The following is a 69362-nucleotide window of genomic DNA, read 5'->3' as shown; positions in this document are numbered from 1 at the left end:
CTTGTCCTTCAAGTGAGCCGTAAGTACTTCTGGATCAACAAAGGGCGGTGGTGCAGAAGAAGGAGGAACCGACCGGGTGTGACGACCCAAACCGACCAAATGTCCCTTCTTCTTTGGAACCGACTGAATAGAAAATAGCCAAATTTACAAATTTAAACCAAGAAATAAATGAATTGAACTTTAAAAAAAGAACTTACGGATTCAACGATTTCGTTGATTCGAAACCGGGACAAGTTGGTCGAAGCCGTCGAAGCGTCATCCTCGGTTTGAAGCTGAGACACTTCGTCTACCACCTGAGTTTGGACCAGGTCGACCACGTCCCTCACAAGACCGTCATCAAATCACTTATTGTCCACATTAGTACTGCCCGCATTTGAAAGTTTTCTTTACACGAAACATCGTATGTTTCCGCACCTTGAGCCCATAGTTGTTGCAACTCATATATTAGTGGCTGAAGAAACACATTAAGTGATCTCTTAGGATGCTCTGGTCCGGGAACGAGAATCGAGAGAAACAAAAACTCTCATCGCAAGCACAAGTTTGGGGGTAGGTTGTATGGTGTAAGAATGACGGGCCATAGAGAATACTGTCTTCCACTCTTGCCAAACGGACTGAAACCATCAGTACATAATCCAAGGTAGACATTTCTTCTCTCATACGCAAAGTCGGAATACTTTGATTGGAAATGCTTCCACGCTTTTGCATCTGAAGGATGTCTGATCTCACCATCTGTTGAGTGCTCTGCATGCCATCTCATTGGTTGCGCTGTGCGTTCAGACATATACAACCTCTGCAACCTTTCCGTCAAAGGCAAATACCACATCCTTTTATATGGCACTGGAACTCTTCCACTCGTATCTTTATAACGAGGCTTCCCACAAAATTTGCATGTAACCCGCTGTTCATCCGCCCTCCAATAAATCATGCAGTTGTCGCTGCATACATCTATTACCTGATACGATAAACCAAGACCAGCTACGAGTTTCTGAACCTCGTAGTATGAACCAGGAGCTACATTATCCTCGGGTAGAATACCTTTTACAAAATCAGCAATCGCATCCACACAGTCTTCAGCCAAATTATAATCTGTTTTAATGCCCATCAATCTTGTAGCAGATGATAAAGCTGAATGACCATCTCTGCAACCTTCGTACAATGGTTGCTTTCCAGCATCCAACATATCATAAAATCTCCTAGCTTGTGCATTGGGTAAATCTTCCCCTCTAAAATGATCATTTACCATCTGCTCAGTACCTACACCATAATCTACATCCGTTCTAATTGGTTCTTCTAATCTAACCGCTGGCTGAGGTTCGCTAGTACTACCATGTTCATAATCAGTTTCCCCATGATGATAGTCCAAACATCCCACTCTTTAATAACCTTTCTATTTTTACAATTAGAGCAAGGACATCTTAACATACCTGTTTTTGCTTCCGATTGTCGGTGAACTAACCCCATGAATTCGGTTATACCTCGTTGGTATTCTTCCGTAAGCAATCTCGTGTTCGGATCCAAATGAGGTCGATCGATCCAAGAACGAAAATAATTTGAAGAAGACATATTTTTTATGAATCAAATTCGTGTGTAAATAGAGTAAGAGGGAGGATGAAGATATGGAGTGAATGAAGAGGAAGAGGAGTGCTTGTATTTATAGGTTAAATCCTGCCGACAAACCGAGGAAATTCCGACGGAATTCCGACGCCAACGGCTAGTTCGTCGGAATTTCCTCGGAATTTTGTAAAATCCCCAAACGGCTCTCCAACGGCTATAATATTTCCTCGGAATTCATCCGTTTTTTCCGAGGAACACATATTTTCTCGGAATTTCCTCGGAATATTCCGACGGATTGATATTTCCTCGGAATTCCGTCGGTATATTCCGAGGAAACCAAATTTTGTGTTTCCTCGGAATTTCCTCGGAAATTCCTCGGGATATTCCGAGGATTTCATTTTTCGTCAGAATGTCCGTCAGAATATCGCTGTTTTCTTGTAGTGAAGACATATAAGTAATGGAAAAACGATAAATCATAATAGTATTCCATATATTAAAGCCAACTTGTAGACTGTAGAGTACGAAAACACAACACACATGCTTGTGAAGGGAACACCTCAACTTCACAAATCATCATTCATTACTTCAAAAATAGTTTACATAAAGTTCTGCTAGATCCTCTTGTGTTCTTTTGTTACTGCTGCTCCAGTCCCACTTCAAGGTAGTTCTAAGCGACACACACTACTTGCCAAGCTTCTCAAATGTATGTGATAGAACAATGATGTATATTTGATGAATAACTGCTCAAACTCCCTCTCTTAGCCTCTACAAACCAGAGTACTAAGCCAATTACAATCTTGCTCTCAATAGAGAAGCAAGGCCAAGACTCACCAACTAACTCTTACTAACAATCCTCCCTCTTATTTATACTCTTCTCTCGAAAGTAACTGCCTTCTCTTCTTCTTATTGTGAAGGTACCAGCTCCTTCCCACGTGCCTTGTATCATATCAGTATGATACATCACTGGTCCACTCTCTTCTCCTAGAGACTTAAATGTCCTCTCTCTGTACCCCTAATCTTCCAAGTATACACTAATTTCCGGCTTGTACGTGGTCACTCCAAGAGTCTAGTGCACGGCTACAGAGAATCTTGGGATCAAAGCAAGACAGAACCCTTCTCACCAGCTGATTCAGCTGGATAGTTTTGAACTCATAACCCACAGCCTCAACGATAGCGTAGTTAAACCCATTTTCAGTGGTTAAAGATGAAGAAAAATGGAAATCTCGAGCTTGGCAAAATCTTTCCCGGGACAAAGACCGCTTCCTAAACAAAAAGGAAGGAATGTACCTGGTTTTGGCATGTATCCCTGTAGAATGAACCTGACCATGTTTAGTTAATCTTTTGCACCATCAACTACAAATCACAAAGACAGTTTAATTGTTGAATGCGCCACAAATCTGTTATATCTACATACCTCCTATCCTGAAGGTCGACATTTCTTTGGATTGCTGTAAATCTCAGGATTCAGGTGAACGTACCTGAACAAAGTGAGATATTGCCTTAAAAAACATGAAAAATGAATAAACAAAAGAGTTTGAAGATGATTTACTGTGTTCCATTCAGAATATGAGCATAGACCATAGAGAGAATGTCTAAAGTATTATTCTAAAGTGTTTCATCAATACCCCATAAAAAGGCTCTTTTTATTCAAGTTTTGCTTCCTGGACCATAGAGAGAATGTCTAAAGTATTACTCTAAAGTGTCTCATCAATACCCCATAAAAAGACTCTTTTTATTGAGTAAGAGACTGTGAAACAAAGCATACCAGTTTAAAAACGCCATAAACTTGTTTTGCAATGAGGCGCCTGAAAAAAGTAGTCCATTTTATGTATCTGTTTAAGAGTCAAATTTTGGGTATGATGTTCTATTTTTATCTTTACCTTCTGTAGAATCTGTAGAATCTGAGGGTGTTCTTGCAGGAAAATGGTAGCCCAAATATTGGTCTTTCCCAAAGGATACATCAAAAAATCATTGATAATTTCATCTTCCTCGAGAGTTCTTTCGGTAATTTCGTCACCAGTTAATCCATCATGTCTCCTTCAATGGATTACATAGAATATCGCAGATCTGAGACTTTGGGAGCATCTTCAAGAGTTTGCTGAGAAAATTATCTTTTGGAGATTCATAAAGAATCTTCAATGTTTATTGCATTTAACTGGTGGCTGTGGACAATGCTCGACAATGAGAGAGTTTTATCCTATGTTTGATTTTTTTGATGGTTTTTGGTTTGAGAAACAAAACTGAATTTTTGGATATAGTTATTGGCGTCATGCCGTAGAGGTCTAGAAAGAGGTTCGGTTGGAAAATGAGTCTGTAACGACGAGGGAATCTTGTAGTAACCTTCTCTGATGACGACTATATTTTAACAGATGACAAAAAAAAAAAAAAATCAAAATGAGCCATGTGACAATCACATACAAAAATGACGTCGCTGTAGGCAGCCACACGTACTACAAGCACCGCGTAAATAAAGATGGTGCCTCTTCCTCAAACTTTCTCACTTTGCAAGTGAAACAAACATCTCTTAGAAAAAAATATTAAAGGTTCTCTCTCTCTATTTCTCTTGTGGTGAGAAACAAAACAAGTAGAGATCTCTTTCTGCCTATCTATTGCGTTCTTCTCGTTCTATGATAAAACGATCTCGAGTATTCCAAAAGAGCAAGATGTCTATAAGAAAAATCTACCGATGTCTAAATTCTTTAATCAAAAGATCATGGATTACCAGATGGGCTGCAATAGCTCGTGGATTACCAGGAAGAACCGATAACGAAATCAAGAATTACTGGAACACTCATATCAAAAAACGTTTGATCAAGAAAGGTGTTGATCCGCTTACTCACAAAAGCATATCAGCAAATTTGCAGGATATTCCGGAGAAACAAGACATTAATCAGACAATTATAATGAGTGATGATGGTCCTGATCATAGTGCGAAGGTGAAGAAGTCGGCTAGGTTCTTGAACAGAGTAGCTAATAGATTCGGAAAGAGAATCAACCAGAGTGTTTTGTCTGAAATTATTGGTAGTGGTGGCACACATACTACTATTACTACAAGTGCCACCGTTGACTCCGAATCAGATAAGTCAGCGAGCTCTTCCTTCGCACCAACCTCAAATCTTCTTATGACCGCTAACGGTAACGCTACGTCGTCTCCGTCCGCATTTTCTGAGTCATCCATTAACGATCGATTAATGTACTGGGATAAGGAGGATAATATCGAATTTTCAACATTTCTGAATGATGAAGATTTCATGGTGTTGGAAGAGTCTTGTGCTGAGAACAATGAGTTCATGAAAGAGCTTACGAGGTTTCTTCAGGAGGATGAGACGGACAACAAAGAAATGATGCCCGTCAATGAACATCAAGACAGTTTTGAAGATATTGATAACTATTTTGCATGAGTGAATCTTCTGATAAACCCCACATGGTCATTTCAATATGATCCTGTGATAGATGATTATGTTGATAAGTGATGTTGAACCATGCATGTAGCTTGTGTTGTCATATGTGCGTGTCGTTTTGGTGTTTTTCCTTCTTTTTTTTTGTTTTACTTTTCTGTAAGTTTGGCGTCAAGTGTGTTTCGTTTATGTAGTGGTTAAATATATATAGTGATGTTAATAATATTACATTGTTTTACCGAGTGTATTATATGAGTATTCGTAATTAGTTGATGCAGAACAAGTACCAATAAAATATAGAATATCGAATTGTAACAATCCAAATATGAGATCTATTCTAAGTTTATAATATAATTAAGTACTATTATTTTACTTCTTGCTAGTGTTAAAACAATTTAAATAATCTAGCGACCATTCTTTGAACGTTCCAAGAGTAAAGATAAGAGGAAATAATGCATTATCATTATTCATTACATTCTTTCTGAAAGCACCATGCAGAAACAAAAGTAAAAGCTGAGATTTGTTTCAATAATCTAAACTATTAAAATTGAAGTACAAATAAATCTTAACCCTAAGTTTTCCTAAATAATTACTATCTAATGCCATTGACCTTATAAATAGCAATTTCTATAAAAATTATTACGAAATTGCCTAATATTTAGCTACCTAATAAATTTAGAAGATATGCAATCCTTAATTTAATTTAAATCAAAATCAAAAATTCAATTTTGCAATCCATAAAAAGCTATAAAATAGATTAAATTATCAGATTAATTTATTGGTTTATTGAAAATTAAATTAATCAAAATCGTTTAAATTTTTAGAATAATAAAAATAACTCAATTATATTTAATTAATTAGTCTCTTCTAATTTAATTAGTACAATAGTGTATGTATATAATTTTAAATGTTTACAAAAGCAAATATTCGTGCGTCCGCACGGGTGAAGATCTAGTATTATCTTAGAAAACAAGTTGACCGATTTCCTTTTCCAAGATAGTGTTTTCTCTATATACAAACTATTACAAAGTGAGACTAGAAATTAAAACACTATAATAGCATCTTCGCGAACAGTTTTTGTTACAAGAACTACAGCAAATTCTGATTTAAATATCCATATTTATTTTTGGTTAGAACAAATAGAATTAATATGTCTATAAACAAGTTAGATGAAAATGTTAGCTTTTGGCTTTGCCGCTTTGAGCCCAATGTTAGTTTTATAATTAGTTTCAGCTGCAGTAACAGTAATTATGACCTAGGATCGATTGCTAATTTGTGATTGGAAACATTACATATTGATCTTGAAACCCTACATCTTTCATTGTTTTTTATTCTTTTTTTCTCATCCACCTGCCAAACAAAAAAGTGTTTTGATAATTTTTGACCCACTTTCCGCTATTCTTAATTCCTAAGTCCAGTGGAAACTATTAGGATTTAGGATGAACTTAACAAACGATAATTTGTCAAAAAGTATATTATAAATATTTAGGAACATTTTAATATTTCTATACGTAGAATTATCTAACGTTTATATCATTATTTATAAGCACAAATCTTCTATAAAGCGGATTTATTTGAAAAATAGTTATCAGCTATTTCATAAATCATAATGTACATCTGGATAGAGCTAAACTAAACCCAACTTAGAATATGTTTTTATTCCGTTTTCTTTTCCGTTTCTAAGCCTTATAAAGCGTGTTGTCTCATTTTCTGACTTGCACCAGGGCCGTGAGCACAAGCTGGTCAAGCATGTGGTTGGGGCCAATGTATTTATAAATATTTTAAAGGGCTAATTTGACAATAATGATTGTTAATTCAGTGGTTTAGTATGCTTATTCAGTGGTCAAAAGTCAGGCACGGCCCTGCTTCCATGTCCGATTATTTCTAAGCACATACCACATTTAACATTTTATTGGAATTATTTCAAGTAATAATTCGCATATTCGTTTGTTTCTTGACGTCGACTCATTCCTCTTAAAATAACCAAAAAACTTTTGGACGCAGATTACTGGAAAGCTACACAAACAATTAATTAATATATGAAAAAAAATACTACTTTTCAAGTCCAAAATCTAATCGTAACGAGGTTTGCTTCCGCGAATGAACGATATAGTAAATATATTCATCAATTGTATCATCAAGTTGTATTTTAAGATCATGTACACTACGTAATCAACCGGCTCATCTAATTTTCTTATATCTTCGTTAATTCTCAACTTTTATCTGATATTGGATTTTAGTTAGAAAATGCAAGATATATATGTGGTGGACTGGTGGGTCGTCACAAGTCATTACCGGTCGTGGATGTTGCCTGTTGGCACTCTATGCTAGTGACACATTCTTGCGTCCGACTCTTGACATTTCAAAGGACTGATCATATGTAACAGTGATAATGCCACCAAACAAGTTATAAACAAATAGTATGCAAGTTATTTTATTTACCAAACCATAGAAACTTTCAAGGTTGGCTCCTTTCACTTGATATTATTTATTCCTTTGTTCAAACTTCAAAGCATAAAAAAAAACTTCAAAGCATATAGAGGTGAAAAACAATAATTAAATAAAGAATTTTTTTTTTCAAAAAAAATAAATAAATAAAGAGTGCTAGAGATATTGAAATATGCTCCCAAGAGACTTTATAAATTGGATGATATAATTTTTTTTGTATTTTTTCAATTTCATTTGAAAATTCATATAACTTCATATAAATTGATTTTTTTTTCAAATATTGTATATAGTTAATTCATGTAAGTATTTATATATTTTGGGATTCGTGTTTATGACCAACTTAGTATCTTAAAATCTTATAGATATTCTAATTTTTCAATGATCTGTAAGCAACTATAACATCTTTCATATAAATTGATTTTTTTAAAAAATATTGTATATGGTTAATTCATGTAAGTATTTATATATTTTGGGATTCGTGTTTATGACCAACTTAGTATCTTAAAATCTTATAGATATTCTAATTTTTCAATGATCTGTAAGCAACTATAACATCTCTCATGGACTCAAGCACACAAAGAAATATTTTTACTATACCATTGTTCACATTTTTAAAATCAGAAACTATGATCATTTGATAGTTTTTGGTTTACCTCTTCACTGATCACATTGTTATTAAATATTATTCAGGTTTACTCTGCGTTGAGCATTTTGTATAAGTTTAGATGTTTAGTGATTAGTATTCCTAACTATCATATATTTTGGAAAATTTCATTTAGTTATAATTATTTGTTACGAAATGAATATTAAACTTGAAACTGTAACTTGTACTTTTGTTCTCATAATATTTTCATTAGTGAGGTTTTAGCAAATTTAAATTGTTTTTCGAAAAGATATATTTGAATTTTACATAAAACTAAGAGAAACTTTGTAGGATAACCCGTTTAATTTTATTTTCACAAAATAGCTTCTAAAAAAGAAAGTGACAAAAAGAAATTTTAGTGAAGAGTAAATATATATGTATAACCTTAAAGTTATCTAACCCCGGACTTTGGTTTTAGATTTAAGGGGTGGGGTAAACAAAATTTAAAAATAGAAAAAAATTAAAAATAGTTTCAAAAGTATTTTCGAATTTCAAAAGGAAAATTAGAAAAACAATTAATACTTTTTTTTGAAAAAAGATTCAATCTTTTTTTATAAAAAATTCGAATTAAAAAATATATAATCGAAAATTATAAGAAAATATAAATATATATATATATATATATATATATATATATATATCAAGGAGTAGAAGTGTCTTATTTTTCTCCTTGAAAACTCTTTTTGTAAGAAAAACTTACAAACATATATTTGGGAGAATCGCCCTAAAACTAATCAATTTATTTTTTTGTTACACTAATAGAAAAAGGGTAAAACAAATCAACTTTGCAAGCCTAAGTTCACATTGTTGTTAAGCCGAACATAACAACGAAGTGCATAAACAATTATTTCTAAATTTATTAATAGAGGAATGAATGCATACTCGCAAATGGTTAAACATGTATATTTCTTCTATTTTTAATAGGTAGTATTATTAATGAATAACATAAGTTTTCAAATTTCAATATCCTAATAATTCTATTCAGTTCAAAATTTTATTTTTCTGTTAGATATGAGTTTGAGTTAAGATTTTTGGTAGTGCAGGTTGCACTATTGATAGGAAGCTAATGACTTTGAAGATGATGTGAACCAGCAAGAACATGTGTTAGTAAGGAACTAATGTTTGTATGATTTGTGCGGATGCTAAACTTCAAGATTAATATCGCTGGATTGTGATCCAAGTATATTGTCCTGTTTTTTTTTTCATTCAATCCTCGATAACCAAAGAAAAGACATATAAGTAATGGAAAAACGATAAATCATAATGGTATTCCATATATTAAAGTCAACTTGTAGACTGTAGAGTACGAAAACACAACACACATGCTTGTGAAGGGAACACCTCAACTTCACAAATCATCATTCATTACTTCAAAAACAGAGAGCTCAAAAATAGTTTACATAAAGTTCTGCTAGATCCTCTTGTGTTCTTTTGTTACTGCTGCTCCAGTCCCACTTCAAGGTAGATCTAAGCGACACACACTACTTGCCAAGCTTCTCAAATGTATGTGATAGAACAATGATGTATATTTGATGAATAACTGCTCAAACTCCTTCTCTTAGCCTCTACAAACCAGAGTACTAAGCCAATTACAATCTTGCTCTCAATAGAGAAGCAAGGCCAAGACTCACCAACTAACTCTTACTAACAATCCTCCCTCTTATTTATACTCTTCTCTTGAAAGTAACTGCCTTCTCTTCTTCTTATTGTGCAGGTACCATCTCCTTCCCACGTGCCTTGTATCATATCAGTATGATACATCACTGGTCCACTCTCTTCTCCTAGAGACTTAAATGTCCTCTCTCTGCACCCCTAACCTTCCAAGTATACACTAATTTCCGGCTTGTACGTGTTCACTCCAAGAGTCTAGTGCACGGCTACAGAGAATCTTGGGATCAAAGCAAGACAGAACCCTTCTCACCAGCTGATTCAGCTGGATAGTTTTGAACTCATAACCCACAGCCTCAACGATAGCGTAGTTAAACCCATTTTCAGTGGTTAAAGATGAAGAAAAATGGAAATCTCGAGCTTGGCAAAATCTTTCCCGGGACAAAGACCGCTTCCTAAACAAAAAGAAGGAATGTACCTGGTTTTGGCATGTATCCCTGTAGAATGAACCTGACCATGTTTAGTTAATCTTTTGCAACATCAACTACAAATCACAAAGACAGTTTAATTGTTGAATGCGCCACAAATCTGTTATATCTACATACCTTCTATCCTGAAGGTCGACATTTCTTTGGATTGCTGTAAATCTCAGGATTCAGGTGAACGTACGTGAACAAAGTGAGATATTGCCTTTAAAAAAACATGAAAAATGAATAAACAAAAGAGTTTGAAGATGATTTAGTGTGTTCCATTCAGACTAGGAGCATAGACCATAGAGAGAATGTCTAAAGTATTACTCTAAAGTGTCTCATCAATACCCCATAAAAAAGGCTCTTTTTATTCAGTAAGAGATTGTGAAACAAAGCATACCAGTTTAAAAACGCCATAAACTTGTTTTGCAATGAGGCGCCTGAAAAAGGTAGTCCATTTTATGTATCTGTTTAAGAGTCAAATTTTGGGTATGATGTTCTATTTTTATCTTTACCTTCTGTAGAATCTGTAGAATCTGAGGGTGTTCTTGCAGGAAAATGGTAGCCCAAATATTGGTCTTTCCCAAAGGATACATCAAAAAAATCATTGATAATTTCATCTTCCTCGAGAGTTCTTTCGGTAATTTCGTCACCAGTTAATCCATCATGTCTCCTTCAATGGATTACATAGAGTATCGCAGATCTGAGACTTTGGGAGCATCTTCAAGAGTTTGCTGAGAAAATTATCTTTTGGAGAATCTTAAAAAAAAAAAGAAATATATTGGAACATGTAATGAAAATAGTGAATACAAATGAACATTACGACCACGAGGAAACATTAATTATGATTATAAGCTCAATCAATCTGGCCAAAAAAAAAAATACTAGTATTTCTCACAATCAGATGCAACAAAAAAATAGGGCCTCACCACGTCATTAAACCAAACCGAGCAAAGACTTGCAATACCTCAACCGGAACCAGAGGAAGCTAGGCTGGAAAAAAGTGTTCCCAAACTAAATCGGGAGAATTGCCAAGTGTGACTCAAAACTCGGAGTCAAACCCAAAACAATACCCCAACTTGGGTCAAAGGCAAAAGTAACCTAAAAGGCTATTGAAATTACAACTATCCCCTTGTGACCAAACAAAAAAACGGAATTCTTTTTACGTTTCTACCCCTCGCAAGTCGTCTGTTTAGACGACTTGAAAATAAGTCGTCCAGACGACTTAACTTAAAGTCGTCTGGACAGTTAGTCTTAAACATAATTTAAAAATTTTGTAAAAAATATTTTGATAAGTGAAAAATGGGAATTATGTAATTAACATATGTCTTAGGAGGTATAAATTAAGATATAACAAATTTCAATTGTTTTCAGCATAGATGAGTGAAAGTAGTGAGTCATGATATTCTTAAGTTTATGTTTCATCAACATATGTTGTAGTATTGTATGTGTTCTTAGGGTTAGATTTTGGAAAGCATTAAAACCGTTTTTGAAAATTTTTAAAATTACTTATGCGTGTTCATTTCTGTGTATAGTAAACACTATTTAAGTATAATTTGATTTTATAACGTGGTTAGTTAGTTAATCTAGTCATTTTAGTTTAGGGGTTCATTTTAGGGTCTAGGACGACTTAATATTTTGTCGTCTGAAAACAGACGACTAAATATTAAGTCGTCTGTTGTACATTATCAGCCAGAATAAGTCGTCTAAACCGGACCAAACCTTAAAGTTTACCAATGTAATTTTAAAGCTAACCGGATTATTTACCCAATATATAAGGTGATTTTTTTTTTTGTTTCATTTTTCGCGATATTCAGAAACCCTAACAGTTCTCTCTCAAAGGCGATTTCGAATTCCCACGATTTCCGAACAAACCATCGTTCTCAACATCGGCTATCTATCTCACTTCATTCTCACCGTTGTCGCCGCAGCTTCTTCTAACCCTAGCGCCGCCGATTCCTCTAAACCCTAGCGCCGCCGATTCCTCTAAACCCTAGCGCCGCCGCTTCCACTATTTCCGAACAAACCGTCGCCCTCGCCACCGTGGTCACCAACGTTCTAAACACTAGCGCCGCCGCTTCTTCTAAACCCTAGCGCCGCCGCTTCTTCTCTGTAAACCTTAGCGCCGTTTCTCTGTAAACCCTAACGCCGCTAAGTCATCAATCTCGAGGAAAAGATGAACATAAAACGTTGTCTCTATCAATTTACTCATTCTCACCGTTTCACGTTTATTTTTTCAGATCTATAACCGCAATGACGAGTACTCCAACTCCTTCTGCGACTGGAAGACTTGTAAGTAATTTAAGTCGTCTGGAAAGTCTTCCAACTGGACGACTTAGTAGATGACTTAAATATAAGTCGTCCATTTGGAAGACTTTCCAGACGACTTAATTATAAGTCGTCTACTAAGTCGTCTGGACTTATATTGTTGTCTTTGATTATTTTGCAGACAAAAAGGATGGATATTCCAGAACTCCCCCGTAGGTTATACACATCAGGGGAAGAACCAGAAGCCCACAATAGCATTTCGTATCATACGGATAACAGCAAGTTGCATACTGCTCTTAGGAAAGCTCTTACTGATGACGAATTTGAAGAGCTCAAGGAGTCGAGTTTGGGAGTTTTCATCAAGTTCAAGGAGCAGGGATTTGGTTGGGCTTCAAGGCTGGTTCACTACATGCTCAGTTTCAAGCTGGACATTAAGAAGAAGTATGAGATGTGGTCTCTCGTTGGTCCAGAACCTTTGAGGTTTTCACTGTTAGAGTTTGAAAACCTCACTGGTCTAAACTGCGAGTACATCGAGGACCTTGAGACACCAAAATGTGACGTTACCCCAGAGATGGTTTCTTTCTGGGGGATGCTGGGAGTTCATCTGGAAGCTGGGCCAACTACTGATCAGATAATAGCAGCACTGCAGAGATGCGGGGATTGGTCCAGGGAAGATCGCAAGCGGCTCGCGTACCTCTCCATCTTCACTGGATTCATTGAAGGGAGAAAGTTTTCAACCGCTACACGATCTACTCTGGCAAGGCTAGTGATGGATTTAGAACGGTTTGAGAATTATCCATGGGGGAGAGTCGCATTTAAGGTGCTGATGGACTCTTTGTGGAACAAAGAAATTGCTGGCTGTTACACCGTGGATGGGTTTATACAAGTTCTTCAGGTCTGGACGTACACAGCTATGCCGGAATTGGGTGCTAGTATTGGTGGTCCCAGAGCAGACAGTCCGTCTCCACCGATACTGGCTTACGAGGGCAGCAGAGGCCGCAGATCAATGAAAGCTGCTATCTTGAGTCAGGTATTTACTTCAATCCAAAAGACTGCGCAGACGACTTATTATAAGTCGTCTGGAAGGTCGTCCAGCTGGACGACTTATCGGACGACTTAATTAAGTCGTCTGGAAAGTCTTCCATCTGGACGACTTATTAGACGACTTATTATAAGTCGTCTGGAAGGTCTTCCAGCTGGACGACTTAGTAGACGACTTATAATTAAGTCGTCTATTTAGTATTTTTTTCAAATATCTAACTCGATTCTTCTATTTACTGCAGACCCGCGTGATCAACTTTGTTGAGAAGGACATTAGTGAAATGTGGCCAAAATGGGACTCTGAGGTTGAGGACCTGCCCGCGGAGAACATCATTAAAGTCATGTATGAGCGGAGACCGTGGAAGTGGACCATGGATTGCTGGGAAGTCACTGGTACTAAGGTCAATACAAAACCTAAGGTTGTGACTCCATCAAAGAAGGCCAAAGAGATGGTTGTGTTGGAGGAGGAGGAGGAGGAGGAGGAAGACAATCCAAGACCTCGGAAGAAAGCTCGTAAAGAGGCTCCTAAAGTGGCTAGTGAAGAGGCTAGAGAAGAGGCTAGAGGGGTGACCAGAGAGGAGTTGGAAATTATGTTCAAGGGCGTAGCTGACTGCATGAAAAAAGGGTTTAATAAGTGCATGAGGGAGTTTAGGAAGTTGTCCGATAGATTGGAAGCTGTGGAGAAGAAGGTTGGTGTCACCAATCAGGCTACCCCTCCACTCTAACCAATCAGGCTACCCCTCAAGATAAACACCTACCCCTCTTGCCAAAGAAACCGGGGGTAGAAACAAACAGGCTACCCCTCAAGATAAACAACCTACCCCTCTTGCCAAAGAAACCGGGGGTAGAAACAAACAGGCTACCCCTCATGCCAATGAAACCGTGGTTAGTAACCAGCCTCCTCCTCATCAAACCAAACAGCAGCCTCCTCCTCCTCAAAAGAAACAGCAGCAGCCTCCTCCTCCTCAAAAGAAACAGCCTCCTCCTCAAAAGAAACAGCCTCCTCAAATCAAAGAGGTTAGTATCAAATCCAGGGTTAACTAGTTGTCCAGACGACTGTAAAAGTTGTCTGGACGACTAGTTGACCCTGGACGACTTAAACGTAAGTTGTCTGGACGACTAGTTGACCACGGAAGACTTAATTTTAAGTCGTCCAGGTCCAACTAGTCGTCCAGACAACTTTTGTTTAAGTCGTCCAGAGTTAACTTGTGTGCAACTTTTATTGCAGAGATGGTTGCCGGAGGATACAGCAACCGAGGCGAACTCGGTAAATAAGACCTCCAAAGAGATTGTTGCTGTCACTTCCACCGATCACCAACCGAGCCTCGCTTCCACCGATCAACAACCGAGCCTCGCTTCCACCGAGCCAAGCGATCCAGTTTCAGAACCGAGCCTGGTTGTATTGGACAAGCGTGCAAAGAGTAAACGAGCGAAGAAACCTGCTCCCACTGTGAGATCTCCTTATACGGCAGAGAAAAAAAAGATAAAGTGGCAGCCTATAATCCATTTCCGCCAGTAAACAAAGATCGGTTGAAGGAACTCGCTGATTGGTTGAAAACTGATCCGTAAGTGATTGCTTTACCCATAATAGCTTGATTTAGTCGTCCAAAACTGATTGCTTTTTTGTTTGCAGTCATTATTTAACTAAGACCGAGGACAAACCACGTACATCACCAACAAGGTGGTACCACTTCCTCCGGACAGCCAGAGGATGGCTGGAAGACTGCGTAAGTCTTCTGCACACGATTTAAGTCGTCTACAAAGTCGTCCAAGTAGACTACTTTCCAGACGACTTAAAGATAAATCGTCTGGAAAGTCGTCTACTTGGACGACCACGTAGACGACTTATATTTAAGTCGTCTGGTAACTTCTAACTTGTTATATTTAATATGCAGCATATAGATGCTTGGATTAATGTGCTAAGGCAGAGGTATCAGGAGAACCCACAAGCTTTCAGGAGCGAGCGAATGTGCTTCCTGGATCACAACTTTTCCCAGTCTTGGAGAGAGCAGTATCACCTCTTCAAAACATCGGAACCTGATCACAAAGGTTTAGGAAGAGTTCTACCTGGTGGGGCGTCGTATTTTTATGACGGATCAATACCTTCATTTTGCCAATCAAACAAGAAGTGGGGGGAGGACATTGATGATATCTATGCGCCAGTGAACTTGGACGACAAGCATTGGGTTGCTATTTGGATATCGATCCCTAAGAGGCACATAGTCGTCTGGGACAGCATACCTTCATCTAGTGTACCAGACGCATGGGATGCGATAATGGAGCCTTTTCTCCAGATGGTCCCTTATCTGCTTGTTGAGTGCGCAGCCACCGACGAAATACGGGTCAAATACGGGTTGGAGCCATACACATATGAGAGACCGCTGAAAGGTGTACCCACGGCCAACAATGGTGATTGTGGCGTGTACACTGTAAAGTACATTGAATGTCATGCTCTCGGTGTCTCCTTTGACCCTAAAGACTTTGCTAGGTGCAACGCAAAGAAAATGAGGGATAATATGGCGGTGGATATATGGAAGGAGCTTGTTGATCAGCATCTAAAAGAAAATGTGGATGGTGATAAGTTCGTGGGCTTGTATGATTAGATTAGTGTTTGTATTTGAACTTGTCTTTGTATTTGAATATATAAGTTGAACTTGTAAATATATAAGTTGTAAATATATAAGTTGTCTGAAAGATTAGTGTTTGTATTTGAACTTGTAAATATATAAGTTGTCTGGAAGAAATAAGTCGTCTGGAAGGTTTTCCAACTGGACGACTTACAAATAAGTCGTCTAGAAGGTTTGGACGACTTATTATAAGTCGTCTGGAAGGTTTTCCAACTGGACGACTTACAAATAAGTCGTCTAGAAGGTTTGGACGACTTGAAGGGATAGTAGAAGGTAGTCTAAAAATAAAATACACTTGAAGGGATAGTAGAAGGTCGTCTAAAAATAAAATACACTGGACGACTTAGTAGAAGGTCGTCTAAAAATAAAATACACTGGACGACTAAAAATTTAGTCGTCTGGACGGGTAATCAAGACTGGACGACTTAAATTTAGGTCGTCTGGACAACTAGTCAACTGGTTGTGTACATTGTGGTTTCGTATGGCCAGTTTCCTTGCAGTTTGAGCATCTCCGTGCCCTGTGTTTCTTCCTGGGTTTGTGTCCTCTCATCCTAGATAGCTCCAACCAAGATTGCCATCTTGATTTCTTCGGTCTCCCCCGACCACGCTTTAGTTCTGGAGGAAAGCATTCTCGTTCCTCAATATGTTGTGACACGATAGGATATATATTCTCTGAGTATCCTGCATACAGATAATTCTTTGAGTACAGTGGACATACAAGTGTGGAGATATGCAAACCAGCATGTATTCCAGCAGCTATAGCATGAGAGCAAGGTATTTTCTCCACTCCATAGACACCACAATCACACTTTGCATGTTCCAAATCAACCACACAGTCCATTTTGCCACCTTTGACAAAGAAATGCCATCCATCAATTGGTTCGACCGTCATCGTACCCGCTATCTCTTCTCGAACAGCAAGCAAGTATTCAACACCCCCGCTATGTTCAGTTGTGAGACTCAAAGCATCTTGTCTCCTTTTCCAATACCATTTTCCTAACTTCTGCCTTATGAACTCCAGCAGGAACGTAATCGGAAATCCTCTTGCTCGCTTCAGTGCGGAATTAATAGATTCAGCAATGTTGCTTGTTTTTATGTTGAACCTGTTCCCCTTACAATAAACCCTTGACCATAGCCTGACGTCGGCTTTCTCCAAATACGTTGCAAGTTCCGGGTTTGCACTCCGTATCTCAGCCATGTACCGGTCAAAATCGTAAACCGTGTGAGCATAAGCAGCCCCTTTCACCAAGTACATGAGATGTTTCCCTTTAAACTTTTTGACAATGTTATCTTGAAGGTGATAATAACATATTCCTCGGGTTGCCCAAGGAAACACCTTATCACACGCACTTTTAATGGCCTTGTGCCGGTCGGAGACTATCACCAGAGGCTTGTCATGAGATATACAACTAGCCAATTTTGTGAAAAACCATTCCCAAGAAGGTATATCTTCCTCATCCACGATCCCAAAAGCCAATGGGAATATCTGAAAATTGCCATCTTGTGCGGCTGCAACTAACATAGTTCCTCCATACTTTCCACTTAGGTGAGTTCCATCCACCACAATGACCCTTCTCTGATACTTAAAACCTTTGATAGAAGCTCCAAAAGAGAGAAATAGATACTTAAATCTTTTCATAGAATCAAGTTCTATCGCCGTGATAGAATCAGGATTTGCAATGGAGATTTGCTCGAGATATGATGCCAGACGCGAATACCCTTCTTCTGCTGATCCTCTCACCAATCTTTGTGCATATAACAGTGCTCTGTATGAAGTGGTGTAATCAAGCGCCATGCCAAACATGTTCCTCATTGCATCAGTGATATGCTGCGGAGTTATCCCATCAATGATTCCAACACGATCAATGAAAAGACTACCTACATACTTCGGAGTACAGTGTCTCCGCTGAGCGATTCGGTCTCCCGCTGAGCATAAATGTTTTTCCACATACTTTGTTACCCAAAACGTGTTTGTCCCATGTTTGACACTCGCTCTGACCTTCCATCCACAATAGCTAACCGGACATGTTGCCACAACGAGAGTTTTCGTTGATTTGTATAATTTGAAAGAAAACTTACCCCTCACTGCTGCCAACCGCAGCTCTGAAAGCAGAGCACCCTTGCTAACAAAACTCTGGTTGACATAGATACTGGTACCATTCGATTTTCCTCCTTCAATAGCATTTGTCTTAGCATATGTCTTTTGGATTTCTTCAAAACAAATATTATCATCATCTTCCTCGTCCTCATCTGGAACCTTTCCATAAAGACTGTAATCCCCACCATTCTGATCCGTTTCACCAACAATAGAATTATCAGCATCCTCCTCCCCATTTTCCTCCTCCCCATCTTCTTCCCATTCACCAGCTTCATCATTATCACCAACATCTTCTTCCCATTCACCAGCTTCATCATTATCACCAACATCTTTTTCCCATTCACCAGCTTCATCAATATCCCTTTTCTCTGAAACCGTTTCGACCTTGCTGCGGCTTGATACACAAAGACATACTCTATGGGTTTTGAGTATCTCCAGCAAGTTTCGAACTTGTCTATCACTTGTAACATGAATGGGAAGACTGCCTGGAGCCATCATCATTTCTGCTGGTAATGAGTAGCTAATCTCCACACTCACTGTTCTCATGTCCAGGTTATAATCTTCTTGAGCCATTGCAACAAGTTCAGCATGTGTTGAATCTTCATTCAATAAAAACAATCTTCCTCCTTTGAGATCATCAACCACAAAATCCCAACGGAAATCTCTCAACAACCATTCTCCATACACTGCATGTAACTGAAAAATCATCTGCAAATATTCAAAATAAAACACATTAGTAAACATAGAGAAAAGGGAAATGAAGAAGTTCAATAAACATTGCCGCAGACGACTTAGCATTAAGTCGTCCAGAAGACTTAAAGGTAAGTCGTCTAAAGAGGTCACTTTTGCAATTGAAAATTAAAAGGGACGACTTAATTCTAAGTCGTCCGGCTTTGTTTGTTAAAAAAAAAACTTCAGACGACTTATATATAAGTCGTCTACGAGAAACGGGCTAGTTTTGCATTTGACCGAATCGTGTCAGATCTTTGACTATTTCTGGACGACTTATAATTCAGTCGTCTCTGGGAAAGTTAAAATTTCAATATTTTATGAAAACTTGACGACTTACGTGTAAGTCGTCCTAGGTTAGTTTTGTAATTGAAAAATAAAACTTGAAATTTAACTTTCTCCAGACGACTTAGATGAAAGTCGTCCAGCTAAACGACTTAATTTAAGGTCGTCCGGGATAAGCAAGGTTTGACCAGAAAATTGGGAAAAATTCTGGACGACTTTGCTTTCCCCGGACGACTTTAAATTAAGTCTTCTGGAGGGACGACTTTATATTAAGTCGTCTGGTTAAAGTTAAATTATGAAGTTTTATTTTTCAATTACAAAACTAACCTAGGACGACTTACACGTAAGTCGTCAAGTTTTCATAAAATATTGAAATTTTAACTTTCCCAGAGACGACTGAATTATAAGTCGTCCAGAAATAGTCAAAGATCTGACACGATTCGGTCAAATGCAAAACTAGCCCGTTTCTCGTAGACGACGTATATATAAGTCGTCTGAAGTTTTTTTTTTAACAAACAAAGCTGGACGACTTAATTTAAGTCGTCCGTTTGACCAGAAGACTCATCAGTAAGTCTTCTACATACAGATGACTTACTAGTAAGTCTTCTACGCGAACAGATCTTGAAAAAAAATTCAAATTCGTACCTTAAACTAGGTGAGATGACTTCGTTTGCACACAGGGTCTTCTCCAACCACCCAGAACCTCAAACGAAAGCAACCGTAAGTCAAAACGAAAGAAATATGGCTCTGCAACCATAGCCCATATTTTGAATCAAAAGCTTGAGTTTTTTGGATGAATATAGAGAGAAAGTGAAAGAAATGTTGTTTTTAGTTCATAACAATTGAAACAGAGAGAGTGTAAAGAGATTTACGTGCATTAAAGGGCATTAAAAGCTCCAAACAGTTCGTACAAGGTTGTTGCCACTATTCATTGCAGTGGCAGTATTGTAAATACTTGAAGAAGATGAGGTTGAGACAGTAAAGAAGCCATTTTCGAAAAAAAAAAAAAAAATGTTAATGGCATTTTCGTAGATAAAGTGCAGGTGTGGGGTTAAAATCTCAAAAAAAAAGGAGTCAAAAGAAAAGGTTAGTTTTCTGTTTGACTCCAAGTTTTGAGTCACTTTTGCAAAAAGTCCAACTAGATCCCTTACACAACTCCTGGAGTGGAAAAGAACAGAAAACTAAATCAGCATCGATGAAACATAAATAAATATAGACAGGATCACACAACCCTGTCGTCGAGTAGTTTCAATCAGCGAAAATGAGTTCATACCTGTTCAATGTGTTCATCATAAATAATGAGCTCCAGGCCAATAAAGAAGGCACCTTTCACTGTGTCTCTCGCCTCTCAGAATGAATTAATCGAAATCGTAGCTCAGATTGTCCTAAACCAGGAACGACGTCATTAAATTCCATGCAGATGCTTTTGTATGCACACACCATTAAGAGTGTCGTTGCTGGTAGATTCACTTCACACCTTTAATATGATTCATCTCCCCTGCATGAGGTGAAAAATATCATCATAAGACAATCCACCTACGTAATAAACATTATAAAAAGATAGCAAATGTTTTTTTTTTTTGCTAAATTTTGATACAAGATAGCAAATGTCTATTGTCGGACATCTAACGTCCAAATGATTTTCTACAAACCTGAGTGGCTGATACTTAAATTCACATATGTTATATCTTCTTTCAAATTTCCAATAATCTATGATTATTCGACGATAAAGAGAGCACAATATAAACTAAAATTACGATTATTCTATTTCAGATTGCATTGAAAAGTCGTCGCTGTTAGAATATGCGATCTAATGAAAAGGTGCAGTCGCCATCCAATTGGTGGCTTCGTCTGAACAAAGTGTTTCTAACTTTTTTCACTTTTTTTTTTTTTTTTTTTGAAAAAAGGGCTTCCAACTTTTTTGACTTGCTGCACATAAATTAAATATCCGTTTAAAGTACAACATTTCTGGCGATGATTAAAAATGTAAAGCTGTGGGCGTTCGATTCACCACAAAAACTGCGATGGTAAACGCCTTTAGGAGAGAGATGTAGAGAGAGAATATGCTCTCTGGCCTCTTCCCGAGGTTTCAAATTTTGAATCTCTAGCTCCTTCCTTCGACATGTTTGTGCTATCTCCGGTGGTCAGCTGCTGAAAGTGTCCTCCCTGGAAGTCTCCGTCTTAACCTACGCTCCCTTCATTGCATCAAGTTATATCTGACAAGCCATTTCAAGCTCAAAGCTAGATAAGTCTCTTGTTAAAGTCCAAGCTCTTAACAAAGGACGGTGGTAGTCCTCCCTGGAGCTCCTCCGCTCTGTTCCGGAAGAACTTGTTTCTACTATCTAAACCAGCAACGCTCTTAGTCGTGGGTGACTAGAACGTTTTGCTTTTCTCAAATTCAACAACTATTTTCAAACCACTAAGAATTCCAAGTACTTTCCAAGCTCCTAGCAAGAGGAAGAAGATGATGACTTGGTAAGGAAATGGGCTCTATTAAGGTGTGCAACTGATTGAAAGCTTGTCTATGAGAGGCATATCTACCCAGCTACTCCATCTTTGTAGATCTTTACTAGATCTTCACAGATCTTGGATTTTCAAAGTAGATCTGAAGCTTTTCAAAATTTATTTCACAGATCCACTTTCAGAGTAGTTTGGTTTTGGTTTATCACATTAGAGTTTTCTGGTGTTGATAAATCAAATATACAACTGCTCCAATAAAAAAAAAAAAAAAGAATCATTGTTTTATCAGCTTTTGAGTTTGCACCCCATTCCTCTAGCGTTTCAAATAGATTGGATATTCAAGGAGCTCCGATAAATACTACGGTAGCAGCAAAAGAGCTTGCAAGTCTTTCATTTCAGTGATAAAGAGCATACGGGTGGTATCCATATCAACCAGCAGTTTGTTTTGGATCATCACATTAGTTTTTTAACTGGTGTTGTTATGTCCAGTATACATATTAACCTCTAAAAACAATTGTAAGATGAACACAGTGGCATGGAACTGTCAAGGTGTGGGAGCCGACCTCACGAAGGGACATCTTGATGAGTTATATCACTGTTTTCGACCTAGATTTCTATTTTTATCGGAGACAAAAAACAATCGTTATGTTCTCCAAAATTTACAAGTTTCTTATGGGTATGATCAAGTTTGTACCGTTGAGCCTCGTGGACGAAGCGGTGGCCTAGCACTTTTTTACATGGATGATCCTTCGGTTACTATCTTGTATGCAGACGCGCACATGATTGATATTAAAACCAGTCTCGAAGGACATGTGATTTTTATGACGTTTGTATACGGTGACCTTGTTGTTAGACATCGTGACATGGTTTGGGAACGATTGTCACGCATGAGTACAAACCGAAGCGAAACGTGGTTCATGATTAGAGACTTCAACGAGATCACTGGAAACCATGAGAAGAGGGGAGGAAGGCGTTGTTTAGAGAGCTCTTTCCTCCCTTTCCGAATCATGTTAGAGAATTGTGGAATGCTTGACTTTCCATATGAAGGAAACTCATTCTCGTGGGTAGGAAAAAGGTGATCCGGCAAAGTTAAATGCAAACTTGATAGAGCAGTGGCAAATGAAGAATGCCACGCTTTATTTACGCACTCAGTTGTAGAATTCTTACAGCTATGGGGATCAGACCACAGACCGGTCCTAGCACGGATTCAATCCAGTGTTAGGAGGACAAGAAAGAATTTTCGATTCGACAAGATGATGGATCGGGAAACCGGGGTTCAAGGAAGCGGTGATCTCGGGATGGGGACAATATGATGAAATTCCAATGAGGAATTTTCACCAAAAAGTTACCTCATGTCGAAATAAAATTAGTTCATGGAAACAGAAAAATCCTACAAACTCGGCTATATTGATAAAGGAGTTAAAAGAAAAGATAGATTTGGCACAAGATGAATTCACTACAACAGAAGAATTGGAGGACTTGAGAAGACAACTGATTTTGGCATTTCGAGAAGAAAATACATTTTGGAAACAAAAAAGCAGAGATCAGTGGCATATATATGGTGACAGGAATACTAAATTTCATCATGCCATTACAAAACAACGAAGAGCCCATAATCGGATAATTAGTATCAAAGACAAGCATGGAAAGCTGGTAGAGAGTGAAATCGAGGTGGAGAACGTAGCTGTTCAATACTTTCGAGATCTCTTCTCTACCTCTTCGCCAACAGAGTTGGACGCCTCCCTCCATTTTATCTCGGAAAAGGTGTCCAGTACCGACAATAGGTTACTCTTAAAGGAACCGTCGGAACAAGAAATTAGAAGAGCTCTCTTCGACATCAACCCGGATAAAGCACCTGGTCCAGATGGTATGACTAGTAAATTATTTCAGAAATTCTGGCGGGAGATGCGGCAAGATGTTATTAGACTTGTCCGAGATTTCTTTGCGACGGGTAGCTTCGACCCATTACTGAACCAGACAAATATCTGTCTCATCCCGAAAAAGAAAAAACCTCGGGACATGACCGAGTTCAGACCTATTAGTCTTTGTAATGTTAGTTACAAGATTATATCTAAGCTTCTATGCAAGAGACTCAAGAGAGTTATCCCGCGCTTGATCTCGGAGACACAATCTTCCTTTGTGGCAAAACGTTTGATAACTGACAACATTCTGATAGCACAAGAAAACTTCCACGCCCTACGGACGAACCAAAGATGTAGGGAAGACTTCATGGCTATTAAAACAGATATGAGCAAAGCTTATGAAAGAGTGGAGTGGACCTTCTTAGCGGCTTTGATGCTAAAGATGGGCTTTGATGAAAGACTTGTTGACCTCATTATGTGTTGTGTCACGTCGGTCACATATCAAGTCTTAGTCAATGGGCAACCAAGAGGGCGAATTCTACCTAGGAGAGGGTTAAGACAAGGAGACCCCCTTTCCCCATTTTTGTTTATCGTGTGTACGGAGGCATTGATCTCACTTCTAAATGGAGCGGAAGCGGAGAAGAAGATTATGGGTCTCCGTGTTGCTAGGACAAGCCCGAGGATCTCTCATCTTCTTTTTGCCAATGACAGTCTTTTCTTCTGTAAGGCGGAATTAAGCCAATGCAAGTAGATCATAGACATTTTAGACATATATGGAAAGGCATCAGGACAACGACTAAATGCATCCAAATCATCGATGTTTTTTGGAAACCGAGTGGAGTATTCTCGGAAGCAAGATATAAAAGATGTCTTAGGTTTCTCTTCAGAAGGCGGCATGGGGATGTACCTTGGATTACCAGAACAAATCGGTGGCTCGAAGATGAATGTGTTCTCCTTTGTACAAGATCAGTTCAATGGGCGAGTCAACACTTGGTCATCAAGACTTCTTTCTAAAGGAGGAAAAGAAGTTCAAGTCAAATCTGTGGCTCAAGCAGTTCCGACATTTGTGATGTCGTGTTACTTGCTTCCACAAGGCATTACCGATAAATTAAGGAGTACAACATCTAACTTTTGGTGGAGCTCAAAACAAAACAGCAAAGGTTTACATTGGATAGCATGAGACGAGATCTGTACTACCAAAGATTCGGGGGGATTAGGCTTTCGCGATCTTCATGATTTCAATATAGCGCTTCTTGCAAAACAATTGTGGAGACTAATTCATTATCCGAACTCCTTACTAGCACGTGTTTTAAAAGAGAGATACTATAATCACACCTCTCCATTAGAAGATCGGCGTACATACTCACCATCATATGGATGGCGTAGTATTATGGCAGCAAAACCTCTACTCATATTGGGTCTACGGAAAACAATTGGTACGGGTCGAGATACGAGGGTTTGGAGTGAGTCTTGGGTTCTAGATGGAGTAGCCCGACCACCTAGACCTGCTGACCACATTGTATACAGACTACCCCAACTTCTTGTTCAGTCCTTTATTAGGAATGATATCGAGGAGTGGGATACACAACTTTTATGGGATTCCTTTCACCCAGATGATATCCCTTTGATACTTGGGCTGAAACCCTCTCGCTCTCATGCTCTGGATGGATATGTTTGAAACCACACAAAATCAGGAGTTTATTCTGTTAAAACCGGCTATGACCTACTTCGATCAACCAAGTTGAGTCTTTCACAAGAAGTGGCTATAGAACCAAGTATCACAGGCCTACAGAGCCATGTGTGAAAGATAAAGGCCCCGAGCAAGATGAAGCATTTTTTGTGGCAGGCTATCTCGGGCTGTGTGGCGACGGCAGAGAGGCTCATGTATAGACACCTGGGCACCGATAGGAGTTGTCCTAGATGTGCTGGCCCAGTGGAGTCGATTAATCATCTTCTTTTTGAATGCCCCCCAGCCCTTCAGGTTTGGGCTTTATCGGACTATCTGTCCTTTCCGGGTTACTTCCCGAGTACATCCATTTATCAAAACATGAACTTCCTGTTTTGGAAGAGAAAAGAGGTGGCCCCTTTGAGACCACAATTCGATACCTTCCCATGGATTTGTTGGTACATTTGGAAGACGAGGAACGACAAACTCTTTAATGGAAAAGACGTATCCCCAATCGACACTCTTCAACACGCCTCTCTGGAAGCATAATGTTGGAGAAAAGGAGGAAGCAAAGGAGGATCAAGACGATCCCCCCCCCCCCACCCCACTACAGAGATTGAGACAGTGCCCCCTTGGATGCCCTGAATCCCTACCTGTCAAATTGATGCATCATGGATCAATAATGGCAACGTCAGTGGCTTAGGGTGGAGTCTTAAGGATCAAATGGGCTCAGAATACTTCGAATTAAGGGTGTGTCACAGGAGCCTTTCAGCTTTGCATGCTGAGATGGAATGTTTACTTTGGGCAGCCTCTTGTATGAGAGACAGAAGGATAACCTCGGTACGGTTTGAGACGGATTGCTCAGACTTAGTGGAAATGACTACAAACCCTATGTATTGGCCAGCGTTCGCGACAGAGATCGAGGCTTTACAGAGATTACAAGAGGACTTCGGGGATGTGAGGATATCTCATATTCCTCGGAGCCGGAACGGCAGGGCAGACGCTTTAGCAAAGGATGCAAGGACCAGAGGCTATCTTTTTTCCCTTATAGATCAGATCCAGACAGATTGAGATGCTCTTAGGAGAATCGGCTCATCTGTTCTCCACTTGATCTAGCTTAGATGGGTAGACGGAAAAAAAAAATTCACCACAAAAACAATAAAAATAAAAATGTAGCATCAAATTCAATTGGTATAAAGTGTGAAAAGAAACGTCACTTTAATTTGTTTTGACAACTCACTAAGCTAAACTACCTATTGGCAAATCACATGCATATATGTGATTTACTGATTTAACATCAATTGCAATTATTGCTTTCAATTTATTTTTGTGTCGATGTTAGTTTACTATAACTAATATAAATGATTGACAGATTAATCAGAGTTATAAATATCGTTAGAAAAATGCCAAAACAAGATAAGATAGAAAAAACTTAGTGATTAAAAAGTAGATAATATTAGAGTTATCACTTATTAGTCCTTTATGGTTAAAATAATAAAATAAAAGATTGAATATCGTAAAAATAATTGAACTCTTTAAGCAGTTTTTTCAGATGGATCGTGAGTTGAAACATGTGATATTTTAGTAGGTAAATTAACATTTCAGAAGTGTTAGTGGACATAAAAATAATATAGAGTAGATTGATTTTAAAAGTAGAGAGATTTGTTGAATTTGAAAAAGTTGAAGAGAATTTTAAATATTGTGAAAATCTAAGAAAATAAATTATTATTATATATATATATATATATATATATTTATATATGTAGTATTCTTAAAATCTTGTTTTATGAGTTAAATTGTTAAGAATACAACTTCTACTAAAACTAATTTTAATAGATTTATAGAATCATTAAAATCTATTTTTTGAATTATGAAAATCTATAAAATAATAATAATAGACTTTTTAATTCTAACAATCATTAAAAATGTAACTCCACTAATATTTAGGCAACTTTTTGTTGTTTTTCTTTTGGGAAAGGGTTTTCTGAATGACATCTACAATACTGGAACAGATCATGGATAATGGAAATGAAATCATGTTGCCACTTCTCAGTAAAACATCAGTTCTTTCTCCACATAGGCCATTTTGATTCCTTATTTGGGAAGAAAAACCCAAAGTTCGAGTTGCAAGTTTATGAGAAAGGGCATAAAAATCCAATGGCCCATTTGTTTCCATCCCAAACCACCCGTTTAGAAGCCTAGATAGAGCTGGGAAATACATGCCTTTTTGTTGAGAATTTTTATGACTATAAATTTGTTAAAAAAAAAGACTATAATTTGTAGGATCTAAATTGTAATTGGCCTATAAATTTGAAGGTTCCTGCTCTTCATGAAGAACTTCCATGGTTCATGCTCCCTTGCCTTGTGCATGGCAAGACATCCGACTATTTGTAAGATAATCAGATTTGAGAGCGAACAAAAATCATATCTCCTCCCCGTTTAAACTTCACTGAAGAGGTAACAAGCGCTTCCTCCTTCGCTAGGCAGTTAACGGAGCAAATGCCGCTTGCCAAGGCTTACGTCTTTATAGCCAAAGAGCACAACAATCTTCATCTAGCTTGGGAATTGAGTTCTAAGATCAGGAGCTGTCAGCTTCTCCTCTCCAAAGCAGCAATGAGAGGTCAACCCATTTCACTAGACGAAGCCAAACCCATTGTCACTGCTCTATCAACTCTTATCTACAAGGCGCAAGACGCACATTACGACATAGCCACGTCAATGATGACTATGAAATCTCACATCCAATCACTTGAAGAGCGTGCACACGCAGCCACTGTTCACATCCAAGCTAAGTTCGACGCGCAAGCATGTGGATGGGCTTTTGGAATGAACGTTTTCGACTTGATCGCTTGGAGGAAAGCGAATGTGACTGGTCGGTACCGTTACTGGCAAGAGCAGAACATAGAGCGAACGCTTTGGAAACTGGGGACTCTTCCTCCAGGTCTATTAGCTTTCTATGGCCTCACTGAGCCGCTAGACAGAAGATGGCATGTCTTAGGTTTAGGTTATGATGTGAACATTGATAACCGTTTGATTGAAACCGCGGCTGTGATTCACTATAATGGGAACATGAAGCCTTGGCTAAAGCTGGGTATTGGTAGGTATAAACCTTTCTGGTCAAGATATTTGAACTCGAGCCATCCTTATTTACAAGATCGTGTCACAGCTTAGAGGCAAAAGATTATTGATTTTCTTATACACTTTGAAGATTCTTTTTGTAGATCTCAGAAAGTTTGTCAGATTCAGATAGTGTCTGAAGACTGTTTTCTTCTCTTATAATCACACATTAGAGGGTCCATAATGTACATGATACATTTTTGGCAAGATTTCTTAGATTTTTATATTTTCAAGCTCCAGACTTGCAGTGTTACAGTATGTTAGTATATTGAATACTAGTATTATTAGCATATGCACATTTTATTTTTAATTAACGTAATATATTAAAAATACAATTATAAATTAGAAACGAGGAAGAAAAGAAGATAATATTGTGGATATATTTTTTAAGTTGGTAACGAGAAGACATGAGTCACATGCAGAGGGAGACATCTCAAAAACAGAGTTTTAACAAACCACATCCACTTGCCACAGCCCCCTCACTTCCTCTCTCTAATCTCACCTCATTTCTATTCCATTACTCATCAGAAAACACACAAGACAATGTTTTTGTTTTGTACTCTGAGCAGAAAACAGAGGAACATTTGGCAGAGTATTTCTCTTGTTCCCTCTGCTTGGCTTTATCTGTTTCTCGGTATCTGAAAGTTTCTGTCTTTCTTTTTCTTGGGTTTGTGAGATTTTTATCAGTGACATTTCCCTGAATTATTTTCTTCTGAAGGATTCCTACACAAGGAATCTCTTTTGTTCTGTAATAAACAGAGCTTTTGGAACTATATGATAACATGGAAAGTGGGTCATTCTCGTTATGGTGTGGTTCAGTGGTGGTTGCTTGTTGATGGAGATATAACCAAACCTTGAAGTTATTCCAAAAAAAAAGAAGAAGTTACTACTCATGGCTGCAAAGCTTTTGCATACATTGGCAGATGAAAACTCTGATCTACAGAAGAAAATTGGGTGTATGAATGGGATTTTCCAAATCTTTGATCGCCACAACCATTTTCTCTCAAACCGGCGAAAAAGTCTTACTTTAGGTAATCATAATAACACTATATATAAGATATAAATAAATAACTACTTGTGACTTAGATCATGTCTCTTAGTGGTTGACTTGTACATGGCCATCTGTTCTTTAGCTATATGATGTCTTTCCATGTTCTTCTTAAGTTCTGTTTCTTCTTCATGAACCAAAAGGTATTGTCTCATTCTTCTGTGAGGACTAAAAGGTTTGTCATATCTGGAGATAAAGTTGCTCTAGTTTGTGAAATGCATGTTTGTTTTGTTAGATTAGATTATTGTATTTTGTGTGGCTTTTACTTGGTAGATTTTGACTTCTCTGAACCTTAGAAGACTCTTCACGTTTCTTAAATCTGTAATGCTTATGGTTTATAAGCAAAGATAATTTGATATGATCCTATATAAGTCTTTTGGTCTCATGTGTTGTTCTTGTTGCAGGTAATATCAACTTTGAAAGAGACCCTGCATTGCAGATTCAAGACTCCAACATTATCAACACCGGAAATGAGACAAGCGAGAAACTAACAAGAGTATCAACAGAATCTTCTAGAGTTTCCTTCTCATCATCATGTTCATCATCTTCCCCATTGTCTTCTGATCTCAACAAAGAAACTCAACCTGAGATTTCACCGTATGACCACCGGGTCATTTTTCAAGAATCTCCAGCTATGAGCCAAGGAAGCGGGTTGGGACTTGACCTTAGAGATGTTGTTAGAGACTCTATGTACAGAGAAGCTAGAGGGCTTTCTGAAGTATCCAGACACAACAAGAGAAGAGATGATTCTCCAAGACCACCACCCTATGGTTTGAAGCAATCCACTCCTGTAGATTTCAATGAATCCTGCAAAGCTCTAGCCAAACTCAACACTTCTCAGTATTATTACAATGAGGTTGACTTGAAAGATGCGTCTCGTTACTACGTTGATTCTCACAAGAAGAAGTCTAAATCCAAGAAGAAGGTGAAAGAGTCTCCTAAGCTTTCTTTGGACAGTAGAGACCACCTTGATCTCAATTCAGGTAATAACAATAAGCTTGTTGAGAGTTTCAGTAGAAGCTCTAGCGTGAACAAACGGCCTCCTAGTGTTGTTGCAAAGCTAATGGGATTGGAGACGTTACCTGGTTCTCCACTGAGAAGAGACAAACTCAACAGTGATCCGTTCTCAAGGTCATTGAGGGAGAATGGCATGAACCGGACTATCCGGTTATCTCCTAGCTCACCAAGGAAGGACCTTGCTTCTACTTCTTCTTCATCTTCACCAAGATGGAGAAGCTCTGAGTTTGTAATGAAACCTTTATCAAGTTTGAGGTTTCCCATTGAACCAGCTCCATGGAAGAAGCAACAGAAGCAAGCCTGCAGGCCTGTGAAAGCTCTGTTGAAAGATCTAGAGCTTAAGCATCCGGTTAAGGATCTGAGAGCTATTAATGAGATAGTAGAGGCAATGCAAACGAAAAGCATCAAGCAGCAAGAATGCTCAAACTCAAGAGGCTTGGAAAGCCATGTGATGCCATCATCCACTATGAGAGGAGGACCAATTGTGATAATGAAACCTGCTAGACTTGTTGAGAGATCTTGTGTTCCTTCATCATCTCTGATTCCCATTCACAGTCTTAATAGAGAAGAAGAGTCTGTGAATGTTAAAAGAAACTCAACTAGTAAAAAGGCAGCAAAAGATAACAGAAACGTCACTACAAAGAATGGAGGAGCTGCTAGTCCAAGATTGAATCATATGAAGAAGCATGACAATGAGAAGCGTTCTCGCCCACCACCTATACCATCTGATTCAAGCAAATCAAGAAGACAAACAGACAAAGAATCTGTTACTTCTCCTGGTGGTAGGCGTAGTAGACAAGGTGGTAGAAAGAGTCAAACTGTAATAGAGACAGCAAAAACAGTAGTCTCTAACTTAATGCAGAACGCTAGTCCAAAGTCTAGTGGAGATGGGTCATCGGAACATCCAAGTCCAGTGTCTGTTCTCAACGCATCAATCTACAGAGACATCAAACCATCTCAAGCTAGTGAAGGCACCAAGACTGATGAAGAAGACGAGTGGAATCCAGCTTACAGCTTCTCAAAGACAACAACCACCTTGTCTCCAGAGGTAAACAGAAAGAAGCTTCAGAACGTGGAGCATTTGGTTCAGAAGCTGAAAAGATTAAACTCTAGCCATGACGAAGCAAGCCAAGACTACGTTGCATCGCTATGCGAGAACAGTGGTGCTGACACTGATCACAGATACATATCCGAGATTCTGTTAGCCTCTGGTCTTCTCCTGAGAGACTTAGCCTCAGAGTCAACTACGTTTCAGCTCCACTCTTCAGGTCATCCTATTAACCCTGAGCTGTTTCTCGTTCTTGAGCAAACTAAAGGAAGCAGTGGTGGCGGCAATGAGAAGAAGCTCAACCGCAAGGTTGTGTTCGACGCTGTTAATGAGATGCTTGTGAAGAAGTTAGCTATTGTTGATGTAGAGCCATGGCTGAAGCGAGGTAAAGGGATGAAGAGGAGGGTGTTTAGTGCGCAACAACTCTTGAAAGAGCTGTGTTCAGAGATAGAAACAATGCAAAAGGAAGCCAAGAGGAGATCAGATAACTTGTTCTTGTTGGGGGAACAAGAAGAGGACTTCTTGAAATGTATATTGGATGAAGATATGGAGATGCGGTCTGAGAAATGGACGGAGTTTGATGATGTAGTCCCGGGTATAGTGCTTCACTTGGAGAGGCTTCTCTTCAAGGACCTGGTGAGTGAGGTCGTGCATGGTGAGATTGATCGGCTGCAACCTACTCCAAGCAGACGAGTAGTTATTACTGATTCATAAACTCGTTTTTTATATTCTCTGTACTCTAAAGCCGTATATAAATAATAATACAAGTCAAAAGTCATGTAACCATTCTCTGCATGTTTGTTCTCTTTTCTTTCTCTTCGATGTTTGGTGATAAATAAATATTGTGCTCGTTATATCAGCTAGATATGAATAATGTGTTACTTATCACTATGTAGTGGTTCAAACTTGAACATAGGCCTGCCTGCTTGTGCTGCAACAGCTTCACGAAGTTGACGTGCCTACGTACCAAGTGAACTAGCTTAGTTAGTTGCTCATTGGAGACTTCTTTGTTATCTTGTAGATTTCCAGTGAATATAAAGTTTACTTCGAGATCAGTTGCTCCATCTCCACTCCAATCATGGCCATAGTTTTGTAGAGACAGACCCTGAAAAGAACCAAATCTCATTGGTACATTGTGTTTTCTTCAACAAGAGATAAAAAAAAGTTTGATGAAGCTTTCGTATTTGTTGCAAAGATTGAGAAGGTTTTGAAGAAGAGCTATGAGTACAGAGAGCATTGTATTTGCACAATTACATAATTTTCTTCCTTTAAGTTTTTTATAGTAACAAGTGTTTCAAATAAACTACATACAAACTTTGAACACTGAGTTACTGCCAAACACTATATACCTCGAAAGATAACTAACTTTGGTCTCTCACACAAAGATTTTCATTCAGGCAGGGACTTTGATGTTTCGAGAAGGAACTTTTCTTTGAAGTCGAGCATTTTGTTCAGAGCTTCTATATAAGCCTCGAGCCCCGACACTACAACGTTCATTCTCGCTCCGGTTCCACTACCAAAGACATAGAGATGAAAAATCAAACTAGGCAATATGATTATCTTTGTCTAGTTCAAATGAGAAGATTTTTACCTGAAGTTTCTTTGAACTTCTTCACCAGTTAGAGCGTTTCCACGGACAAGAACTCGTGTGGTTGCAATGGCATCAGTGCCTTCTGTTGCTGTATCCATTGAGTACTCAAGCAAAGTCGTCGGTTCCTTAACAATAAGATCAACTGCCTTAAAAGCTGATTTGACAGGGCAAGTTCCCCTAGAACTAGCGCCATGCTCTTTGCCATCAGCATCAGCAAGTGTCACAGTTTCTGTTGAAAGCTCCATAGTCGCACAAATTATCTGCATCCCACTTTCATTAAAAATGAGACAACTAACATGACAACAGAGCTCAATAAAAACTATCTTAATCATAGTTTCACCTGAATGTCCAGGAGTTTCCACACGGCTTCTGGCTGGAACACCTCGTCAGATACCAAAGCTATTCTCTCCGCGTCCGTAACGCTCTGGAAGAAAACATAAACGATCGGTTGGAATTGAAAACACTTAGACATCTGAATAAATAATGTGATATTAGGAGTAAAGTAAAAATACGAGAAGACATTAGTGTCTCCCTCCCACAAAGATGGTAACATTGAGTATGTTTGGGTGAGATTGATGTGTACCTCAGTCAAACTGTCTTTCAACGCAAGATGCCCATCAGATTTCCTCTGTTCCTGGCTTGTCAGTTGCTTCACAGTCCTAAGATGGACAAAACACAATGAAAACTTTGGGATTTTGAAACCATCCTTTTGTATAACTACGAGAGCAATTTACCATTGTTTGAGATTTTGAAGGTAGCTCAGCGCATTAGCCACAATTAATGGGAAAAGTGAAAGCCCCAGTAACTGAATCACCACACAAAAGATCTTCTCTAGAAAATCTTCACCTGGGTCTAGGTTTCCAGCTAGAGTGCTGATTTGCTAGATCTTCTCTAGAAAACATTCATCTGGGTCTAGTGAATGTGGAGAACATTCAGATATTTGTAGAGGAATATCTAATTGATCTGTCTCCAATAAACGAGATGCACAAATTATGGACTTCTTAACTCTTGGGTCATCAATTCACATAAACATAAGTAAATTAATCCAGAGGATTTTTGACTGAGTAAGTCCTCACTTTTTGATTGCTCCTTGAGAGCTTACACAAAGTAGTAAGTGTTCAATGTTCATGCACACATAGGTTAATTTAGTTCTTGAGAAAACTTTACTTTACTAGTTAAATGTTATCTTGAGAAATGGACTTCACCTCACCAAATTAACAAGTCTTAATATTCCTATTGATCTCTTGTGTTTCAAGTTTCAACAAAGACTATACTCTCTTCAAATAAGTTTAGCTTTATATTGGTTGTTAAGGCTCTAACTTGCAACCTTGAAAATGAAGCAATGGTACAATGGTAATGCGTTTTAACATCCCTACCCCTAACTACTAAAGCATGTTTTTCCGTTTACTAATTTCAGTGTAGCATGTGAATCTGTTCTAACTTAAAACTAATTTGATTATTGAATATAATTTTTTCCTGTGCTTTTCATCTAATTCAGGGAGAGAAAAAACCATATTACATTTCACCAAGTGTATAGATTGAAAAAAAGATACAATTATAAATAATAATTTAGAAATGAGGAAGCAAAGAAGATAATATTGTGGATATTTTTAAGTTGGTCACGAGAAGACAGGAGTCACATGCAGAGGGAGACATCTCAAAAACAGAGGGTTTAACAAACCACATCCACTTGCCACAGCCCCCTCACTTCCTCTCACTAATCTCACCTCATTTCTATTCTATTACTCATCAGAAACACACATAGACAATGTTCTGTTTTGTACTGTGAGCAGAAAGAGAGAGTAGAAAACAAAGGAACATTTGGCAGAGTATTTCTTTTGTTCCCTCTGCTTGGCCTTATCTGTTTCTCCGTATCTGAAAGTTTCTGTCTTTTTTTTCTTGGATTTGTGAGGTTTATCAGTGACATTTCCCTGAATTATTTTCTTCTGAAGGATTCCTTCCTACACAAGGACTCTCGTTTGTTCTGTAACAAACAGAGCTTTTTTTTTTTTTGTTAGTGCGAGATAACTCAGGAAAAGGGTTCGTCTCTTTTCTCGCCTCCGGTGAGATTTGGGAATCTATCTAAAATTTTGAACTTCTGCTACAAGTAGAAACAAAAATGCTAATTTTCTTCTTCTCTATTTTTTTTTTTTTTTTTTTTTTTGTCGTTGATAGGGAGGGAATATATAAGCAGCTGTAATTAGCTGGAGGGCAATGGCGTTCTCACATTGAGCTTTGCCTAAGGCCAATTTTATTGGAATCTAAATTGATAAAAAATCTCAGCTTTTTTTGGAACTATATGATAACATGGAAAGTGGGTCATTCTCGTTATGGTGGTTGCTTGTTGATGGATATTTAACGAAAGCTTGAAGTTATTCCAAAACTAGTGTTTACTGGAAACAACAAGGAGAGTATATAATACTGTAAAGTTTCAGAGCCAAGAAGATAACAAAGAGTTAGTATTCATGGCTGCGAAGCTTTTGCATACATTGGCAGATGAAAACTCGGATCTACAGAAGAAAATTGGATGTATGAATGGGATTTTCCAACTCTTTGATCGTCACCATGTTCTCACAAACCGGCGAAAAAGTCTTACTTTAGGTAATCATATAACACTGTAACATATAAATAAATACTTGTGATTTAGATCGTGTCTCTTAGTGGTTGACTTGTACATGGCCATATGTTCTTAGCTATATGATGTCCTTTTCCATGTTCTTAAGTTTTATTTCTTCTTCATGAACTAAATGGTCTTGTCTGATTCTTCTGTAAGGGCTAAAAGGTTTGTGTCATATCTTCAGACAAAGTTGCTCTAGTTTGTGAAATGCATGTTTGTTTTGTTAGATTAGATTTGTATTTTGTGTGGCTTTTGCTTGGTAGATTTTGACTTCTCTGAACCTTAGACTCTTCAAGTTTCTTAAATCTGTAATGCTTATGGTTTATAAGCAAAGAGAATTGGATATGATCCTATAACTCTTTTGATCTCATGTGTTGTTGTTCTTGCAGGTAATATCAACTTTGAAAGAGACTCTGCATTGCAGATTCAAGACTCCAACATTATCAACATCGGAAATGAGACAAGCGAGAAACTAAGAAGGGTATCAACCGAATCTTCCAGAGTTTCCTTCTCATCCTCATGTTCATCATCTTCCCCACTGTCTTCTGATCCCAACAAAGAAACTCAACCTGAGATTTCACCGTATGACCACCGGGTCATTTTTCAAGAATCTCCAGCGATGAGCCAAGGAAGCGGGTTGGGACTTGACCTTAGAGATGTTGTTAGAGACTCCATGTACAGAGAAGCTAGAGGACTTTCCGAAGTATCCAGACACAACAAGAGAAGAGATGATTCTCCAAGACCACCCTATGGTTTGAAGCAATCCACTCCTGTTGATTTCAATGAATCCTGCAAAGCTCTAGCCAAACTCAACACTTCTCAGTATTATTACAATGAGGTTGACTTGAAAGATGCGTCCCGTTACTATGTTGATTCTCACAAGAGGTCTAAATCCAAGAAGAAGGTGAAAGAGTCTCCTAAGCTTTCTTTGGAGAGTAGAGACCACCTTGGTCTCAAGTCAGGCAATAACAATAAGCTTGTTGAGAGTTTCAGTAGAAGCTCTAGCGTGAACAAACGGCCTCCTAGTGTTGTTGCAAAGCTAATGGGGTTGGAGACGTTACCTGGTTCTCCACTGAGAAGAGACAAACTCAACAGTGATCCGTTCTCAAGGTCATTGAGGGAGAATAGCATGAACCGGACTATCCGGTTATCTCCTAGCTCACCAAGAAGCTTAGGGAAGGACCTAGCTTCTTCTTCATCACCAAGATGGAGAAGGTCTGAGTTTGTTATTAAACCTTTATCAAGTTTGAGGTTTCCCATTGAACCAGCTCCATGGAAGAAGCAACAGAAGCAAGCCTGCAGGCCTCTGTTGAAAGATCTAGAGTTTAAGCATTCGGTAAAGGATCTGAGAGCTATTAATGAAATAGTAGAGGCAATGCAAACAAAAAGCGTCAAGCAGCAAGAATGTTCAACAAGCTCAAGAGGCTTGGAAAGCCATGTGATGCCATCATCCACTATGAGAGGAGGACCAATTGTGATTATGAAGCCTGCCAGACTTGTTGGTGTTCCTTCACCATCTCTGATTCCCATTCACAGTCTTAATAGAGAAGAAGGGTCTGTGAATGTTAAAAGAAACTTGAGATCTTCTCAGGTCACTACAAAGAGTGCAAGTCCAAGATTGAGTCATATGAAGAAGCATGAGAATGAGAAGTACTCTAGGCCACCACCTATACCATCTGATTCAAGCAAATCAAGAAGACAAACAAACCGAAAACTCGAAGAATCTGCTACTTCTCCTGGTGGTAGTAGGCGTAGTAGACAAGGTTCTCAGAGGAGATTGATGCAGCAAAAGGATGGCCAAGCAGGTGGTGGAAAGAGCTCATCTGTGATAGAGACAGCTAAAACAGTAGTCTCTAACTTAATGCAGAACGCTAGTCAAAAGTCTAGTGGAGATGGATCATCGGAACATCCAAGTCCAGTGTCTGTTCTCAACGCATCAATCTACAGAGACATCAAACCATCTCAAGCTAGTGAAGGCACCAAGACTGATGAAGAAGACGAGTGGAATCCAGCTTACAGCTTCTCAAAGACAACAACCACCTTGTCTCCAGAGGTAAACAGAAAGAAGCTTCAGAACGTGGAGCATTTGGTTCAGAAGCTGAAAAGATTAAACTCTAGCCATGACGAAGCAAGCCAAGACTACGTTGCATCGCTATGCGAGAACAGTGGTGCTGACACTGATCACAGATACATATCCGAGATTCTGTTAGCCTCTGGTCTTCTCCTGAGAGACTTAGCCTCAGAGTCAACTACGTTTCAGCTCCACTCTTCAGGTCATCCTATTAACCCTGAGCTGTTTCTCGTTCTTGAGCAAACTAAAGGAAGCAGTGGTGGCGGCAATGAGAAGAAGCTCAACCGCAAGGTTGTGTTCGACGCTGTTAATGAGATGCTTGTGAAGAAGTTAGCTATTGTTGATGTAGAGCCATGGCTGAAGCGAGGTAAAGGGATGAAGAGGAGGGTGTTTAGTGCGCAACAACTCTTGAAAGAGCTGTGTTCAGAGATAGAAACAATGCAAAAGGAAGCCAAGAGGAGATCAGATAACTTGTTCTTGTTGGGGGAACAAGAAGAGGACTTCTTGAAATGTATATTGGATGAAGATATGGAGATGCGGTCTGAGAAATGGACGGAGTTTGATGATGTAGTCCCGGGTATAGTGCTTCACTTGGAGAGGCTTCTCTTCAAGGACCTGGTGAGTGAGGTCGTGCATGGTGAGATTGATCGGCTGCAACCTACTCCAAGCAGACGAGTAGTTATTACTGATTCATAAACTCGTTTTTTATATTCTCTGTACTCTAAAGCCGTATATAAATAATAATACAAGTCAAAAGTCATGTAACCATTCTCTGCATGTTTGTTCTCTTTTCTTTCTCTTCGATGTTTGGTGATAAATAAATATTGTGCTCGTTATATCAGCTAGATATGAATAATGTGTTACTTATCACTATGTAGTGGTTCAAACTTGAACATAGGCCTGCCTGCTTGTGCTGCAACAGCTTCACGAAGTTGACGTTCCTACCAAGTGAACTAGCTTAGTTAGTTGCTCATTGGAGACTTATTTGTTATCTTGTAGATTTCCAGTGAATATAAAGTTTACTTCGAGATCAGTTGCTCCATCTCCACTCCAATCATGGCCATAGTTTTGTAGAGACAGACCCTGAAAAGAACCAAATCTCATTGGTACATTGTGTTTTCTTCAACAAGAGATAAAAAAAAAGTTTGATGAAGCTTTCGTATTTGTTGCAAAGATTGAGAAGGTTTTGAAGAAGAGCTATGAGTACAGAGAGCCATTGTATTTGCACAATTACATAATTTTCTTCGTTTAAGTTTTTTATAGTAACAAGTGTTTCAAATAAACTACATACAAACTTTGAACACTGAGTTACTGCCAAACACTATATACCTAGAAAGATAACTAACTTTGGTCTCTCACACAAAGATTTTCGTTCAGGCAGGGACTTTGATGTTTCGAGAAGGAACTTTTCTTTGAAGTCGAGCATTTTGTTCAGAGCTTCCATATAAGCCTCGACCGCCGACACTACAACGTTCATTCTCGCTCCGGTTCCACTACCAAAGACATAGAGATGAAAAATCAAACTAAGCAATATGATTATCTTTGTCTAGTTCAAATGAGAAGATTTTTACCAGAAGTTTCTTTGAACTTCTTCACCAGTTAAAGCGTTTCCACGGACAAGAACTCGTGTGGTTGCAATGGCATCAGTGCCTTCTGTTGCTGTATCCATTGAGTACTCAAGCAAAGTCGTCGGTTCCTTAACAATAAGATCAACTGCCTTAAAAGCTGATTTGACAGGGCAAGTTCCCCTAGAACAAGCGCAATGCTCTTTGCCATCAGCATCAGCAAGTGTCACAGTTGCTGTTGAAAACTCAATAGTCGCACAAATTATCTGCATCCCACTTTCATTAAAAATGAGACAACTAACATGACAACAGAGGTCAATAAAAACTATCTTAATCACAGTTTCACCTGAATGTCCAGGAGTTTCCACACGGCTTCTGGCTGGAACACCTCGTCAGATACCAAAGCTATTCTCTCAGTCTGATTATTAAACTAACCACTTAAATTTGAACTGCCTTACTTTTTTAAACTCGAAACAGAACCAGACGTAATCTCATATTGTGTGTTTCCATATCCGTGATCTGTTTAAAATCGTTACATATAATCAATATGCATTAATAATACCGAAATCAGTTTAATGATAATCATTTTAGATATGAAAACATTATCAATCCCAAAATCTCTATTGAAACTAATTCACAAAGTTGTTTCCGTATATAGCTCTTGCAATCTTAACAATGGAATATATTGCTACAAGTTCTTAATTTCCAATCCTGCCTCCCAAAATATTCCTTGAAATTGACTATAGCAAGCATCAGTAGTTAGTTTCCATATTCTGCGCTTGAGATTTTAACAAATAACTAGGATTTGATGATTAGCATATATATTCATACGATACGGTTTAGTTTAAAAAACAGAAATAAGAATATCTTAGTTGTAGCTTGCCATCTTTATCCTCTTAACCTAAATTCTAAGAGCTCAATCAGACGCTTCTATATATACTTCTCCTCCTATTTAACTGCTCAATCAGACGCTTCTAGCCCGTGTAACCGTGCGTTGAAACTGCTATTCCTTCGATGGAGTGAGCAGAAGAAAAAACTAAGCAATTTTATAAGGTAGTGTTGAGATGCTGTTTTTATTTGCATGATGAGTCTTAATGATGAGTTCCATTTGTATTATATTTGCAGGTTATTTTTATTTTGGTCCAAAGTGTGCATATTCACAATTTAATAGAAGTAAAAATAAGTTTCCCTTCACGTGCACCCATATGTTGATGGCAAGACCATAGGTAGAAATGGCTAGCTGATAAATAGGTTTCTGTTAATATTATTTTCATTTGATTGCATGTAGACAACTGTTCCAGGACTAAAGCAGCGCCACAGGTATTGTATGCACCAACGAAGTCTTTGGAATTAAACATTAGGTTGTCAAAGTCTTAGTGTGTTTATTCTTGATGTTTGTGTTTTTTTTTTTGCTAAATTCTTGATGTTTGTGTTGTAGTGAACATTACCGCCTACGGGTATGCTGAACTTTGCGAGTTAGACAATTGAAAAGATCTATTTCAATGTGATCTGGAAAACTGGAAAAATCTATATTGGAGTATGGTATTGTACGAAGGATCTTGCCTTATGCTATATATTATAAATTTTTCAATAGACGAAAACGACTTTACAAGAAAACGTCCACAACCAAAATCCACACACCCAAATGAATATTATTGCAACAATAGTCCCAAAGTAACATACAACTATTTGATTGCTATCACAATAGTAGAAACGGATGAACATATGTAACTCGGTAAGTGGTCTTCTGCAGCACGTAACTTTACCCTTGGGCCAAAGCCAAAGCCATATGCTTTCTAAATCAAAGGCTTAAAGTTCAGAGAAGGTATCTAAATCTATATATCTATGTCTTTAACAAGAGAACCAAATCATAAGAGGAAATGGATATTGTTTTCTCAGTTTGTTCAGCCCGTGAGAAGTTCTAGAAGAAACGTTTGCAGAACGACACCAATTTGTATTGACAATAGACAGCAGAAAAAAAAGTTGATATGCAAAATAAAAGACACTCGCAAGATAAAACAGGGCATCACTGAACCGGATCTCATGTACAAACTAACCATATATTTGGCCACAATATTCATATATATATATATATATATATATATATATATATATAACAATTTCAAAACAAACACCCGTGCGTCCGCACGGGTCAAAATCTAGTAGATAATTTAAAAGGTAAATAACTTTCTAATTAAGCCATATCAGCCACATCCGCCTCCTCCTCTAGACAATGCTTGACATAAAAGTTGAACAGAAGCACAAGGCAAACGGTACCGACCATTATTATAACGGCCAACATTCTCTTCTCTTTTTCTTCTTGCCTGTGTTTTTCTGTAATCAAAATTTGAAAGAGAAGCAATGAATTGATTGTATAATCTACATATTTCGTATAGAAGAAATAAGGTAAGTATTTAGATTAAGGATATTTTATGTGATAGAGAATAGGAATATTATCTTTTTATTTAGGGGGGGAGGGGGGGGGGGGTATAATATGATTTCCAATTCTTCAACTAATATACATTACTTTTCTATATATATCTTCAAACAATATACTAAATCAATAAAATGAAGAATAATATGTTTATATTGTAATTTGTAATATGTATCATAATCCATCCTTCCTCTCCACGTTTCTATTCATTTTAAAAATTGAAAAATTATTGACATGAGAAGAATGCATGAAATATTTTGCTCTGAAGCACTTCAGCTGTTTGGTGAATGTCATCGAGTATGTCTTCTAGGGTTTAGTCTCTCCTTCTTCTCGCTACTTTTGCTCCTTCGAAGCTCGTTACGAAAGACTTTGTTAGAGATAAACTTGAAGATAGCTTGAAACTCAAGTCATACTAATCCTACTTGTATTAGGATTAGGATAAAAAGGTTTTACTATTAATTTTAGGAGTTTTAGATCTCTATATAAGAAGATGTTGAGTTGTGACATGAACTTATAAATGAGAGAGATTATTGTGAGAGTTTAAGTTTTGAGAGATTTTCTTAAGCTAATAAAGAAGTTATTCTATAATCTTGTGAGTTAAGCGAACACATTAAGCTAGTAATTGGTATCAGAGCAAAATCTGAAATCATATTCAACGAAGATGGGAGACATCACGACCGTATCGACGAGACCAAAGGAAGGGCCATCATCCATAAAGTGTCCGATGCTGACGGCAACAAACTACACAGTTTGGGCAATGCACATGAAGGTCCTTCTCAAGGTTCACAAAGTGTGGGAAACCGTTGAAAGTGAGACAATCGAGCCCGATAAGAACGATATGGCCACAGCTCTTCTTTTCCAATCTATTCCAGAAGCGCTTATCCAGCAGGTCGGAGAGTTAGATACCGCGAAGCAGGTTTGGGACGCCATTACAGCCCGACATCTAGGAGTGGACAGAGTCAGAGAAGCTCGTTTACAAACCCTAATGGCAGAATTCAATCGCTTGAAGATGAAGGAAACTGATACAATTGATGACTTTGTTGGCAAGCTATCTGAGATCTCTTCGAAATCTGCATCTTTAGGGGAAAATATTGAGGAAACAAAGCTAGTCAAGAAGTTTCTCAAGAGTCTACCTAGAAAGAAGTACATACACATTGTGGTGTCCCTCGAACAAGTACTTGACCTTAAGGTAACAAGCTTTGAAGATATCATTGGTAGATTAAAAGCTTAAGAGGAGCGGGTTGGAGAGGATGATGAGGATGGTCATGAAGAACAGAGTAAGCTTATGTATGCGAACTCAGAGAATCGAGAATATAATGGAGATTTTCGAAACAGAGGACGAGGAGGACGAGGACGAGGAAGATCCTATCAAGAGTTTGACATATCAAAAATTACATGTTTTAGGTGTGACAAGAATGGACACTTTGCGTCTAGTTGTCCCGATAGACTTCTGAAGCTTCAAGAGACATACGAAAACAGACTCAAGGAGATAACAGATTATACACAAGAGGCTGATAGGTTATTAATGCACGAAGTAGTCTACCTCAATGAAAAAAACGTAAACCCCAAGGATTTTGAAGCTAGCTCGGACAGTGACAGAGTTTGGTATCTCGACAATGGGGCGAGTAATCATATGACGGAGAGGTATGAGTACTTCAAGAACATTGATTATTTGGTGACAGGAAAGGTGAGATTTGGGGATGACTCAAGAATCGACATCAAAGGCAAAGGCTCCATACTGTTTATAAGTTAAAACGGCGATAAGAAGATCTTGGCTGATGTTTACTACATACCAGACTTGAAGAGCAGTATTATTAGTTTTGGACAGGCTACAGAAGCTGGTTGTGAAGTGAGAATGAAAGATTATTATATTTTCCTCCATGACAAACAAGGGAAGCTTATAGTACAATCTAAGAGGTCGAGAAACAGATTGTATAAAGTGATGATGAACATCGTGGAAGCCAAGTGCCTTAAGGTGGAGACTCAATCCGAAAGTAGTAAATGGCATGCGAGGTTGGGTCATATTGGAGCAAACTCTATGAGGATGATGATGAAAGAGCAATTAGTAATAGGCTTGCCAAGCCTATACGTTGACAATGAAACATGTTCCTCGTGTTTACTTGGCAAGCACGCCAGAGCTCCATTCCCCAGCTCCACCATGTATCGAGCATCTCAGCCGTTGGAACTCATTCATGGCGACTTGTGTGGACCCATCACACCTCCTACTGCCGGGAACAACCGATATATATTTGTTCTTATTGACGACTACTCAAGGTATATATGGTCAATACTGTTGAAAGAGAAGAGTGAGGCTCTAGAAAAATTCAAAGTCTTCAAAACCGTGGTTGAAGGAGAAACAAAAGAGTTTATCAAGACTTTTAGAACCGATAGGGGAGGAGAGTTCACATCAAATGAATTCAAAAGTTTCTGCGAGACGATGGGAATAAACATACACCTAACTGCTCCATATTCGCCGCAACAAAACAGAGTGGTAGAACGTCGAAACATAACACGGATGGAGATGACAAGGAGCATCCTCAAGCACATGAGTGTACCTAATTATCTGTGGGGTGAAGGAGTTATGCACGCCACTTATGTCATCAACCGGGTAGGAACAAAAGTTCTCAAGTCTCAGACGCCATATGAAGCTCTAAAAGGTCGAAAGTCTAATATCGAACACCTCAAAGTGTTCGGATGTATCAGTTATGCCAAGGTGGATACACCGCATCAAAGAAAGTTGGACGACAGATCAAGGATACTAGTGCATTTAGGAACAGAACCAGGGTGCAAAGCATACAGATTCTTTGATCCAATGAACCGGATGGTAGTGGTAAGTAGAAACATTGTGTTCGATGAGCAAAAGAGCTGGAACTGGAGTGTCTCTACAAGCGAAGCGGCTCTTGCTCCCGGATCATTCAAGCTTGTTTTTGGAGATTTTGGGAACAATGGCATACGAGAAGATGAAGGGAACGTAAATGAGAGTGTCAAAGAAGCTAAAGAAGAAGAACAAGATCCCATAGCAACATCAATCGAAGAAGGCGATCACGAAACAGAGTCCGAAACAGAGCAAGAAGCAGAGCCAGTACTACGACGATCAACTAGGGTCAGTAAGGCTCCCGCTTACTTAGAGGACAATGTATACTTATCTGAGATCGAGGGAGAACGACTGTTACTTCTGTTGAACGAGGAGACATTCAACTATGATGAAGCGTGTGAGGAAGAGATATGGAGAAACGCTTGCGACGATGAGATACTATCCATAGTGAAGAACAAGACATGGGAACTGGTAGACCTTCCTCCCGGAGCTAAAGCCATAGGTATGAAGTGGATTTTCAAGATCAAAAGAATCTTTGATGGAACCATAAACAAACATAAGTCAAGATTGGTAGCTAAGGGATACATTCAAAGACACGGTGTAGATTATGAAGAGGTCTTCTCTCCTGTGGCGCGAATAGAGACTGTACGTCTCATCATAGCACTAGCGGCTTCGAGAGGATAGCAAGTGCATCACCTTGATGTTAAGACAGCTTTTCTGAACGGTGAGCTAAAAGAGAACGTCTATGTATGTCAACCGAAGGGATATATAGTCAAAGGAAGTGAAGAGAAAGTTTACAAGCTAAAGAAGGCGTTGTATGGTTTGAAACAAGCCCCGAGGGCATGGAATGAGAAGCTTAATAAAATCCTAGAGGAGCTGAAGTTTGTTAGATGCACAAAGGAAGCATCTTTGTATCGTTTGACAAGTGATGGAGACGTTTTACTTGTGGCGGTATATGTTGATGACTTGTTGATCACAAGGTCTAAGACAGAGATGATAGACGAGTTCAAGAGCAATATGTCGAACAAGTTCGAAATAAGTGATCTTGGTCTCTTAACCTATTATCTCGGTATTGAAGTTGTTCAACACAATGAGGGAATATCGATCAAACAAGCGAGTTATGCAAAGAAAGTCCTTGAAGAAACAAGCATGATTGACTGCAATGCAACACAGTTTCCTATGGATGCTGGTCTAAAACTCTCCAAGGCGGAGCAGGAAGCAAGCATGGATGAGAAGGATTATCGAAGGGTCATAGGGTGCTTGCGTTACTTGCTACATACTCGACCAGACTTATCTTATTCTGTTGGAGCACTAAGCAGGTATATGCATGAACCTAAAGCTTCTCATTGGGCGGCTCTGAAACAAGTTCTAAGGTATGTAAAAGGCAAATTTGCGTATGGTCTCGACTTCTCACGGTCAAGCAAATCAGGCTGGACGTTAACAGGGTATAGTGATAGTAGTCACAATGTTGACATTGATGATGGAAGAAGTACCACATGCCATATGTTCTAATTGAATGATTTCCCCATCACTTGGTGTTTTCAAAAGCAAGAAATGGTTGCTCTCTCTTCGTGTGAAGCCGAATTCGTGGCAGCTACTGAGGCGGCAAAACAAGAAATTTGGCTACAGGAATTACTTGGTGAAGTAACTGAAGAACCGTGTGAGAAGGTGGTGGTTAAGATAGATAACAAATCTGTAATAGCGCTTACAAAGAATCCGGTGTTCCATGGACGGAGTAAGCATATTCATAAACGTTATCATTTCATTAGAGAGTGCATAGACAATGGTCTAGTGGACGTGGAGCACATTGCAGGAAGCCTTCAGAAAGCCGACATTCTTACTAAAGCCTTAGGAAGATTGAAATTCAAAGAGATGCGAGAGCTTGTTGTAGTTCAAGATTTGAAAGATAGTGATTTCAAGTTTAAAAAGGAGAATGTTAGAGATAAACTTGAAGATAGCTTGAAACTCAACTCATACTAATCCTACTTGTATTAGGATTAGGATAAAAGGTTTTACTATTAAGTTTAGGAGTTTTAGATCTCTATATAAGAAGATGTTGAGTTGTGACATGAACTTATAAGTGAGAGAGATTATTGCGAGAGCTTAAAATTTTGAGAGATTTTCTTAAGTTAATAAAGAAGTTATTCTATAATCTGGTGAGTTAAGCAAACACATTAAGCTAATAAACTTTGTCTTTTCTCCTCTGGACTCTAGTAGATCTGAAGTTGTGTTAGTGTTGTGAATGTATCTACCATGAAAGCACAGTGCCTCCCTCAATGCGCCACCTACTTTAACGTACATCTTCCATGGATATCTGAAGGATCTGTATGGACCGGACCGTGTGGTGGCTCTGGCTCCCATGTAGCAAAACCCATCTCCACCAATCACATCAAACAAAAGAGGAGATACGATGTGAGAATCTGAAGTATGGTTGTGTTACTTATGTGTTTGGATGAGTGAAGAGAATCCCTACCAGGGTGGGTGGGTTGTGTCTTCTTGGCTTGTGGATTGAACGGCTGATCTGTATCCACAGTACACTTAGATCGTCCGTGACAGCTGCTTCATAGACCAGATTCGTCGATGTGCATTGTATCATCATATTCTACGCTATTGAGATATGCATTCACACAACCTGCACCAAAGGAACTTGCGACATTCACAAAGTTGTTGACGATGACCATCCCCAGCCCATATGGGATAAATGCAAGTGTAGGCAAACGGATGCACCAAGTGCTATCATAAGGAACCTTGAGACAGCTGAACTCCCCTGTGTCTGTATCCTGACACTAGTACGTAGCAGTAATAGGTCAGCAAGAACACCCGGGAATGCGTACGCATATGGCTTCATCATTGGATACAAGAGCAAGCACACAGTATAGTCAGAAGTTAGAATGAGACTGAAGCTTTTATTCTAGACTAGATAATACATATATATGCATGCATACCTACACTACTTAGAGGTATTGTTGAGTGCGCAACAGCTTTTGAAAGAGCTGTGTTCAGAGATAGAAACAGTGCAAAAGGAAGGAAGCCAAGAGACGATCAGATAACTTGGTTCTTGTTGGGGGAACAAGAAGAGGACTTGTTGAAATGGAGACAGAGTTTGATGATGTAGTCCCGGGTGTAGTGCTACACTTAGAGAGGCTTCTCTTCAAGGATCTGGTGAGCTAGGTCGTGCATGCATGGTGAGAATATTGATCGGCTGTAAACATTCTCTGTATGTTTGTTCTCTTTTCTTTCTCTATACTTAGAGGCTTTTAATCCAACGAGTGGTTCAAACTTGAAGCTGAACTCCAGCGTAGCAGCATCCGCGCCACCACGTTGACAAGTAAAATTAATCTAGTTAGTTGCTCACTAGAGACTTGTTTTGTTATCTTGTAAATTTCTCAATTAATATGAAGCTTACTTGGAGATCAGTAGCTCCATCTCCAATTATGGCCGCCATAGTTTTGTAAAAGAACCAAATCTCATTGGTACATTGTGTTGTGAGATTAAAAAAATAGTTTGAAGCTAACAAGAGCTATGAGAGAGTCTGAAGAGAGTGGAAATTACCCATAATTTTCTTGGTTAATTTTCACATTATTTAATTGATTGCTTATTTCATCATTCATTGTAAATAAATGGGCTTTGTCAGAGACCCAATAAGGAGGAAGAAGGAAGATAAAAGACAAACACACCTTTTGATTACTAAAGAGAGGAGAGATTGGATTGTTGGAAAAAAAAAGGGCTTGGAGAGAGTATAAACAAACAAACACGTATAGGATTCAAATCCGTGGGGTCGCAAACGAACGACGCACAAGTGTCCACGACTATACTCGACTCTCTCTTTGTTACTTATCACAATCCCCAGCTTTCTTGCGTTGATTTGATCTATAGCTCGATGTCGAACGAAGAATCTCTTCCTGCGTTCACTCTGTTCGGTTTGGATGATGTCGAAAACTATGGTCTGGTAAGTGATTTATGATTAGCAGCAATTGTATTAATAATTCATTAATGTTGAACATCTCAAGTGTGTTTCTTCTTTCTTGGTTTTACAGGTCAGTGAAGCTGACAACTCGTTGCCTTTGGACATACACAATCAAGTGTTTCAACTTGTGGAGAAGGGAAACGAAGCTTTCAAAGAATCTCATCGCTTTGAAGAGGTTAGTTCATTAATCAATCTCTCTCTCTCTCTCTCTCTTTGAGTTGGTAGTCTCTATTGTGTATTTTGCTTTTTGTAATAGTTTCTTGGTGATGCTAGACTACTAGCACTAGCCATCTGATGATACATTTGTATATTTCTTCTGCCTGTGACTCTACTGCTTATCAACTTTTTTCACCAATCCAGATTTGTGCAAGTTTAAAGCTTTGATGCTGAAACTCTCAAATTATTGCCAAATAACATATCTTCTTTTCTTTCTTTTTTGTTTTGTTCCAGGCGATTAGCAATTATTCAAAAGCCAATTCTGTTAAGCCTCTTGACCCTGTTGTTCTAAGCAATAGAAGTGCTGCTTATATAAGGTAACGCTTCTTTTAACCTTTCCACTTCAAATGGAGAGTTGTCATGTGCTTTGATAACATATTTTTTTATTGGATTGTGGAATATATTACGTGTATTGACATATTCTTATCTCTCTCCATCTCTCAACCCCTTTTTGTTTCTTAGATTTGGACAATATCTGAAGCAGAGATCTGCATCCATTTCTGAATATAGACCTCTGAACGGTTTCGATATGTCGATGCTTGGTGAAGTATGCATTATTATTCTACTTGCTTAACATGTGTTACTAGCAGTTGTAACAGTCATCGCCTCTAGCTCACCTTGATATTTTCTACAGCTTGCTCTTAAGGATGCTGATAAGGTGATGAATATTAAGAGCACTTCAGTGAAGTCATATATAACAAAGGCTTGTGCCCTCATGCTGGTATGTGCTGAGTTATTCTTCTATCTTTATATTCTTATTCAAAGGTGTTTTCACTCTGCTCACATATGTCAAATTGTTTTTCTGAATCTGCAGCTAGAAAGATATGAGGCAGCACGTGACACTATCCTCTCAGGTCTACAGATTGATCCCTTTAGGTACGGCAGTGTGTGTGTGTATCATTTCTGATTCAATCTTGCTTCCTAATAGAATGCATCGTTTTTAAAGTTTGGAGTTTCTTTCTGATCGCATAAAGCGATCATCTCCGATCCAATCTTCAAGAATTGGACAAGGTTATGATGCCTACTTCGACGAGAAAGACTCGTGGAAATGCTGAGCGGTCTGATGACTTTGATTGCACTGTTTGCCTGAAATTGCTGTATGAACCTGCTACAACTCCATGCGGGCATACATTCTGCCGATTATGCCTCTTCCAGTCTATGGATCGTGGTGGGTTTATATGGTTGTTTGTGGTTTTAGAAAATTCATTCTTTTGACTATTGTGTTGCTTGTTGATGCTTTTGTGGATTATAGGCAACAAATGTCCACTATGTCGAACTGTCATTTTTATGACTCCAAGAACATGTGCTGTCAGGTTAAAGATATGCACTCCTATCTATTCTCCTTGAAGCTCCATTTATTGTGCTTTAAAGTTCTCGTACTGAAGTAATTATGTGTTGGCAGTGTGACACTGAATAACATCATACAGAAAAACTTTCCAGAGGAGTATGCTGAAAGGAAATCAGAGCAAGACACTCTGGTCCACTTAGGCAATGAAAGTATGCCTCTTTTTGTCATGGATGTCATCATCCCCTGTCAGAAGTTGTCTCTTCACATTTTTGAACCAAGATACAGACTAATGGTGAGTTTTTTTTTTTTCATTTCTTTTACGGTACATTTAGAACTTAAGTAGCCTACTCTTCGTTTCTGGCTCGCTTTCAAAAACCTTATTAATGATCTTGAATGTAAAAGTTATCGTAAAGTCTTCATAAATATAGATGAACACAGTTTAGTAAAAAAATCCAAGAAAGTCAAATGTAGACAAGATAATGGGGTCTCCACATAAGTAGAGAATCTAGCTTACAGTAGTATTGCTGTTTGAATTCGGGAACTTATTTCTCAATCTCTCATAATCTCCTTGATCGTGTACTTTGATTAACATGTGATGACTGGAACAGGTGAGAAGAATAATGGAGGGAAACCATCGGATGGGAATGGTGGGTGACGTGTCATTTTTTCTTGTTGCTTCTTCTTCACTCTACATTCATAAAACGTTTCTGACTAGTAAGGTTTGCCCATTCCAATGTTCATAGGTAGCTCTTGATTCTGCGACAGGTTCACCAGTGGATGTTGCTTGCGAAGTCGAAATCACAGAGTCTGTTGCTTCTTTCTTTCTGATGATTCTTAATGTCCCTTAGTTGATGACTTTATCTTGGGATTGATTACTCACAGAGTCTGATAGTGTTTTGAAAAATTACACAGGTGTGATCCACTCCCAGACGGACGTTTTGTCCTGGAGGTGAGTATTAGTACTTATCTTGTGGCATTGTTTCATGTGTAAGTTGTCAAATGATGAACTTAGTATCTACTTTTTTCTTCAGCTGGAAAGCCATAGAAGGTGTGGCATAGTAAAAGCTTGGGATCAAGATGGGTAAGCTTTGTCATATTGTTCGGTTCTGTTTGTTTCATACAAGCATCATCATTTTAAGTTATATTCAAACATAAATGCTTGTCGTATTAATATCTGTTTTGTTTTTCAGGTATCGTGTTGCGGAGGTTGAATGGGTCACAGATCTACCACCACAAAGCGACCAAGAAAAAGCTGATGTATGATTACCAAGCATCTCAACTGTACTATTTGCTACAGTGAGTTTTATTTTCTTTCTCTTGTTTACTCACTTTTTTTTTTACTTGTTACAGCTGCGGGAACTGACGACTAGTGCAGCATCATTTACTCGGGCATGGCTAGAGAGAGCAAAGGAAGCAGCTAGACATGGAGGTAAGCAAACTATTTTATTTGTAGTTGTGCCACTTTGTATACTCTTTACGTCTTAGACATGATCGAGCCTTCCCTTCATTTTTTTTTGTTTTACACAGACAGAAGAAGACTTGAAACACTTGTAATTGTTGAATCTATGATACCTACACCTCAAGATCCCGAGCGCTTCAGTTTCTGGGTAATTTACAAAAGGCTCTCTAAAGATAGACACAACTCTTGCCATTGTATACTTGTGTTAACTCAATGGCTTTGTTTTTTTTTTTTGGGGTGTCAGCTTGCGACATTGACAGATAGGAGACCTTCAGAAAGGTTGGAACTACTTCGGCTTCAAGATACTGGAGAGGTACTTGAATATCTGACTAGTCTATAGATTGCTCGATATGAGATTTTTTTGGTTCATCTCTTTTTTGTTGTTGCAGAGAATAAGGCGTGGGTTGATATATCTTCGATCAGTAGAACGAGGATGCAGAATGCAATGAACCTGCACCATATACTCGATCACAACTAAGAGATTAAACTTGGATCTGTTTTATAAGAAAGTCATGATTCATACATAAAATGATTGAAAACCAAAAATACCATATTCTTCATGATGATGCAACTGCCAAATGCAAAGAAGATTCTTACAAATACAACAATACCATTTGGTTAATTTGTTAGAATGTGACTCAGTATTATAAACGAGACTTGTACAGATCCCAAATAGATAAACTCAATGTCAAATCCTGATGACACAATCATAATCCAACATACCATCATGAAACAAGAGGTCTCAGTTTTGGAATAAATCAGTGAATCCTGTTTAACAAATATCAGATCTATTATATAAGACACTGGATTTTCTATATAATTCTTTTAATGTTATGCTATGGCACTGCGCTAGCTCTATACATTATGCTTCGAAATCACAGATTGTGGTTAACTGGTTATTATATACTCAAAATTTGAACTTATTAAAGAAGATTAAGTTGTAAATAACAATAACAAAAATAATATGCTTCGTGGCTTTCTCCATATTTGCTTGATCTTGTTTTTCTCAGACCATCAACTCTTTTGAGTTCTTGGAAAACTCTTCTAGATCCATATGGGACGCGTTTCATGCACACATACTTTTATACGAGTCATTTCCCTTGTTTCTTACCTGCAATTTACATAACCATACACTTGTTGTTGCTCAGCATGTTTTAAGATCTTTAACTTCATAGTATATAACGTAGACAAAGAAATGAATCATAAACCAGAACATTTATTGCGCACTATAGCAAAGTAGATCAAAAGGCATAACGTGCATTTCTTGTTACTTTGTAACATCATGTTTTTACCTTTCTGAGACCAAGATTTCCGAACCAACTGGCGAATCTGGCGTTCATGGCGTTCAAGAAGCTCATCAACTCCATAAGACTGAGACAACAAGGGGCCTGAGAATTCGATTTTCTCATCATTGTCTTTGTAACCCTGTCAAGATCTTAACTCATATGCATACTTTGAGTAATGTTTCTCAACAAAACAGATCATGCATGTTCTACTGACGTACCAAATGTCCCAGTTTTGCTGCCTTTTCTTCTCTCTGATAGAGAGCCAACGATAGATCCTGGGAATGATACTCATCCGAAGCATCAAAAGAATCTGGACGTTCAAGTTTTCTCCACTTCTTCAGCATTGAAAGCTTCAACTTCTCATATGCCTCAAGTTGTTTTTCTTCCTTTTCATTCTCTTTCATCTTAGACTCAGCGTCAGAGATCTCACTGAAAGCAGGAGAAGGTCCCAACAGGTTAGGAATGTGACCCCTTGAGAGAGATCTATTATGTGATCTAACACATATCTCATCTTTTCGTCGCTTTGCCCATGCAAAACCACTTGATACAGAGACTTGAAAAGGCCCTGAGAATGGTACATCCCCTTGTGATCCATTCTTCACATGAGAAGCTTCTTCTTTTTCCTGTTCTGATGGCTTTTTTTGCAGTTTCCCATATAAACTGGCGTCGCTATCGATTGAGTTATGAACTGAATGACCATTACGTTTTTGGAAAGTTTGGGAAGGGCGTCTTGCGTCCTGCAAACAGATTAAAGAGGTAAGTTTAAGTTATTTACTACCGAAGATGCAAATAAATGCAAAAAAAAATGAATACCTCAGCTGGTGCTAATTTAGCAAATGCAGGGGGCTTTCGCGTTGGCTTCCTTGATTCTGTACCACGTCTCCCATTCCCGCATATTTTTTTCCTGCAATACCGATATAACGTTGATGCCCAACCAAACCGAAACCGTCAAACCCCAGTTCCTATATTTCTATATCCGAAATAACCGAACCGAGAACAAATAGATAGCCGAATATATAAAAATATTAATATATATATATATATATATATATATAATTCAAAAGTATATTAAAAGTATCCAAAAGTATTTAAAAATAAATAAATTATTAAAAAGGATCCTGTGTGTTTCTGCTGTATTTTTCTTCTGATCAAAGATATAACATAATGAATGATAGTAATGTATGAAACTCTGACCTTGTTGTTTCTTCTCGATGCTTCGCATCAATCTCTTTGCTAGGTGAGTATACAGGCAAGGTTGAGGGATCACAAGCATAAGGCTTTGTAGTGAAATACTGGAAAAAAAATTTGAAGGTGACAAGACAATAAAGTCCAAAGGTTCAAGTCTTCAAACTTGATGCTGTCATAGTGGTTGAAAGATAAAAAAAAAAAGGTTACCTGGGAAACAAGGGCAGTAGACGCAATCCCACGTTTGTTGGGCTCTATAGAAAGAAGAGTTTCTATAAGACTGACGTCAGCGTCGGATAAATCTTTGAAGGTTTCTCGTAGACAACCATCATAATGTTGCTGTGGCTTGAAAAGCATTGCGTGAGGAAGTTTGGTCTTTCTCCAGTAATCTTCAGGTGGAGATCCACATAGTTTGAATATCTTGTGCAACTGTTCGACCTTTAAGAAACATCACTCTGTGAGTTATATACAAGACAGAATTTGAATGTTGTTCGTGTAATGTACTTATGTTTTTTTACCTCAGTTCTTCCTTGCAGAACAGGTTTCTTGAGAAGAAGTTCGGCGAAAACACAACCAACACTCCACAAATCAACAGATGCTCCGTACTCCGTTGCCCCAAGCAAAAGTTCAGGAGGACGGTACCATAGAGTCACAACACGGCTTGTTAGAGGCTGCTTATTCCCAGAAGCATTGCAAAAGTTTGCTAGTCCGAAGTCAGCCACCTTTAATACTCCTCCGTTATTAACCAAAAGATTCGAACCCTTTATGTCACGGTGCATCACACCTCGTGCGTGACAGTGATCAAGTCCAGACAGTAATTGTTTCATATAACACTTAATCTGAAAGGCCAAAGCAACAATTGTCATTCTCTGTAATACAAAAAATAATAATAATCTAGACTAAGAATGTGATGTGAGGCTGACCTGTGGAGTTGTGAAGTTGATGTCAGGGCTAGAGAGAAGACCAGTGAGGTCATGCTCCATGTACTCGAAGACGAGATGGATGTTGCAAGAGAGTTTTGAAGTAACGAGACCTTGGAGTTTGATAATGTTGGGATGATCAAGTCTCCTAAGTATCAAAATCTCTCTAGCCATGAACCTAACACTCTCTGGCTCAAAATTGTCGAACCTAACTTTCTTCAAAGCCACTATCTTCCCTGTTTCGGTCTCTCTTGCACGGAACACGCTACTGTATGTTCCTTGCCCAATCTTCAAACATCCAAAGAAACAAAAGAAAGCAAAAGTTAGACTCAACATAACAAAGAATTACCAGAGGTCACTAGCTCAGCTGGAACGGACTCTGGCTATTGTATTAGAAGTCGCAGTTCAAGTAAACCACTAGGAAGAAACTAATATTACATGATGAATTGAGGTATTACGGTTTTAGCCTCGAACCTCTTGGAATTCAAAAAAAAAAAGAAACAGAGAATTGTAAGTAGTAACCTTTTCGAGCTTTTCGAAAGCGTCGGAACGAAACGGGACCCAGCCATGGATAGCTTCGCCGGCGACGTTGCTTAGCCAGGCAGGCCAGCCGGCTGCGACCTGCTCAGCTTCCAAGTACTTGCTTAGGTTACCGAGTCGGAAGCTCAACGACTCACTCCTGGAATTCGAACTCGCTCGACCGGACTCGCTCCCGCTCTTCTTGCTACTCTTGCTCCTCCACGAGACGAGCTTCTTCTCCACCGCCGGAGAAGGTTCTTGGACTGAATTATTGTCCTTGAACACTCCCGAGTGATTGATCGCTGGCGTTACAGAGACGGTCTGCTTGGAGTTGACACAACCCATCACAAGAACGTTCGCTCCTCCGCGTCACCACGTGTGTATAACGGGACTATCTCTCTCTCTCCTCTGCGTCTTTTTAACCGGAGCCGGTTTAACACTCGAACCGTCACGATGCTGGATCTGGTATAGGAATGAAGATCGAGAAGCTGGTGAAATTAATGTTGTTTATATACAGAGAGAGAGAGAAAGAGAATGTTTTTTCTGTTTCTCTGCCGTATTCACTTTTAAATGTGTTGCCGTTAATTCCGGAAGACGACGGTCTCGTTTATAGTTAGATGCCGTTAAATAAAAGTAGAAACTGTTTAGGCGACATCCACGGGATGATTTTTGGATCCTAGACAATGATGATGACTGATTAGGTCTGGACGTTCGGGTACCCGTTGGTGTTCGGATTAGGTTTTCGGATTTCGGTCTTTTTTTTATAACACCTCCTAGGTTCCATTCTAGTAAATTTGCAAGTACGGATCGGGTTCGGATATAACACATCGGATTCGGGTCGGTTTTGTATTACATCATAGAAGCCATAAAGTAATCATATATCATTCGGATTTGGGTTATATCGGATCGGTTCGGATATACCCGAAATAAAATCTAAAATTTAAAAGTAAAACATAAAAAATATATATTTATTTATATATAATTAAGTATTTAAGGTAGTTATTTAAATTTTAAATACTTATTGTTAGATAACATATCAAAATAAATATGAAATTGAATATTTGAAGTATATATTCATGTTTCATATAACTATATTGTATATTATTTTGGACATTCGGATCGGTTTCTTCGGATATTTTTTTCGGATTTTTCGGGTTTTTTGGTTTTTCGGGTTACCCGTTCGGGTTCGGTTAATAACATTTCGGACCGGATACGGTTTGTACCACCTTACAAGATCCATTCGAATATTTTTTACATTTCGGACCGGATACGGATCGGGTTTTTTGGTTCGGGTTCGGTTCGGATTTCGGGTTACGGATATTATGCTCAGGCCTATGACTGATGATGAGTTCATCCATCAATCTGTTTTTTTTTTTCGTTTTAAAGTATTTTTTTCCTTTTTGAGGTTTTCGTAAACAATTTTATCCAGTTTTTCTTAATATGAACACTTTTTCTTTATGTTTTTGCTTTTGAGTTTTTTTTGTCAAATGAAAATGACTGCATTAATTGGTTCTTACATTATTAAAATTCGATGTTTCTAGGAATAGTCAATAGTGTATGACCAATTTATTAGTATTATTATCATTATGCAATGGAACTAGTTTTGACTGAGTGGGCAGTGTGAGATTGAGCTAACACGGCCAAAAACGGTGGTCGGTCGTTGGTGACTTGTTTTGCCTATTTTCTTGTATCTCTAATTTATAAACGTATAGTTTGGATAATGGATACACATAACAACATTGCACTTGTCATCATGTTTCTACTTGATATTTACGTCGAACACATTTTGTAGTAATACTGGTGTGGTGTACTGTACTCATCATGGATCGATTAAGAATCATTTTTGTTTAATAACCTTATCGGTCGTATTAAAATGCGGACTGGGAATTAAATATTCCTCTTTTTATAAAGCAAAGTAATTCTTTAGGATTTTTGAGCTTCAGTAATCAATAATTGTTCTCTTTTTTTTTTCTTTTTCTTTTGAACTATTGTTGGGTATATCATGTGACTTTATAGTATAATTGAATTTTAAACCAGTCTATGCATTTAATATGCTAGTATACCTTACATGATAAATTAAATGTATTTTATACGTGCATGTGGGAGCATCATTTAGTGTTCACAGAATCACAGCCAATTTCGAAACCAACAACAACAACTGATTTAAAAAAAAAATTTGTGTATGTATATCCTTTATATATTAACTAGACGATAATCTGCGCACATGGACGCAATGAGTTTTTTATACTAATGTTTGTTCATTAAATAATATTAATATTTTGCAATAGTACAATCTTTAACGATTGTAAAATGACGAATACAAATGTTGGTCTCTTAAATGTATTATCGTTGTTGAAGAATTAACGTATTACAACTCATTTTAATTATTTTTAAGACTTCATATGCACAAAAAGAAATTAAATTTTGCGGCTGACATAAATCACCAAAACCAAATAGGCAACATCGATTGTATAATGACGAAATGGGTTAAGTTTTCAGCTCTCGATTTGTTTACTATTGACTCTCCATAAGTGATTTCATTTTCTACCTCTATAAAATTGTGCTTTCGTTCTTGTTTATGTTTATGTTTCATTGATATTGAGTTTTGTTTCTTTTTTCAACTTTTTTTTGTGATGCTGTGAATTATATAAGTGTCAATTTAAAAAGATGGACATCTGTAAAAGTTTAGTTTCATTCCAAATACATATCTAAGAATCAAAATTTTGAAGAAAATCACTGTCAAACTCTACTCACAGGTTAGTGTTCAAATCTAATATATAAAGCTGTAATAGAATATAAGTGCAGACTCGAAATATAAATGTCGGTCTAAAAATCATCTAATTCTAGAACACCAAAACAAATTAATTATTTTATTAACCCACACTTTTGAGGTTTAGTTACTTCAGAGTATATCGATAAAAAAAAATATAATACTTTACTATTCACTATATGTAAACTATGTATAAATTAATAACTGTTTGATTTGGTAAATGATAAAACAGAAACTTATAATAAATAGTTTAAATCTCTCATTTTTACAATTATAATAGCTCTAGATAAGGTATTACGGAGAAACAAATATTAGACGAATGATCAAATATCTCATTCTTCGAATAAACTCAAAAGGAGGTGGGAATGTTGTCATGATATTTCATTAAAAGCTTTTTAGAAATAAAAATCAAGACTAAATTATTTAACCTGAATGAAATAATATATATATATATATAGTGCTTCCAATATTAAAAATCTCTTCGATTTAAAGAAGTGTATTTCTGTGATCGTCATAATCAAATAACATATTAGAAACCACCTATTTAAAAAATAATTTGTATACATAAAAGTATATACATTAGAGTAAGCACGTAAATCAAAACCAATGCATTTTGTTTATTTACAATCATGTTTTTGGTAAATAAATCAAAATAACCATTTTATTTACTTTATACGGTATATAATTAAAATTTAGGGATATTGGCATAGATATATGTAGTGTATTTAATATAAATGTTTATTATTGACACTTTCTACTCTTATGATTTTATTAAAAAAATTATATTTTCTGTAAAAAAACAATTAATGTGTTAATCACAAAACTTTTAATGTGAGATTTTTCAATAGAAATTTTAAAATTAAAATATTTGGACTCAATAATTTTTCAATGCAAATTTTTCAATGCAAATTTTTCAATTAACAGATTTATATATTTTTATATAGTATATAATTTAATTTAAATGATATTAATATATATATATATATATATAAGACCTCATATTAATAGGATTTATGATCATTTGTTTCTTTCTTGAACAAAAAAAGTTAAACCATTGATCACAAAATTTTCAATGTGAGACTTTTACTAATTTTAGTAATTTATAGTCGTTTTTAAAATTTTAAAATAGAACATATAAGAAAAAATCTAATTTTTTTATTACATGCTTAATGTGATTTTTTAATTTTTTTATAATAAAAAATAAACAAAAAGGAGAGAAAATACAAAAATTGTTATCAAAATATGTATTATTCATAATCATTAATTGTCATATATATGTTAATCGTATTTAATTCATAATCAAATTCCAACTTCAACCATTTTTTTATTTAATTTGAAATTAAAAGTCAAAAGTTTATTTTTAAAATTCTATTATTTTCAAATGAACATTAAAATAATATTTTAAATATCATAAACATATATTAAATAATTAGATAAATTTTCTTATAATAAATATGTTTTTTAAAACAGAAACGGAATGAATAAAAATTTCCATATATCTATATGTACATTAAATTTAAGTAGTTATTCAATGCACTTTTTTTTAGTTTGACGAATTATCCTTCATCTCTTATTAATTTTGTAAAACTATGTTGGCAAATGTCATACTCCACATGAAATCCCCCCCGGACCACCATAATTGAAAAAGAAACCTAGATGAGTACGATGGAATGGTTTTACCGTACCAATTCTTAACCCATAACATTTATCACTATCTAATAAATTCTCTGTACGGAAAGAATTCATTTTACGTTGCTTATAGTTGGAATTCAGAACTTCAATATTTGTAAAAATTCCTGAATTTTGACGGCCTCCATCGCTACAAGAAAACATATTTTTTACTAGGGCAGTACTCGTTGTAAATTCGTCGTAAACGGGGTGTTACGACGAATTAACGTCGAAAGACGTTTCGTTGTTAAACGTCCGTCGTAACGGAGATTTCGTCGTAAACGACTCGTTACGTTTACGACGAAATATATTCCTCGTAAAGCGCAGGGAAAGGATTCGTCGTAAACGCCACGTAAGACTTCGTCGTAAATTCCACGTAATTATTTCGATGTAAAGCACACGTAAATATTTTCGTTGTAAATCACTCGTAAACATTTCGATGTAAAATCCTCGTAAATATTTCGATGTTAATTACTCGTAAACGTTCGTTGTAAACTCCATGTAATGTTTACGAGGAGTTTACATCGTTACTTATTATATTATTATTAATTAGTATATAATAGATTTTAATTTATTTTTAATATTCAGAATTTAAAATAATTTAAATTTTAAAACAAAATATGAAATTGGAAAACATATTTTAAAAAAGTCATACAATAATATTTAAATTCATAATACAAACAGAAAAAAAAACTACATATTGTCGAAGTAGTTGGTGGGGTTGCTCGGCTGTTGACGGGTTGGATCGGACTCTTGGGGATCTCGTGGTGGCATTCCAAGAGCGGCTCGTCTCTCACTCAACATTCTCTGCATAACCGGGTTTCCCACTGCCATCACGTCTAGCAAATCCTCAAGAGAGTCTAAACGAACCTGCTGACTATCCATTTGAGCCTTCTGGCTATCCATTTGAGCCTTCATCTGAGCAGTCTCTTCATCCCGTCTCGAACTGTATGACGAAGTTGCCCTTGCAACTTCGTTAACAGAGCCTATACCGACTATCCGTCCCTTCTTTTTAGGAGCCACCTATAAAATCAAAACATATATTAATATAGTTAATTATGTTAAAATATTTAAAATAATGTAAACTAAAATTTTAAGTTACCTCTTCGAAGATTCTGTCGACCTCTTGGGTGGACAATGTGACTGGTAATCCATCGGGAGACTCCTGGGTTAGTTGCGTCTCCCGTTCTTCAATCCGACCAGCCACTGTTCGGAAGAGTTTCTCAGATGCAGGATCCACAAAAACTCCGTCGGATGTGGCGTGAGTCATCTTGAATAGGTCAGACAGAGAAGGTAAGACTCCCGTCTTCTCGAACTACAAAAAAAAATTAAATTAAATATTATATTAATTGAATATTTTAAAATATATATTTAAAACAAAACTTACAGCTTCTAGACGGACTCCTGCATGAGGTTTTTGTCCGGTTCTGTGAAGCATGGGCAAATGACCATCTTTATCCTTCGTCCTTCGAGAAGCCGAGCACGAATTGGCCTTTCTGATCGAAGAGGGGTGCTCCCAATAGGCGATGAGGCCATCCCACACATCCGTCGTGAGCTCAGTGGGCTTTCCCTCATACCCGTAGATCTCCCACTTGTCCTTCCAATCAGAGACTGTGTTGCAGAGGCGTATCTTTGCCTTTGCAACGAATTCCGCCTTCACCCTCTCGGTGATTCCCAAAGACCAATGCCACTTTTGCTGAAACATAAAAATTTTGAAAAAATTACAATTAATAATAAATATTAAAAAAAATATATATATATATATAAGTGAAAATTTAATTAAATTTAAAAATCTTAACGTAAAACATTTAAACCACGTGATCTTAACGTGATTTGGTGTCTTGCTCCAGTTCGGGTATGCCCCGTCGTAGTAACCCTTAATCGTCGCCGAAACGCTCCGGCTAACACGGTTGTTAGCCCCAAACCTGAAAAAAAAAAATTTAACCGTTACAAAATAAAAATTAATTAAATTTTAAAGTAATAAAAATTAATAACTTACCAATAAGTTCCTCGGGGTCTATCGGGGTCTAGAACATCCAAACCCTCCCGTCCAGGCTGGGCAAGCAAATCCTCCACCGTATATCTCGCGAAGGGAGCATATGAAGGCACACGCAAATCCGGATGAACTGCACCTTCTGGGACAGGCTCAGGTGCAGCCGCTGGAGGAGGAGGTGGAGGCATCTGCGGTGGAAGAGGAGGACTCGAAAAAACTCTCTGAGAAGTCTGAGAGTCTGGAACTGCATCGGAAGACGATGGACCGGAAGAAGATGTACCGGAACCATCGCCAAACAACTGGGCATAAGTAGGTGCTGCTGGTTTCCTTCTAGGAGCCATCTAAAAAAAATTTAAATAAATTTAATCAATTATGACGACATAATTAAAAAATTATTCTGTTACCTAACTAATCACCTAAATTATAGGATTCTGTCATCTAACTAATCACCTAAACTAATTATCTAAATAATCACCTAAACTAATTATCTAAATAATCACCTAAACTAATTATCTAACTAATTAATAACCTAAACTAACTTAAAAAAAAAAAAAAAAAAAGAGGGAAGAGAATGTACCTTAGGGAGAGGAGAGGAGTTTAGGAGGAATGGACGAGGCAGCCTCGTCTCGGCGTCCCAATATATAAAAGAGTTTCGTCGTAAACGCGACATAACATTACGACGAAGTTACCAGGCCCGCGTTTTTTCATTTACGACGAAGTTACCAGGCCCGCGTTTTTCGATTTACGACGAAATTACGTCGAAACGTCTGTTTACGACGAATTTACAAGGCCCACGTTTGCGACGAATTTACCAGGCCTGCGTTTTTCCATTTACGACGAAATTACGTGGAAACATCGGTTTACGACGATTTTACAACGCTTAACCCTAAACACCGAGAATGAAATCCCTAAACCCCAAAGTCACATATCATCTAACATCATATCTCTTCTTCTCTACTACTTTATGCTCTTTCTCCAACTTAAACTCTAAAACCCTAAAACTCCAAATAATTTTTTTAAAATTAACACAAAAAAATATTATATAAAACAACATTTGTTACACATACATTAGGATGGTAAAAAAACAATATTTCTTTAAACATACGTTACAATAGAGAAATACAACATCAGAGACATATATTACATCACTCTAAATCGTTTTCGTTCTCATCAATATTACATCACTCTAAATCGTTTTCGTTCTCATCACTATCATTACAATCATCATCGTCGCTTCTCTCGAACTCGTCTTCACGTGCTTCATCTATCGCATCTTCGGGAATATCTTCATATTGAAAGTTTTGCGGGTCGATCAAAAGGATTTCATCAGTTGGTTGTTCTGGTACCTCAACTTCATTGATAGCGTCTTCTTCTTGCAAGGACGGTTCTTCTCCAGCGACAATGCGTCCACGAGGTGTAATTTTGATAGCAGCTAACCAGTTTATCCCGGAAGTTCGAAGCCGAGGATAAGGAAGGAAGCTTACTTGCTCGGCTTGTGAAGCTAAAATGAAAGGCTCAAATTTGTTGTATCTTCTCCCAAAATTGACATCCACAACACCAAATTTGTTATACCGAATCCCTCGGTTCACAACAGGATCGAACCATTCACATTTGAAGAGGACGCATTTTAGCTTCAATAACCCGGAAATTCCACTTCAATAATCTCCTGCAAGATCCCGTAAAAGTCCGTTTCACCTTTCACACATATTCCGTAGTTACTCGTTGCCCGATGTCTCCCATACTCGTATGTGTGAAAGGTAAATCCTCGTGTGAAATACATAGGTGATGTGGTGACCTTTGCAACTGGACCTTGAACCAATTCGTGAAACCATACGGGATAATAAGGATCGTCATAATCAACCTGCCAAAAGCAGTTATTCTTAATTAATATTGAAGTATCAAAACACTTACTTAATTAATCAATGTATGAGATATATTACGTACCTGTGATTTTAACCACTTGACAAAGTGCTTATCTTTACGTGTGTCCACATCAGTTGCAGATATTCCTGGTATTGCTTCTTCAACTTGAGATACAAACATGCTGCAAATTAAACAAATAATCAAGTCATACATAATTAACTGCAATTCATATAATTAACATTCACAAAAATATTTACCTTTCAAAGTAACGGGTCACTGCATCCTCGCAGTTGAGCAGAATATAAGTGTGGGCACTATGTTTATCCTCTTCACATGACCACCATACTTCTTTCGTTTTACCACCAAACCGTGCAATTTCGCAGAAAATGTCAGGAACACCATCAATTGGATATGATGTCGGTACTCCACCATCATCATATCTTCTAGGAACTCTTTTCCTCGTACGAACAGTTGGAGCAAAGTAGTATGATGTGAAGTTAGATGTTTCGGCTGTCAAACTTCCCGCAACTATTGAACCTTCCACCTTTGCAAGATTTCTTGCTTTCCCCTTCAAATGTTTCATCTGTCGCTCATACGGATACATCCATCCGTTGTGAACAGGTCCACGAAGCAATGCTTCATACGGTAGGTGGACAACTAGATGCTCCATGACGTCAAAAAATGAAGGAGGAAATATCTTCTCCAGGTTGCACAATATGATCGGAATGTTATGATGAAGTTGTTCGATGACTTCTTCCTTGAACGTACGTGTGCTGAGATCTCTGAAAAAAGCGCCGATGGCTGTATATTGCAAAAGTAATCAAATTAATAACATTTCATAACGCATGTATATATATTAACGTTTTATAATTACCTGCAAGTGCTTCATGGACATTTGCTGGAAGGAGCTCGGCAAAAGCAAATGGAAGTAGTCGTTGCATAAACACATGACAATCATGACTCTTCATTCCGGAGAACTTTTGACCTCGTTCAACACATCTTGACAGATTTGAAACATAACCATCAGGAAACTTAACTTCTGATGCAACCCAGTCAAACAAGGTTGTTTTGGCTTCTGATGACAACCGGAAGATGGGAACAGGAACGTTTCCATTGCTCTTGATATGTAACTCACTTCTTGAGCAAATATCAGGTAAGTCCATCCTTGACTTTTTGTTATCTTTTGTCTTCCCAGGGACGTTAAGTAATGTATTCATGATGTTCTCAAAAAAGTTCTTCTCAATATGCATGACATCCAGATTGTGGCGTAAGAGAAGATCCTTCCAATAGGGTAGCTCCCAAAATATACTCTTCTTATGCCAATTGTGAGACACACCATATCCATCAGGCATATTTCCAGGAACATGCCAATTTCCTCCAACTTTAACTGTTTCCTGAGCTCCGTAATAATCAATGTCTGCTTCGATCTGCTGGCCGGTGAGATATGGAGGAGGACCGTCTCTGACAATTTTTTTGTGCCGAAACAATGTCTTATTTCTTCTGTACGGATGGGCAAGTGGAAGAAAGCGACGATGACAGTCAAACCAACAACTCTTCCTACCATTCTTCAGTTGAAAAGCATCCGTCGATCCAAGACAATATGGACAAGATAATCTTCCATGTGTTGTCCAGCCAGACAACATCCCATAAGCAGGGAAATCACTTATCGTCCACAGCAGAACTGCTCGCATCGTAAAATTGTTTTTCAAGGAACAATCGTACGTCCTCACCCCTTCTGACCACAATTGCTTTAGCTCTTCTATCAACGGTTGAAGAAAAACATCAAGAGACCGTTTTGGATGCTTCGGCCCAGGGATTAATATGGTCAAAAATAGAAATTCTTGTTCCATGCACATATCCGGCGGTAAATTGTACGGCGTAAGAATGACTGGCCACAAAGAATATTGTCTACCAGACATTCCAAATGGACTAAATCCATCGGTGCATAACCCAAGATAGACATTCCGAATATTTGTAGCAAAATCTGCGTGTACCTTGTTGAAATGTTTCCACGCTCTTGCGTCTGATGGATGTGCAACCTCACCATCTCTCTGGACATGTTCCGCATGCCACCTCATCGACGCAGCAGTCCTCTCAGATTGATATAATCTTTTCAATCTGTCTGTAATTGGTAGGTACCACATCCTTTGGTACGGTACCCTATTCCTCCCACGGCCTTGCGGTTTGAATCGTGGTTTTTTGCAGAATCGACACTCTTCTAACTTGTCATCTTCTTTCCAGTAGATCATGCAGTTGTCGATGCAAACATCAATCATCTCCGAAGGCAACCCAAGACTATAAACCAATTTCTGAATCTCATAATAAGATTCAGCAGACACGTTGTCTTCTGGCAAATACTCTTTAAACAACTCCGCCCATGCATCCATGCAATTCTCAGGTAAATTATGATCCGTTTTAATATTCATCATCCTAGCTGCTAGAGACAATTTAGAGAGACCTTCTCTACAACCAGTGTAGATTGGTTGATTTGCAGCATCTAGCATTTCATAAAACCTTTTTGCATCCAAATTAGGTTCTTCTACATTTCCAGTTCCATCAGCTATTGTTGTAGTTGTTTCTAAAAATGCATCACTAATCATATCTTGAACCCTATCATGATCTACCATCTGCTCATGATCTTGATGATAATTATATTCATTATGCAAATGATTCGGTTCTTCACTATGATGACCATCCTCAAAATTATTATTACTACTACTAGCTTCATTTCCCCCATAACCCTCTCCATGTTGATACCAAATGTAGTACTGTGGTGTAAATCCTCTGTTTACTAAATGCTTCCATACAGTTTCACTACGTGCAAATTTTGAATTCTTGCATTTCCGACAGGGGCAGAACATCTTACCGCTTTCCTGTGTGATCGGTGTACAGCCCGCCTGGTGCATGAATGTCTCTAGCCCGCCCTAGAAATGCGTTCGTCACCCTCCCGTCGGAATCTTTGTGCAAATACATCCAACTCCGTAACTCGTAAATACTACCGCCACCGGCCATTTTTTCTTATATTTTTTTTTGAAATCTTTTTTTTCGGATTTTTTTTTCTCCCGTTTGTGTGTTGTGAGGAAGAGAGTTGTGGGAAATGACATATATATAGAGAAATTTTCGAGTTGGGTAGTTGAAATATAACAACGATTTTACAAGGAATATTTTACATGGATTTTACATGGTTTTAACATATTATTTACAACGACTTTACGACGAAATTAGGTAAGTTAAAGCACATTTAATACACGTTTTCACCTAAATATAACGGTAACATGCTTCGTTGTAATGTCGATGTAATGATTACGACATATTTCTCATTCCACGTACATTCGTCGTAAACTTACAAGGAGTTTACGACGAAATCAGTTCGTCGTAACTTTACATGGCGTTTACGACGAAAGTTAGATTCCTCGTAATTTCGTTGTAAAGCCCATGTAAATTTACGACGAAATATTTTCGTCGTAAAGTTTCGTTGTTATAGGCACGTTTTCTTGTAGTGCATTTGGTAAATTACCATTACCCATGGGAGGGCTTAAACCAGAACGTGAAGCCTGAACCACACCACCAACTCCAACCATATTTGCACCATTGTCTAAAAGGTTAAATAATTCTTTTGGCCAATAACCGATATCTTCATTAGGTGCATCTTTCATAAGTTGTGTAATCCACCAGTTTCCTGTATTTTTATCCTTTTTCGTATATTAAGAGACGAGACAAAATTTATCAGTTTCTAGTCAAATATATCGATCACTAGTTTGGTTATAAAATAATAAGTATTAACCTGATGAATGGAATATCGCATCCAGCCAGGGACCCCTGTCTTAAGATCATAGGGCTCGACAATTGGAATCACCTTTGATACTTGAACAAACCCTGAACATGCGGTATTGTAACATCCTTTCCCATCCTTACCCTATTAAATAATATTTAATACTATACTTGTTACTATTTGATCAATGTTTTCATCAAACATTAATTTGTTCGTAGCCACATACCTTCCAAAATCCAAATGTCCAAACACGTTGGTCTCCATATAGACCTGGATTTATCTATCAACATGGAATTTGTAATACTTTAAGAATATACTCAAGTGGTTGACATAACAAATGGATTAAGGAATATACTTATAAAATATAAAACCTACAATCCAACCCGCTGAGATATAATTGACTTGGTTTTCTGAACCACTGCCTATATATATGTGACTATATGAGACTTGATCCTTTCCCACGTTTAGCGAATTTCCACTAAACCAAGCTTGTACACCACGAAATGGACCAACAGATGATCTTACTCCAGCAATCTATCAAAAGCCGGTTACATTAGTGACTCTTTTTGGGAAAAACATTAATGACTTAATACTTGATATGTACGTCAAAGTATTAGATCTATCGTATTAAGAAAATTGAGATGAGTGCTTACATGCGTTCCAGGACTATCGGCTGATAACGGATGAAAATGCTTCTCAGCAAACATTTGCGAGTTTGTGACATATTCTTTTGTATTTCTCAGTATAGGAACTGTGTCATTTGGACATACTATTTTCCTTTTGTTAGATGTTTCGTTTTTGCCAGTTTGCATCTTTAACTCAGGTCTTGAAACAGATGATTTCTTCTTTTCAAAGAAAAAATTGTATAATCAAATATTTATCATACTAATACAAGTAAAAACACATGGGATGAAATTCTGAGGCAATGCACCTGAATTTTGTGGGTTTTGAGAAAAGGATGCTGGAGCCCTGGTTGCTTGTAAATATCTATGCAATCATATGTTACATTTTCACTTATCTGTCAAGGACAAAAAAGGTTATATGTTACATGGTAATCTAAATAATAGAGGAAATTGTGGGTATCAAGTTGTGTTTTAAGCTGACCTTGAAAGATCTGAGAGGCACTGTATTTTGATTGAAATGAATTATAACTGTTGAAAACAGAAGAGATAACAGGTTTACAACAAGCGCCATCCTAATTTTGGTTGACATTTAATTTGTCATGTGTCTCAAAATTGAAAACACTCTATAATTTATATAGACATATTATCACTATACTGGTGATTGGTGAAGGTCAGTCGTATATCTTGAAACTTACGATGTATTAAATGGGAAATCAATGTGTTGACCCTTACGATATGAAAACTGAATTTGACATGCTTCTAAATATGAAATTTCATTTTGAATAACAGCTGATTACATTAGGAATGACACAATTTTCATATTAATACGGGGAATCAATGTCAATCAGCGGTTATTCAAAATGAAATTACATTTTTAGAAGCATGTCAAATTCAGTTTTCATATCGTATCTTTTTACATAGACATTCCTTTACTGATTCTTGCTAGAGTAATGACTCACAAATATTACCGGAAACATATGTGTATCAGAAAAATATTAATATATATCAATACATTTTTATAAAAATACAGTCTCCCTTAGGTGGTCCTCTATACAAATCATTACCCAATCTTGCCTTCCCCCTACATTTACTACTAATAAAGTAAAACATGTGCTACTTCTGTCCAAACAAAAAAAAACTAAGTTAAGGTTCTAACTTCTAACTTATGTTACTAAAACGTGTGTACTCTTAAGAAATTTCCCAAATCCAGTTAATAATTAAACAAATATTGAATATTGTATATACTAATATAATGATACTAACGAGTGTTTACTGGATATATATTGAGAGCAACTTTGTAGAAGATACCATATAATAAAAATTCTTATTAGTATGATTGCAAGTTCTTATCGC

At 37.7% G+C, this 69362-nt stretch overlaps 9 protein-coding genes and 1 pseudogene across 12 annotated transcripts; 6 read left to right on the top strand and 4 right to left on the bottom strand.

Moving 5' to 3' along the window:
* The first annotated feature begins 4059 nt into the window (after positions 1 to 4059).
* Positions 4060 to 5143, top strand: LOC125591258 (transcription factor MYB51-like). Its single transcript, XM_048765151.1, has one exon. The coding sequence runs from the start codon at positions 4182 to 4184 to the stop codon at positions 4953 to 4955; it is 774 nt and encodes a 257-aa protein (XP_048621108.1). The 5' UTR covers positions 4060 to 4181; the 3' UTR covers positions 4956 to 5143.
* Positions 5144 to 12579: 7436 nt separating this feature from the next.
* Positions 12580 to 16033, top strand: LOC125591257 (annotated as a pseudogene).
* Positions 16034 to 28892: 12859 nt separating this feature from the next.
* LOC106451940 (protein LONGIFOLIA 1-like) lies at positions 28893 to 38507 on the top strand. Of its 2 annotated transcripts, none has more exons than XM_048765149.1 (3): positions 28893 to 28908; positions 35154 to 35579; positions 35985 to 38507. In XM_048765149.1, exons 2-3 carry the CDS (start codon positions 35444 to 35446, stop codon positions 38360 to 38362), a joined length of 2514 nt encoding a protein of 837 aa, XP_048621106.1. In that variant the 5' UTR covers positions 28893 to 28908; positions 35154 to 35443; the 3' UTR covers positions 38363 to 38507. The 2 variants fall into 2 exon arrangements, with proteins under 2 accessions (XP_048621106.1, XP_013749391.1); XM_013893937.3 differs by lacking the exon at positions 28893 to 28908 and adding an exon at positions 34690 to 35041.
* On the top strand, positions 28905 to 32246 carry LOC106451939 (protein LONGIFOLIA 2-like). The gene is made up of 2 exons (XM_013893936.3): positions 28905 to 29305; positions 29727 to 32246. The coding sequence occupies exons 1-2, from the start codon at positions 29167 to 29169 to the stop codon at positions 32099 to 32101; spliced, it is 2514 nt and encodes an 837-aa protein (XP_013749390.1). The 5' UTR covers positions 28905 to 29166; the 3' UTR covers positions 32102 to 32246.
* Positions 32662 to 33854, bottom strand: LOC125591256 (2-isopropylmalate synthase 1, chloroplastic-like). The gene is made up of 5 exons (XM_048765150.1): positions 33713 to 33854; positions 33562 to 33637; positions 33319 to 33402; positions 32979 to 33238; positions 32662 to 32900 (listed from the first exon to the last, which is right to left on the bottom strand). Exons 4-5 carry the CDS (start codon positions 33221 to 33223, stop codon positions 32777 to 32779), a joined length of 369 nt encoding a protein of 122 aa, XP_048621107.1. The 5' UTR covers positions 33224 to 33238; positions 33319 to 33402; positions 33562 to 33637; positions 33713 to 33854; the 3' UTR covers positions 32662 to 32776.
* Positions 38508 to 38848: 341 nt separating the features above from the next.
* On the bottom strand, positions 38849 to 39741 carry LOC106453937 (2-isopropylmalate synthase 1, chloroplastic-like). Its single transcript, XM_022704225.2, has 4 exons — positions 39712 to 39741; positions 39578 to 39649; positions 39238 to 39497; positions 38849 to 39159 (listed from the first exon to the last, which is right to left on the bottom strand). The coding sequence occupies exons 1-4, from the start codon at positions 39739 to 39741 to the stop codon at positions 38988 to 38990; spliced, it is 534 nt and encodes a 177-aa protein (XP_022559946.1). The 3' UTR covers positions 38849 to 38987.
* Positions 39742 to 42326: 2585 nt separating this feature from the next.
* On the top strand, positions 42327 to 43418 carry LOC125592030. The gene is made up of 2 exons (XM_048767017.1): positions 42327 to 42808; positions 43070 to 43418. The coding sequence occupies exons 1-2, from the start codon at positions 42327 to 42329 to the stop codon at positions 43416 to 43418; spliced, it is 831 nt and encodes a 276-aa protein (XP_048622974.1).
* Positions 43419 to 48184: 4766 nt separating this feature from the next.
* LOC106451938 (LON peptidase N-terminal domain and RING finger protein 1-like) lies at positions 48185 to 52032 on the top strand. 2 transcript variants are annotated; one of them, XM_013893935.3, is made up of 18 exons: positions 48185 to 48429; positions 48518 to 48622; positions 48898 to 48980; positions 49126 to 49210; positions 49298 to 49384; positions 49478 to 49539; positions 49638 to 49831; positions 49916 to 49976; positions 50066 to 50243; positions 50560 to 50598; positions 50695 to 50756; positions 50864 to 50900; positions 50983 to 51032; positions 51142 to 51208; positions 51302 to 51380; positions 51479 to 51558; positions 51655 to 51723; positions 51800 to 52032. In XM_013893935.3, exons 1-18 carry the CDS (start codon positions 48361 to 48363, stop codon positions 51857 to 51859), a joined length of 1467 nt encoding a protein of 488 aa, XP_013749389.1. In that variant the 5' UTR covers positions 48185 to 48360; the 3' UTR covers positions 51860 to 52032. The 2 variants fall into 2 exon arrangements, with proteins under 2 accessions (XP_013749389.1, XP_048621105.1); XM_048765148.1 differs by having other exon boundaries at positions 48285 to 48429; positions 48906 to 48980.
* A 102-nt stretch (positions 52033 to 52134) lies between these two features.
* LOC106453934 (protein IMPAIRED IN BABA-INDUCED STERILITY 1) lies at positions 52135 to 55951 on the bottom strand. The gene is made up of 9 exons (XM_048765147.1): positions 55324 to 55951; positions 54805 to 55089; positions 54400 to 54720; positions 54092 to 54319; positions 53891 to 53988; positions 53510 to 53600; positions 52915 to 53433; positions 52703 to 52835; positions 52135 to 52521 (listed from the first exon to the last, which is right to left on the bottom strand). Exons 1-9 carry the CDS (start codon positions 55663 to 55665, stop codon positions 52502 to 52504), a joined length of 2037 nt encoding a protein of 678 aa, XP_048621104.1. The 5' UTR covers positions 55666 to 55951; the 3' UTR covers positions 52135 to 52501.
* Positions 55952 to 59374: 3423 nt separating this feature from the next.
* Positions 59375 to 69148, bottom strand: LOC106345247. 2 transcript variants are annotated; one of them, XM_013784472.2, is made up of 8 exons: positions 68491 to 69148; positions 68318 to 68404; positions 68040 to 68231; positions 67762 to 67920; positions 67613 to 67666; positions 67399 to 67530; positions 67116 to 67306; positions 59375 to 59903 (listed from the first exon to the last, which is right to left on the bottom strand). In XM_013784472.2, the coding sequence occupies exons 1-8, from the start codon at positions 68596 to 68598 to the stop codon at positions 59693 to 59695; spliced, it is 1134 nt and encodes a 377-aa protein (XP_013639926.1). In that variant the 5' UTR covers positions 68599 to 69148; the 3' UTR covers positions 59375 to 59692. The 2 variants fall into 2 exon arrangements, with proteins under 2 accessions (XP_013639926.1, XP_048621103.1); XM_048765146.1 differs by having other exon boundaries at positions 59375 to 59909; positions 67122 to 67306.
* Between the last annotated feature and the right edge of the window lie 214 nt (positions 69149 to 69362).

The sequence above is a fragment of the Brassica napus genome, chromosome C8, assembly GCF_020379485.1.
Source record: "Brassica napus cultivar Da-Ae chromosome C8, Da-Ae, whole genome shotgun sequence".
NCBI lineage: Eukaryota > Viridiplantae > Streptophyta > Magnoliopsida > Brassicales > Brassicaceae > Brassica > Brassica napus.
The sequence above is the reverse complement of the archived record's forward strand: the minus strand, read 5'-3'. Positions and strand labels throughout refer to the sequence as shown.

Coding starts and splice junctions, on each gene's coding strand:
- LOC106345247 (XM_013784472.2), bottom strand. CDS start 68,598: ATGTCAACCAAAATTAGGATGGCGCTTGTTGTAAACCTGTTATCTCTT. Junction 68,405..68,490: donor TGCCTCTCAGATCTTTCAAG/GTCAGCTTAAAA, acceptor TGTCCTTGACAG/ATAAGTGAAAATGTAACATA. Junction 67,667..67,761: donor ATATCTCAGCGGGTTGGATT/GTAGGTTTTATA, acceptor CCATGTTGATAG/ATAAATCCAGGTCTATATGG.
- LOC106451940 (XM_048765149.1), top strand. CDS start 35,444: ATGGCTGCGAAGCTTTTGCATACATTGGCAGATGAAAACTCGGATCTA. Junction 35,580..35,984: donor GCGAAAAAGTCTTACTTTAG/GTAATCATATAA, acceptor TTGTTCTTGCAG/GTAATATCAACTTTGAAAGA.
- LOC106453934 (XM_048765147.1), bottom strand. CDS start 55,665: ATGGGTTGTGTCAACTCCAAGCAGACCGTCTCTGTAACGCCAGCGATC. Junction 55,090..55,323: donor CTTTCGAAAAGCTCGAAAAG/GTTACTACTTAC, acceptor GGATGTTTGAAG/ATTGGGCAAGGAACATACAG. Junction 54,721..54,804: donor TCAACTTCACAACTCCACAG/GTCAGCCTCACA, acceptor TTGGCCTTTCAG/ATTAAGTGTTATATGAAACA.
- LOC125591256 (XM_048765150.1), bottom strand. CDS start 33,223: ATGGAGCTTTCAACAGAAACTGTGACACTTGCTGATGCTGATGGCAAA. Junction 32,901..32,978: donor GAAGTTCAAAGAAACTTCAG/GTAAAAATCTTC, acceptor TGTCTTTGGTAG/TGGAACCGGAGCGAGAATGA.
- LOC106453937 (XM_022704225.2), bottom strand. CDS start 39,741: ATGGAAACACACAATATGAGATTACGTCTG. Junction 39,498..39,577: donor GGAAACTCCTGGACATTCAG/GTGAAACTGTGA, acceptor AGTGGGATGCAG/ATAATTTGTGCGACTATTGA. Junction 39,160..39,237: donor GAAGTTCAAAGAAACTTCTG/GTAAAAATCTTC, acceptor TGTCTTTGGTAG/TGGAACCGGAGCGAGAATGA.
- LOC125591258 (XM_048765151.1), top strand. CDS start 4,182: ATGATAAAACGATCTCGAGTATTCCAAAAGAGCAAGATGTCTATAAGA.
- LOC106451939 (XM_013893936.3), top strand. CDS start 29,167: ATGGCTGCAAAGCTTTTGCATACATTGGCAGATGAAAACTCTGATCTA. Junction 29,306..29,726: donor GCGAAAAAGTCTTACTTTAG/GTAATCATAATA, acceptor TTCTTGTTGCAG/GTAATATCAACTTTGAAAGA.
- LOC106451938 (XM_013893935.3), top strand. CDS start 48,361: ATGTCGAACGAAGAATCTCTTCCTGCGTTCACTCTGTTCGGTTTGGAT. Junction 50,599..50,694: donor GAAACCATCGGATGGGAATG/GTGGGTGACGTG, acceptor CAATGTTCATAG/GTAGCTCTTGATTCTGCGAC. Junction 51,724..51,799: donor GGCTTCAAGATACTGGAGAG/GTACTTGAATAT, acceptor TTGTTGTTGCAG/AGAATAAGGCGTGGGTTGAT.
- LOC125592030 (XM_048767017.1), top strand. CDS start 42,327: ATGGGAGACATCACGACCGTATCGACGAGACCAAAGGAAGGGCCATCA. Junction 42,809..43,069: donor AAGAGTCTACCTAGAAAGAA/GTACATACACAT, acceptor TACATGTTTTAG/GTGTGACAAGAATGGACACT.